The 72,089-nt window shown below is 33.1% G+C and overlaps 3 protein-coding genes and 2 long non-coding RNA genes across 9 annotated transcripts; 3 read left to right on the top strand and 2 right to left on the bottom strand.

Moving 5' to 3' along the window:
• Nucleotides 1-16,843: 16,843 nt before the first annotated feature.
• Nucleotides 16,844-30,653, top strand: LOC127736102 (heat shock 70 kDa protein 13-like). Its single transcript, XM_052246651.1, has 6 exons — nucleotides 16,844-16,912; nucleotides 21,633-21,722; nucleotides 22,720-22,825; nucleotides 23,983-24,127; nucleotides 28,350-28,569; nucleotides 29,917-30,653. Exons 1-6 carry the CDS (start codon nucleotides 16,888-16,890, stop codon nucleotides 30,627-30,629), a joined length of 1,299 nt encoding a protein of 432 aa, XP_052102611.1. The 5' UTR covers nucleotides 16,844-16,887; the 3' UTR covers nucleotides 30,630-30,653.
• A 7-nt stretch (nucleotides 30,654-30,660) lies between these two features.
• Nucleotides 30,661-35,185, top strand: LOC127736114 (uncharacterized). The gene is made up of 2 exons (XR_007998813.1): nucleotides 30,661-32,351; nucleotides 32,410-35,185. It is a non-coding gene; the product is annotated as an uncharacterized LOC127736114 (long non-coding RNA).
• A 3,634-nt stretch (nucleotides 35,186-38,819) lies between these two features.
• Nucleotides 38,820-43,074, bottom strand: LOC127736105 (39S ribosomal protein L35, mitochondrial-like). Its single transcript, XM_052246654.1, has 3 exons — nucleotides 43,015-43,074; nucleotides 41,458-41,596; nucleotides 38,820-39,273 (listed from the first exon to the last, which is right to left on the bottom strand). Exons 1-3 carry the CDS (start codon nucleotides 43,040-43,042, stop codon nucleotides 38,877-38,879), a joined length of 564 nt encoding a protein of 187 aa, XP_052102614.1. The 5' UTR covers nucleotides 43,043-43,074; the 3' UTR covers nucleotides 38,820-38,876.
• LOC127736113 (uncharacterized) lies at nucleotides 39,286-41,440 on the bottom strand. 4 transcript variants are annotated; one of them, XR_007998810.1, is made up of 4 exons: nucleotides 40,709-41,440; nucleotides 40,539-40,572; nucleotides 40,267-40,368; nucleotides 39,286-40,232 (listed from the first exon to the last, which is right to left on the bottom strand). It is a non-coding gene; the product is annotated as an uncharacterized LOC127736113 (long non-coding RNA). The 4 variants fall into 4 exon arrangements; XR_007998811.1 differs by lacking the exon at nucleotides 40,709-41,440 and adding an exon at nucleotides 40,607-40,682; XR_007998809.1 differs by lacking the exon at nucleotides 40,709-41,440 and having other exon boundaries at nucleotides 40,539-40,682.
• A 4,459-nt stretch (nucleotides 43,075-47,533) lies between the features above and the next one.
• LOC127736093 (MICOS complex subunit Mic60-like) lies at nucleotides 47,534-62,455 on the top strand. Of its 2 annotated transcripts, none has more exons than XM_052246612.1 (11): nucleotides 47,534-47,638; nucleotides 49,875-49,981; nucleotides 50,834-51,007; nucleotides 52,066-52,156; nucleotides 52,448-52,607; nucleotides 55,829-55,968; nucleotides 57,181-57,278; nucleotides 57,576-57,838; nucleotides 59,852-60,075; nucleotides 60,831-61,059; nucleotides 61,738-62,455. In XM_052246612.1, exons 1-11 carry the CDS (start codon nucleotides 47,600-47,602, stop codon nucleotides 62,355-62,357), a joined length of 2,145 nt encoding a protein of 714 aa, XP_052102572.1. In that variant the 5' UTR covers nucleotides 47,534-47,599; the 3' UTR covers nucleotides 62,358-62,455. The 2 variants fall into 2 exon arrangements, with proteins under 2 accessions (XP_052102572.1, XP_052102571.1); XM_052246611.1 differs by having other exon boundaries at nucleotides 52,445-52,607.
• Nucleotides 62,456-72,089: the final 9,634 nt, after the last annotated feature.

The raw sequence follows: 72,089 nt of genomic DNA, 5'->3' as shown, positions 1-72,089 counted from the left end.
AGTTTTTTGTTCTATGTTTAAAAAAAAATATTCAGAACCACATTAATTCAAATGACAAATATACCGAAAAAGAAATCCTGGAGTTTATTCTATCGATGTCATTATTAATTTATTTTCTAATAAACAGTCTTAACAGACATGCACACAATGTGAATCCCTGTTAATCTACCTGCTTTGTTCTCGGTCCCAGGAGGCACAGGTTATACGAAACCCCTTAAATACAAGAAGATAAAAAAATAAAAGTAGCAAAATCATTGAATTTCTTTACATGTATTTTCCTTTAATTTTTTTCTTCGGATATATAAAATTAATGATGTCCTTTCAATCTACAATATAGATAAGAAATCAGTGGAAAAATGCATCGATATGGAACAATTTGTCGTCGCGAATAATAACAGTATATAACACATAGCTGAGGGTGATAGAGCAGATTGTTACCCCGAAAAAACATTGTCAACTGAGGCGAAGCCACATTCTGTATGTCCTATTCCAAGAACCTGTAAATAGTATTTGTCGTTTTTTATTGCCTTAGTTCAGACGAACGTATTTCTATACCACAGTCAATCCTAGTGGTCAGTGTCATATTTGGCAGAATCTGTATTGCGCAATCTTTGTTTTTGAAGCCACGCTCTACGCGCGTTAAACAACCATCGCAACAACCCTGTGAGGGTGTTTCAATTCAAAATCTATGTCTCTTTTCAATAAATCCTCTTCATCCGATGGCAGTTTTAAGTTCCCTCCTGTCATTCTGATCAACCCACTTTGTTGAATCTTTATATAAGATTTCTCGTCATCAATTTGCATTAAATATATATTAATTCACAGGCAAACAATCAACCAACCAGAAAAATGCAAATAATGCTAACCTCCTTTCCTGGTTTACGGCATCACAGAATGAGATTTGTCTCTACCACTTGTTGAGCTCATCCTTAATGAAAAGTCACTTCATCCAAGTTTTTGACAATGTTTTTATCGCATTATCTTATTTTTTGAAATGTGCGTCTTTGTTTTCACGGTTCAATAGTAATACAGTTCACTAAGCACGATTCATTATTAAATTTACTGGAACAATTTCACAAGACATATTAACGTTATTTGGTCTCTGATTGATAGTGGTCTCATTGGCAATCATTCCACATCTCTTCATACGGTTATAAATATTACTGACACAATTTCGCCAAACATATTCCACGTTTTACTATCTTACAATTCGTATTACAATTATTTGGTCGATTGCACTGCTGGTGTACTAAGACACCGAGGTAACCCTTATAGTCGATGATTTGTACTTTTATGTTATTTGAAATTGATACTTTTCGTATGATATTCAGTTTATTTGGTAAATTATCAGGTAGGCCTGATCATCATGTATGGCTGAACTGTTTGTGACTATCATTTTATGTTCTGTTTGGTTTTTTGCTATGAAGCAAGTGGTTTCTAGCACTACTGGCTAAAAACTTTCGAGATGAGCGTATGGTATTCATTTTGGAATTTTATAATTTTGTAGTATTTACCATCATCATTATTGTTATTTCACTAGGTCTATTAATATGTTTTATTGTAAACAAAACCTATAAAATATTATATACTAAAGTATGAAAACAAAAAGAAAACTGACAAAAATTAGCGAATTATTCGACTAAACAATGTCTGCAATGGTCACTTAAATCATCAATGGGCAAACTAACTACAGGAGTTGCAGAATATTCACTAGGAACATTAACAGGATTCAACACAAACTTTACTGTTTAAGATAAGGAGATGTGGTGTTATTGCCAATGAGACAACTATTCACCAGAGACCAAAGGATGTAGATGTTAGCAACTATACTACTGCCCTCAACAATGAGCAAAAGCCATACCGCTTAACAGACGTTAACAATTCAAACGAGAACATCAACGTCCTGTTTAATGTACAAAACAACAAATGAAAAACAAATATGTTACAAGGCAACAAAAAAAAAACAAAGAAAAAAAAACGACAACTCCATAATTCTGTTGATATACCTACACCATTTCATGAACAAATCCACCTGATATATTATAAACATGGTTTACTAAAATCATTACTTACACACTGCATTTCTTATATCATGCATCTTGCGGGTTCGGAATTTGAAGTTAGAAAAAACTTTATTCTCATTCTTTACCCCGATGGTCGACTTGATTATTGGTTACCTGAACATCTTCCATCCAGAATTTAAACCTATGCTAAACAGAGGCGTCCGTATGGTTGTGCGGGAATTTTAAATACGCAGCTACGTCCGGTCGATATTCGGACATTTAATCCGATGCCTCGTGCCAATCACTCTAGAAGTAAAACGAACGTTTGCAGAGTTCCTTAGCAAAGCAAAATTGTTGGCCTATTGCAAAGGCAAATTTTCAAGCCTTAATTGCGGCCATATACCATTTTATAGAGCAAACCTTTTATATGTGTAGTTGAGTTGATTATTTCTCGTCTTAAGGATGTTCGCTCCTCTATTTCAAAATAACAATTTTTTTAAAAGACTGTTAATAAATTGATAATATATAAATACCGGAACTTAAAAAGTAGAAAAAAATGACAGGTCCGTGTCCTTGCTTTTGAGATGTAATCAATTGAAAATTTGGCGGGAAATGATTCTCTCTAGATTTTTCATACACTTATCTTTAACATAAGCACCTTTTTTTCTTTCAAAATCTATAAAAAATAACAAGGATTTTATAAGATTTTCAAAAATGGCTCTTTAAACTATATGTGATAAAATTATGAAAAGAAAAGTAGGGGTTAGCGGGAAAAGTTTTTATTGGTACTACATGGATTAGAATAGAGGATTCCGAATATCTGACAAATTATCAAAAACAATAGTAGCGAACATCCTTAAATAAGCCTGTCGTATGAACTATTTGCCAATGGACGTTACGCCAATTACCCTTTAACGTGGGTCAAACTACATAAAACGCATATATGATATTAACCCAACCGAGACACAATCATCTAGCTCGTCTCATGTTGTTTCGCAATAATCAGAGATCAAAGATCAAGTTCGCGTGATAATTACTGATTTTAAAAAATCCTACAGAAAATGACTAGTCAGAAAATGTTCTCTATGATTTTCAAGTTTTGATAAAAAAAAAAAAAAAAAAAAAGGTTGCACGAAAAATGCATTTGCTCTATTATGTCAAAAACATTTAGAGGAATCACGTCTGATGAAGTTAAGAAACAAGAACAATTCCCTAATGATTCAACATTACAACAATAACATCTGCAGTTTTATTTTCTCTAACTTGGAAATTAAGGAACAAACAACTAAATTAAACGGATATGAACGTCCGGAATAGACTGCGTTTGTTTATTCGGAATGTACTCTAATCAATATTTAAAATACTGACAAATGAAAAGAAATGGAAATGAAGCAAATTAAAAAATCTCTTCTCATATATAATGTTTATAACTACAGTCGGAATCATAGGGGAATAATCTTCAAAATAAGACATTGCCTTCTAAATTACAAAACAAAATGCTTAACTAGTATTCTTTAGTTGAAAGAAGCTGTGCAGATTTCTTGCTGTGAAGTTTTAATCATTTCCCCTAATGATCTATTCAGAATTCCCAAGTCGAATATAGCTTTAAATCTTTTTATAAATATACTCATAAGACTGCCAGTGAAAGTTGCCATTGTCATTAAGAAGGAAATAGACGCGAGAGTAAATTACAAGTGTAATCCTTCTATCAATTCTCTCCACTTTAAGTAAAGTTTTAAATCAATCATCACAGATAGGTTCAGTTTAACGTGCTGAATGAAGAGCAATATTGTATAAGTTAAATAAAGTTAAATCTTCATCAAGCCGATTAAAATCCATACATAATAGATTCTGTTTGCACATGTTAGCAATACTATATGTACTTAATAAAATTGAAAATTGAAAGAGACAACAAACCGACCAAAGAGCAGAAAACATCCCAATGCCACCAATGGGTCTTCAACACAGCGAAAAAATCCCGCACCCGGAGGCGGGCTTCAGCTGGCCCCTAAACAATAATGTATACTAGTTCAGCGAAAATGTACGTCACACTAAACTCCGAAACATATAAATGAACCAAAATTTAAAAAAAACATACAAGACTGGACAGGCGTAAAAATGCGGCGGGGTTAAACATGTTTTGTGAGATCTCAACCCTCCCGCTATATCTTTAGTCAATGTGGAATAAACAAACACACAGCAATACGTACACTAAAATTCAGATTAAAAAAAGAAGTCCGAGTCCGATGTTAAGACATCATTTAAGAAGGTAAATAAAAAAATCATAAGTCTAATAAGGACAGACACAACTACATCAAAAGAAAATAACGGTAAAAATTCAAAAAAAAAAATACACAGAAAACAATATCGAGCCATACAAACCATACAAAATCCAGAGGTAAACTCAGGTGGGCTCTTAATAGCCTACGGTGTTTATATATCCCAACTTGTTCGTTATGCCCGTGTGTGTAATGATGTCATAGATTTTTACGAACGTAATCAATGCATCACTGGTAAATTATTAAGCCAGGGATTTCGTTACCATAAATTACGTAAAACTTTTACTAAATTCTTTCATAGATACAAAGATTTGAATAGTAAATTTGGCTGTACCTGTAGAAAACTGATTAAAAACGGCATTTCACATCCTAAATTTTACGGTAATACTGTACTTAAAGCGCGGAAATCACTATGTGATCCGTGTAAACTCATCGAACCTTTAAACAAACTTATTAGTAAAGGTTATCTTACCAATGTTGTAATTAGATCTTTGAATATAGTTTGCATTGACACTAATATCAATTTTGTCATCAGCAAATTAAAACATAACTAAATGTGTATTCTTTTCAAAGGGGATGTATAAAGACACACCCACGTTCATTTTGGTCTATAAAGAGGTTATACATTTATTTTTGGCATTGCACAAGCCATGTCTTCTTTGACTGTCCATGACGTTAAAATACTAAATCCCTTGGATGTGTTTTAGTTGATGCATGATTTTTTATTATTAATTACATGTTTTTGGCTTTTAACTAGCTGTCAGTAACTGCGAGTACTCTCAAATCGTACTTTCTTGTTTATTTGACCTGTTGATACTAATTGTAATATTTTTTTTGTTATTTAATGTTTACTTATTCAGGGTTATATCTGGTCTATATACCAGCTTTGATAAGTTTTTTGTATTACTATAAATTTTCACTTCACTTAAAATTATTTGTTTTGTAAAAATATTTCCTTTCTCCATTTGAACTGTACACGTTTACCTAACAACAAAATTATTTTCATTTACCTGTGTTTAAAGTAATTGCAAATGGCTGATATTTTTGTTCAAGCATATTGTTTTTCTTAAATTGTTTAACATTTCACAGCGGTATAACATGTTACTTTAATCATTCTTCACTTAGTTTATTTATTTTGTATTTACATTGTAACATAGATCAAATTTATTTGTTCAGTGTATATTCACTGGTGTTAATATGTCTTTTGATTGAGTTAAGCCATTTCAATTGATATTTTATAGTGTGTCTTTCTATGTTGTGATGTTACACTATTGTTTCAGATAAGGATGAATGTTTGGTACCATTAAAACGTTTAAACCCGCTGCAATTGTTTGCACCTGTCCTAAGTCAGGAATCTGATGTTCAGTAGTTGTCGTTTGTTGATGTGGTTCATAAGTGTTTCTCGTTTTTTATATAGATTAGACCGTTGGTTTTCCCGATTGAATGGTTTTACACTAGTAATCTTTATATCTTGCTGTTCGGTGTGAGCCAAGGCTCCGTGTACTTTGACCTATAATGGTTTACTTTTATAAATTGTGACTTGGATGGAGAGTTGTCTCATTGGCACTCATACCACATCTTCTTATATCTAAGTAAGCAGTTCCTTCTTCGCCATTGACATTCATAGTATAACTTATCATTGATGGCAAAGGAACATCATGTAATGGATTGCATTTATTGACACTCATCGTATTGCTTATCATAACTCATGGCAAAGGAACAACATGTAAAAGATTGCATTCATTGACACTCATCGTATTGCTTATCATTACTCATGGCAAAGGAACATCATGTAATAGATTGCATTCATTGACACTCATCGTATTGCTTATCATTACTCATGGCAAAGGCACATCATGTAATAGATTGCATTCATTGACACTCATCGTATTGCTTATCATTACTCATGGCAAAGGAACATCATGTAATAGATTGCATCCATTGATTAGTCTTATAAAAGGAAAGGCGTTTTTAATATACATGTAAAACGTAAATTGGGGATAATCTATATAAATGTCAAGTCTCCTCTCCTCCATAAAAAAAATATGTTGCTTTTAAATTAAAGACAATCGCCATTGTCTTGTCTTGTCTTGTCTTTTAGTAGATCCGTCCTATATAGGACCACTTCAAGTAAACGGAGTAGAGTATTAGTCACAATTGTTCTATTTAAAAAAAAAATTGTTTAGGAACAGTACTTTACAGAGGGGTGGCTGCCCTGCCGTGACTATTGTACAGGTTTTGCAGTATTAAGCAATTGTGTAGTTGCTGTAGAGAGGATGGGTTCCTTTAAATCACTAGACTTCTGTTTGGGTCTAACGCCTGAATCTCTAGTATCTATTTGTTCGTTAAGGATATCTACTGCCAGATCACGTTCATTTGTAGTTGGTATTACTAATGCTTTTGAACAATTAGCTTTGACTTCTAGCGTATCTGATGTGTATTTGTCTGTCAATATGCATATTTCAGTCCTATTAGATATCTCTGGTGTTTGAGAGCTGTTACTTGAGCTTGGCAGCGTTGCAGTTTGCTGTTGACATAATTTACATGTATATGGGGAATCATCCGGTTTACTTTCTAGCAGGGTTATCTCCTCTTTTTAAGTTTGTCACAGGAGAAGTGGATCCAGTGGTTACCTGTATTGCAAAGTATGCATTTGGATAGGCAGGTTTTCTTACATTTTGGGCATTGATTATCAACACCATTGCTGTATACTGATGTTGATGGATCTTTCACAAAAATGCTGTTTGTCCGAGTTATTGAGATGGCAGGATTTTTCTGTAGCAGGTATTCTTGGCATTTACTCTTTATGATCTCATTTAAGTTCTGCAGATTTTGGTTTGGTTGTTCTATGGTTTTCAGTTCTTGGATGAATTGTTCTACATGACGCCCATTTATTTCCAGTCTGCATGTGGTATGGTACATGTTAATTCGATAGAGTTGTTCTGATGGTCTCGAGGCCAAAGCTACAGATATTGATCGTTCTACTACCATCTCGCCAGTATCATCCACTTTGTTCGTATGGACTAGTTTGAGGTTCGGACTTGAGCCTAGATGGTTGTCAAGACTGTCTATGAAAACAAGAAAGGCCCCTGGTGTGAGTTCCATAATAATATTGCCATGTTTGAACTCTATTTTGTAGTCTTGGAATCTGTCGGTGGCTGCTATTAACTTCTTTGCAGCTTTGGACTGGTTTAATTTATATCCCTGTGGTTTCTGTTTGATTATTTGATGGTGTAAATATTTGAGTCGGAATCCTGTTCCTAGATCTAGTTACTAATGCCATTTTAAGTGGATGTTATGGTAAAACTTATATTTGCCAACGTGGGGAATGTATCTTATGTATTATGGCCGAGCGTGGTGTTTCCCACACTGACCCCAAATTTTGATATATGCACTATTGTCAGCTAGTGAGTGCTCAAAGGATTATGCTTAGTAACACTTATTTTGAGGAGAGGTCTAGCATAGAGATTCCCACACTGACCCTGGATAACAAGTGTTATGGAGAGACTAACATCTAGTTGAGTAGGAAGTAAATAGTATGTGTTATAGTCAAGCGTGCATGATGTTTCCCACACTGACCCTGAATTAGATATAAACTCTGACGATCGCTAACAAGTGTTTATAAGTTGGGGCTTAGTAATGCTAATTTTATGAGAAGAGGTCAAGCATGGAGGTTCCCACACTGACCCTGTGGAAGTAGTCAGGTATGAAGGATCACCAGTTCTGGCTAACTATGATGGACTTGGACTTCTGTAATACAGCAGTAATTTCAGTTCAACTTTACCAAGAAGGGAAGAAAGACAAAATCTTGGTTCATGGATCAGAGTTCTATGTCTGTAGTGTGTTGACGTATTGTCAGGCGTAGTGTTATGCACACTGACATGCGATGTAAATAAAATCTTAAAGTAATGTAGTGTTAAAATATAATATTAAAACCTAGTACTATGTTTATATGATGGGATCGGTATGAGCGCATTTATTTTTTGTGGTCAAGCGTAGAGAGTCCCAAACTGACCTATAATGGAATGTTTGAAAAACTTCTAAGAACGATGCTAATAAGTAAAACTATATTTAAATGCGAGGTTATATATTCTTTATTCAGTCAAGCATAGTGATTCCTACACTTACCTATACTGGAATGTTTTTTACAACTTCACAACTTGATGTTAAAAAATAAAACTATTTAGATGCAAGGTTAAATTATCTTTGTTCGGTCAAGCGTAGTGATTTCTACACTGACCTATCCTGGAATGTTTTGTAAAAATTCTAAACTTGATGTTAAAAATAAAACTATTTAAATGCAAGGTTAAATGATCTTTGTTCAGTCAAGCGTAGTGATTCCTACACTGACATATACTGGAATGTTTTGTAAAACTTCTAAACTTAATGTTAAAAATAAAACTATTTAAATGTAGGGTTAATTATTATTTGTTCAGTCAAGCGTAGTGATTCCTACACTGACCTATACTGGAATGTTTGTAAAAACTTCAAAACTTGATGTTAAAATCTAAAACTATTTAAATGTAGGGTTAAATAATATTTGTTCAGTCAAGCGTAGTGATTCCTACACTGACCTATACTGGAATGCTATATATATATGCCGACTAGAGAGTTTTAAGAGATAAAACTTCAGTATGCCATATATGATATGTAAATGTGATGTATAGGAGGCCGAGACTGGAACTATTTCTCTGTGAGGAGACGTGAATAATATGGACGGTAAGATGTGGAGGCTATATATACAGTCTAAAAGCAAGGATAAAAGGTAAAAGAAGATATTTATATGTTTGAGACAATGTCAACCTTGACTCTTGTGGTTAAGCGTAGAGTATCCTACATTGACCTTTTTATACAGCTTTCTTTTATCTTATTGAGACCAGCAGTCTAAGAATATCTGTTTTTCCCGTTTTTGTAGCCAGACCCTAGAAAGTAGTAGATTTGGATGTAGGCCGTCAGTGTATAGCGAGAAGGCGGTCTTTATTTTTGGCGTTGGTGGTTCTGTTCTTTCTTGAGAGCGCACCTTACAAGATTTAAATAGGTCTTTATTGAGGTCTGGAGTTACAGCTTTTTCTTCCAGTTGCAGTTGTTTGATTCTAGAATTTACATTGAGGATTCTTGACCTTTGCTCTTTATCTTGGTCTGTAAAGTCTGGTAGGTTCTGAGGTGACTTGTTTTTACGGCTCAATATTATACGCTATTATACTTGGAGATGGAAGATAATGGAGTCGGCAGAATGGTAACTGAGGAAGGTGGGTATTGTTTTAATAGATGGCTTATTTGGTGATAATTGTTAATAGTGTAATCTGATGTGTCTTGCTGGTGTAAGGCTATTATTCCGTCTTTGGTTTTTGATGTAAAGTCACATGTGCCGACCCAAATATAGAGATGTATGTTACCTAATAGCCTGATGTTGTTCTTGAGGTTTTCTTGCAGCCACTTTAATGACTGTTCCGTAGTTCGACCTTTGACACACCACCACAAGATATTATTTTCTACATGGGTTGTCACACAGTTTTTCAATCAGAGACCCTTGCTGTCTGATATGATGACTGGAACACTGAATTTTCTAGAATTTACAGGGACTTCTACCGCGGGATGGTCATTGAGGTATTTTGTCAGCTTACTTAAACTCATGTAGAGAACTAGATTTAACTTTAGTTATACTAGAAGTAAGTTAATATATCAGTTAATAAATCAAAGATGGCGCCAACTATTCTCGTGAAAAAATGGCGTCGATGTTGAGAAAGAGACCGTTTGGTATTTCGGAATTAAATTGTTATATTAGATCACACAATTGGTATAGCTGATTATGAAATGTAAGTTCTGATACGAGAGATATAAGCAGTTATATACAGGGGGAAAAGGGGCAGCCAGCCCTCCGATGGTTTAACGAGAGACCATCAAACACAAGTGCAAGATAATTTAAAATTTGAGGCAGAAAGTTATTATGTACAGTTCAATAGTTACACAAACACTAAAACGTGTTATTTATCAATGTTTGAGGTGAACATATTTGTGTTGGATTGTGAAAACTTAGAAAAAACTCTAAATTCTGTGCTCTGGTGAAAACGTGTCCACTTCGTTCTGTGTCTCGTTCTCGTTTTCCAAACATTACGAAATCAATCAAATGAATGTTATATTACGCGTCATTGTTATCAAATGATATCAAATACAAGAACAGGTCTTGTGGACTGCAGAACAAATTTACAAAACCAATTTTCAAATAACTCGACATCCATATATATCAATTACCGGATGTCCCATAAATACAAGTATTATAGGAACTCCGTCTTTAAAGTTCCTGTGCGGAAAGCAGTCATCAAAAATAAGGAAGGATATGTCGATCAGCTGACATGCACATATTGACAGTTATGCCTTCACTCCAGATTTTATAAAGAAGGTACCACACTCTGAATTAAAAGTATATAATAAAACCATAGATCTGTTAATGGCATGTAGAAAGTATAAAACACTATTTTTGTCATCTATTACCAACTTTTTAAATGGAATTTGTCCTTATAGATCCTTATAGATGAAAAAGAGTGATGCCTATCTACACAAATTTTAAATGAATGCACTTTAAAAAAGTGTTATACATTTATTTCCCTTGCCTGGGGGAGATGTGAAGATTTGTTAGTATTTCCCGATGCCATGGCCCGGGGGAAATATGATTTTTCGAGGGTGAAGAAATCTTCATATCTCCCTAAGCTAAGGGAAATAAATGTTTTATTCCACTGTCTATACTTTTTGCAACTTCCTGAACAGAAAATATTATTTCACTAGAACATGCAATGTTTCTTATACGCTTGCTTTTATAAGTAAACACGACATAAACATTGGTAAATAACACCGATCAAAAGTTAATCATTTATTCTTGTATGGCAAGTTTTTCTCTGTTTTATTTTTACGCCAGAAATAATTTTTAACAAGATAAAGACTATAATATCGCTATATCTATAAAAAAAAACGTTCAAAACGTTATGTACATTAACTGCGAATGTCGCACGAGGTAGTCCAAATCTTCAGAGGGGAATATGATACTCAGAGGGTAATATGAAGTTTTGTTCAATGTCATGCGGGATAGTCTCAATATTTACATACATTAGAATATATCTTTTATAATTTGAAGCAAACATTTTACGTATCGTTTTTAAACAGTTCATTATAAGAATTGTGATGATATGTTATCTAAAAGTAGCTTATGATTGTAGAAGTAGTTGAATAAAATTCAGTACAAGCAGCACATTGATATTGAATTGCATTTCCCACACTTTTTTCAAATATATGAAGAACTCACCGCAAAGTGTCTTTAAATGGTCATATTTGCCTATAATGGCCAGTTTTTTTTTACCGTTTGTATGGCAGGATTTAAAATCAAAGGGACTTGAAGAATGGACTTTTCAAAAATAAAATTAAAAAAATAGTATTCAAACTTAGGATGGCATTTTTTTTTTTTATCGATATCGTGAAAAATCAATTGCCAAGCAGATAAACAATACATCATTTGCTTCCTTATCTTGTTCTGTCTGTATCTGCATGAGTACATTGTTGATACCAATACTGGCTTTAGTACAAGATCGAGAGAGCGCCGTCCGTGTTTTGAAGCTCTCAACGTTTTGTGCGAACACTACTGATGTCTTCTAGATGGTTCAAATCGATTGATCACTGTTTTTCTCAAAGAATAAGTTGAAATTTTGAGAGGTTTATTCCCGATTGTCCCACTTTTTAAAATTTTAGAGTTCTGATTGTCCCACATGAAAAGTTCTGATTGTCCCACATTATTTTATTATGTAAAATGTTCTTAAATAAACAAGGTATTTGTTGTTTGTTTTACTAAATAAACAAGAATTAAAATATGATCTTTTAAATTATCACATTAAAGCACTTTTGATGAAATAATATAAAATTTCTGAGTTATAAAATATAATGTTACTCTTATTTGTAAAACAAATATCAGTATTGTATTTTTAATTACATTTTTTTATTAAAATTTTTAAATAAATTTAAAAATGATACATGCAATGATTCTAAATGCTCCTTCGGTTCTCCTGTTGAAGATGCCATCCATTACTTTCTAGAATGCCAAAGAACGCTATTGTTTGGAAAAGATGCATATAATTACGAAACTAACTCTAAAATTTTTGATAAAGTTCGTTATTTCATTAAACAGTCAAAAAGATTTTAACGTTTTAAGTCAGCAGCTTTCTTTTTTCTCTCTGTCCTATTTGCTTTTTTTTGTTGCCAAGCCAATATGTGACTCCTTCCTTTATAACTGTCGCCATACTATGTATGTGTTTGCTGTCATCATATATGTGTATTGTGTATGTAAGGAGAGGACTTAATATAAGTTGTAATAACTTGTGTCCAATCCTATTGCTTGATTAATACAATAAAATATTATTAAATTAAAATTAAATTAAAACGTCAGATTAACCTGAACCCAACAACTTTCTTCATTGATTACGAAGCTGCTGTTCAGAATTCTGCCAGAGTATCCTTTCCAGGAAAACTATTGAAGGACATTTTGTTTCACTATACTCAGTGTATTTGGCGAAAAGTGCAGTAAGCAAGACTCGTCTCTTAACTATAAAGGAGAACCAGACATTCATCAACTTATACGGTTGGCAGCAGTTCTTCCTCTGGTACCACATACAGAAAAAGACGACGTCTGGTTCCATACACTTGAAGACCTGGAAAATTTGGACTCAACAGCAAATATCACTTCGTTTACGGATAACGTCACAACATACTTGATTGAAAGCAACAGGCAGCTATGGAACCATTACCAAACCGAAGGACCAAGGACGACAAACCACCTCGATGGATGTCACAGTAGCTTGAAGAAGATGATCTAAGTACCACTCCCAAACATAGTATAAAAGCTACTGAAATATCTTAAAGAAGAGCAGGCAGGAAACGAAATGACTATCATTCAGTACCAAGATTGGGGAGTAGGACCAACATATAGAACAAAATACAAACAAGTCAACCAATGCCTACAGGAACTCAGACCATCTTCAGAATAGCGAAGTTATTGTGTTTCAGTATGCTGACATTGCTTCTGACTTATTTGTTACATTTTGACTAAGTTTGTTGCAATTATATGATGTGTTGTGATGTTTAAGTTATGAATCATGTGTGCTTTATTGTTGTACCTTATGCATTGTGCGTGCTTAATAGTATCTGCTCTTTGTGTCATGTGTCATGTGTGTGCTTTAATGAATTAATTTGTTTATTGTGTGTACTTTATTGTATTTAGCTGTTTATTATGTGTGCTTAAGTGAAACTCTTTTTATTATATATCAATGTAGAATTGAAAAGTGCTTGATATGTGCTATTTTATGACTAAATATATATTATAGTCTGTGTTTGATGATACTTTGTTGCTAATATATGCAAAAAAGAAATATGTTAATATTATTATTTGTTCATATTTCTTATTTTATAAGTTACTTTGGTTAGTTACCTTTAATTACCTGCTACACACTATAAAAACAATTTAATTACTATCAAAACAATTCCCAATTGTCCCACATTTAAACTTCCCAATTGTCCCACAAACATCTTCCCGATTGTCCCACAAAATTTCATTACTTTTTTACCTGTAATTTCAAAAAGTGGGACAATCGGTGTCTTGACTAAAGTTGTCGTCAATTTATTTCCTATGGAAACCTTATAAGAAATATTTTCCTGAGAAACTATAAGATTTCGGGTGCAAAATATCGGAAATACCTAACGCGTAAATAGTACCATCTTACACATGTACTTTCTATTTCCCTGGGAAACTTTTCATGAATACCAGGGGAATATGTTTAGTTCCTCAGGGAAATATTTGTGTTATCTGTTTCCTATGGAAATTATTCATTTTCGTTAAAAAAATATTTTTTTTGTCTATTCCTTTTCATAAAAAATAACCCTATATGAGATATTCCTTTTTGTTCGTGTAATCTTAAAATTAAACTTTTAAAGTTAAGTTTATTCATTGATAAAAAAATGAAAATGTATAGTTTTTCAAGGAAATATTTTCTGGTTGTTAGTTTCCCGGGGATACTATTCATTGATAATAGATGAACATGTATTGTTTCCCAGTGAAATGTTTGTTTGGTAGTTTGTTTCCTGTGAAAACTGGTCAGGGGTAATAGGTTATATATAAATAACACATAGCTGAGAGGGTGATAGAACAGATTGTTACCCCGAGAAAACATTGTCAACTGAGGCGAAGCCAAGGTTGACAATGTCTTTTCGAAGGGTAACAATCTGCTCTATCACCCTCTCAGATATGTGTTATTTAATTTATTATACTGAAAGTTCTGTTATTACTGTCTATTAAATTTCAAATTCAAAGTAATAAACTATGTCGTCTTGTACATAACAATCATCCGTATTTATTAAAGCGCACACTTGTGCAAGCGTCTCTGTGAAGGGTAATAGAGTATTTGCCATGGGATAGAGTAAATTGTCTCCCTCGTATTAACCAATCAAAATGTGGCATTTTGACGTGAAGTATAATAATAAAAGATAAACGTTCGTATCAACAACGTATCATTTTTAAAGAAAAATCTATGGATTATTAATTGGAGATTTGATGGTTTTCAGACAAATTTAAGAGAGTTTGGCCAATTTTATGTGCTTTTTATACAAATATTTAACTTTTTGAAAAATTTATTCAGTAATATTTAAGAAAAATAAATAGAAAAACGCATTATTTTTTTTCGATTTTCAGTTAAAGTTCAACGAGGCCGAGCTAAATCTGTATGCACAATTTTACCAAAATCTGTGACATTGCCCATGTACTGTACCTTAGTCTTAATGGCTTCATGGAGAATGTTATTGTATTTTGATGTTTATGGTTTTATAGAGTAGGCAATCATCGGCCAAAAGTCGCAATGAAGATTTTACTGCATCTGGGAGGTCGTTTATATAATATGGAAAGTCCTTAGACTGTACAGTTATCTTGTGGAACCCACGAGTCGAACTGTTACTTCTGATTTTTCTTTCTCTACCACCACTTTCATTTTCCTGTATGCCATGAATTATGAACATAATTATTTTGCCAGTATGAAACTTTGTTAGAAGCTTTTTTATAATCAATAGATAAATAGAATTAATGTCTGAAGACGGCAGCCATTACAATAGGATTATATAAGCCCTTTTAATAAAAATGTCAATTTGCAAATACCAATGTCGAATGAACAATTTGTTCGCATATAGGTGAATTGTACATGTTATTAGGCTTCTGTCCGTGTACAAATGGACATTGTCTACTCTGAAATCTTTCGGCCTTTTTAGTTTAAAAATCGGAAGCGTAACCATTGTGTAATTGCTATATAAGATCAAATAAAATGACGTAAAATCGTAAAATAGCAAGATTCAAAACAGAAATACACATCATGCAAGAAGATATTGTTCATGATTTGTTCGCATGTAGGGGAACACCTTGTAGGTTGAATTTTAAAGTTAAATAACTTTTAACTTACCTGCTTTCTTAAGTTTTTGGCCAAATTCTTTTAAAAACATGATGATTTCAACCTTCCCATTTCGTAAAAAGTCAAATTTTAAGCATTTTCCCATAGAATTACACAGCATTTTTGTAAATATCCGCCAAAGGAAGTTTTTAAAGAAACATTATAGATACATGACGGAAAAGGACTGGATTATCCGCAAATCTATAATAAATTATATTTTCAATCTTAAGCTAAGGGAAGTAATTTGATCAAAAGGGACAAAGTCACGTGGTGCAAATGATTTAAATAAAGTACCTTTGATTTTGCCATATGCTCTGCGCATTTCGAGTCATCTTCCGTTGATGCATTTAGAATGAGCCGATCAGTAAATCCTTTGTTTCAATTAGTGTATCTTAACCGATTTGATTTTGCACTTTTTGACGAAGGGAGCATACATAGTGGAAGGAATGATTTGTGTCCTTAATTACCACTATGGTACTTTCACCGACAACTTGGCGGGCACCCGGATTAAACTCTAGATTTTTAGTTAAAACATCTTTATCATAGGTGCATAATACATTTATTTGCAAATGTACTGAGGAGCATACGATTTTCCGCAAATCATTGCTCAGGCATCAGGTAGCACCTCACCCGGCCGCATGAAAAACCTAAACACATTTAAAATAGAAAAAAAAATCATTTAAATAGAACAATGCATATAGACCTATATACATTTGATAAATCTAGAACTATTCTTTTTATTTTCTTTACATCACAACTATGAAATAACAAAACAGATTACAGACTTTTATATATATGGGACTCAGTATAATCCGTAAATGGTTGAAAAAGGGATCAGAGTCTGAGAAGATCAGTCTGGTAACATATTCTATCACATTTTTTATCAAATGTAGGTATTTTTTCAGAGGAAAGGGGTCAACCGTGGTTTAGGAAACTCAAAACTAGATTTGTATTGCTTTTTGACAATCGAAATAAACCATAGGTACATTGTTGTTGATAATTTGGTTACTGTATTATTGGTACTGAGATAGACCTGGATTCAAGCATCTAAAGAACTTTCTCAACCACTTACGTGACCAAGATGTTTAGACACGTTCACTTCCGGGAAAACAAAAAAACGTGAATCTTGAATCTTTGAGGATGGGTGCTACTTTTATCATTTTAGGTAAACACAGAGTCTGGTCACGATTATCTGTTTTCCATTTTACTATTTCATCTAAATACCATGTAGTGTTAAAGGCTTTAATTCCATAAAAAAAACCGAAACATTTGAAACAGGAGTTTGGAGATAGTACTATGGTCAAGTAACATATGGTGGTGTCTGTTAAAAAAAAATAATATATATATAGTCATAATTATATTGTATTGTCTGTATCTGTAACTTGATTAAAATGCTTGTAATGAGCCCTATGATTAGGAAAATGTAATATATTCTTTTTCTGTAATGATTTTCCGATTTTGACGTCTGGGTTGGAATTACCCGTTTTTTACTAGTATATAAGGAGGATATTGAAATATGATAATCTTGCTCAAGCCAGGATGAAAATGAATAATCTGTAACACAAAATGCAGGAGAGAATAGGTAATTTCACAGTTATTCCAGCCATATTGAATAAGAGGCAAATTTTTTGGATGGAGCCATATGAGGGGGAATTAGAAAGAAAGTATGGAAAACCTACATTTATGGCATGTTTCCAAGCAATTGGACGGTTTCAATGATGTTTATGTGCTATATATATGTACTAGCACAGTGATCTCCATGACCTGTTTTATGATGGAGGACCACCATCATTAAATTATATTCCACATCGTTATATGATCCCAGCCATTGTTAAATCATCTTCCGCCATCGTCAAATGATCCTCGTCATTGTCATGTAATTGTGCTATGATTGAAAAGTGAAGTCAAAATTTGTTTTTTGTTTTGCTAGCCGCCATTTTTGTTAGCAATGAAAATGAATTGCATAACCCTTATTGTATTATACAGGTTGGGAACAAACCCTCTATATGGTGTTTATACCTTTAAAGAGGGATAATCCTTCTATAGAGGGATAAAATTATCCCTCTATAAAGGGGTATTTTTGTTTAGACTGGATTTAAAGCAAAATAGGGCATATTGGCATTTTCTAGTTATACTGGCTATAATCTATAGCATTATATGCATCAATAATTGCACTTTATTAAAAATTGGGATGCCCACTTTTCTGCTAAAGTGACAGAACTTGAAATCTATTGTATATCAATCTGAACTCCTGATCAACAACAAAAGGGACAGTTGACCTTTAAATTTTATGTTAAATCTAACAATAGAAATTCTGTTCAGTGAGGCATAACTGAGTAGAATTGACCTGATCATCACAGCTTTCAATCATGGTCAACAATGGATTGTATAAATAATATTCAGTCAGTTTAGCAGTAAACTGGGCATGTGCATATTAAACTGAGTACATCGATTGGTGCATCAAATGTTGCAGGTTACTGCCATAATAAGTAGAGAACGCCAATATGCCCTATTTTGCTTTAAGTCCAGTTTAAACAAAAATACCGCTCTATAGAGGGATAATTTTATCCCTCTATAGAAGGATTATCCCTCTATAAAGGTATAAACACCATATAGAGGGTTTGTTCCCAACCTGTTATAATCCAAATGGTCCTCCTGATTCAGTTTACAAGTCCTGAGGGATATTAGGCTTACGATCCCTATTCACTTGTAGAGGTAGATCGGCACACCTGACAGGAGAACACTTGATCAAGATAGACAATTAATTGCATTATTTAATTAAGTTTCAGCTAATGCTAATGAAAATTTAAATTAAAAAATACATTTTAAATCCAGTTACCAAGAAAAAAGTTAATAATTAGTTTAACAAGTCAAACGTGCTTTTATTGACTTACGCAATCAGCATCCCCCTTTTTAAATAAGTGTCAAATAAGACGTAAAACAGAACATAATTTCATGCCAAATAACACAAGTACAACAATTATCGATAACATTGAATCACTTTATAAGTTTAAAAGTAAATACATGAATATTAACTGCAACTTGAAAATTTTAAGAAATTTCGTAATGTAATTCTGAATTTTGCTGGTTACTACTAGGGAATCTGTCTGACTTAAACACTTGCTTGTTCAAAACGGTAGGCACTAAAAAGTAGGGTAGGTAGGGTTAGCGGAAACACACATATTATTTTTTTTGGCCTAGATTTTTGTCCTGAACAATTCCCAAAATAGCAAGAAAATAACTTGGGAACATTAATTTAAGGACAGCAAGTGGTCATTCTTGACTAAGGGGAGCCAAGTAGGCTTGACATTGAAATTGTTACAAATGACAATAAATGAAAATATTGGTTATTTTATAATGAAATAAATATAATGAGCAATATATATATGGTCTGTTCACTATTCCTTACAATTTAATGGAGGGATGAAATACTTTCGATCATGACACACAGGGTTTTGTCCTGGTGAAAGTTCCTCCATCATTAAATATATATATATTCATCCATGGAGATCCCTGAGCACTGGTAGATTTTTATGTTATTCAGAGCTGATAGGGTACAGTGGAAATCTTTGTTTACTTCCTATCATGATTAATAAAGGTGTGTCCGTAACGTATTCATAACAATATTTACAAGGACAATCCTCGTCCCAACACAAATTTAAAGGAAGTGCTAGGACACTGGGAAGTCTGTAATTATAGTGGAGGAACCAGAAGTCCAAGAGCACCGCTGGGCTACTCAGCAGGAACAGAAAAACCTAAGAGATATCAGCAGATAGATCCTCAGGTCTAAGTCGTCGGGAAATTTTGACCAACCAAGGCTCCTAAAGTACCCATTCTAGTTTAAACTCTGGTCTTGATACCAGAGATGTGGTTGGGAGGATGAAAATCACCCTTCTGATGTATTGAAATTTCCAGCACCCTGATTCAGAATTGTGTTTTGGTCTGTTTTCAAGTACTATAAGCCAGTAAGCAATAGGTCTACTATATTTGGTGTACAAAATGTACATGTATGTAAAGATTTTAAGGTGTACATGTCTGTCTGGCAGGTATCATCTGACCTTGGCATCATTTACATGGTTCATTGGTCAATGTTAAGTTTTTTGTGTTTTTGTCTGTTTTTCAAGTACTACATGTATAAACAATATCAACTATATTTAATGTATGAAATGATTGTAAGGGGTACATGTCTGTCTGGAAGGTATCATCTGACCTTGGCCTCATTTTTATGGTTCAATGGTTAATCGTAAGTTTTTATGTTTTGGTCTCTTTTTCAAATACTAATAGCAATAGGTCAGCTATATTTGGTGTATGGAATAATTGTAAGGTGCACATGTCTCTCTGGTAGGTGTCCTTTGACCTTGACCTCATATCTGTATGGTTCATTTCAATTTTAAGTTTTTGTGTTTTGGTCTGTTTTTCAATTAGCATGATTAGCATATGCAATATATATAGGTCAACTATATTTGGTGTATAAAAAATTGAAAGGTGTATATGTCTGTCTGACACAATTTATCTGACCTTGACCTCATTGTCATAGATTTTTAAAAATGTTAAGTTTCTGTAATGGTTTTTAGTAAAACCTTTCTCTTTAAGACTTTCAACATAAAATCAATGGTCAGTAAAACAGGCGACACATTTCAGCATGTGCACTCTTGTTATTTTTTGCTAAAAAGTGTTTACACACTTTAAGCATACATGTACTTACATGTACACATAGAAAAATGGATGTGTGGTACAAATGTGTGATTGTCAATATACATATATATCATGTATATCAAAGGATTTTGATTTTAATTTGTTGGTTTACATGTTTACGAATGCCCCAATTTTTCCGACTTTCAGAGGATTTTTTTTTGAAATTTCATGCTTTTTTTTTTATTTCAGCCTTCTCTACTAATTCATCATCCCTGAAATAGAAATAAAAAGATCTTTGTACAAAATGTAGTAATATATACCCTCATATTATTTGCATTATTTTATCATGTTTAACATGTTTAAACATAATAAAAATAAGGAGATACAGTGTATGGTATGCTTACCAATGAGACAACTATCTATCAAAGGCTAAATGAAGTGGATGTAAGCAATTATAGGCAACCGTATGGCCTTCAACAATGAGAAAAACCCATAGACTGTATAGTCTGCTATAAAAGGCCCTGACATGAAAAATATGAAACATTTCAGTTGATAAAACTAGAAACGACATAAGCAGGTTTGATACGTGTATGTAACACATTTCCCTTTGTGTTTCTAGTCTTAAAAATAACTTTAAACAATCTAATGTGTTTCTGGTCTTAAAAATAACTTTAAACAATCTAATGTGTTTCTGGTTTTAAAAATAACTTTAAACAATCTAATGTGTTTCTGGTCTTAAAAATAACTTGATACAATCTGATGTGTTTATGGTCTTAAAAATAACTTTAAACAATCTGATGTGTTTCTGGTATTAAAAATAACTTTAAACAATCTAATGTGTTTCTGGTCTTAAAAATAACTTTAAACAATCTAATGTGTTTCTGGTCTTAAAAATAACTTTAAACAATCTGATGTGTTTCTGGTCTTAAAAATAACTTTAAACAATCTAATGTGTTTCTGGTCTTAAAAATAACTTTAAACAATCTAATGTGTTTCTGGTCTTAAAAATAACTTGATACAATCTGATGTGTTTCTGGTCTTAAAAATAAAAATCTAAAAATACACATTTAATTCTTTGGGTCAACTATATGCACATGATACATAGATTGCATTCTACTGTCCCTTTCACCAAGCTTAAACATGTAATTACTGACAAGAATATACTACAGCTGAATGAAACCGTGTCCATGCCATATACATGATATAAGAGGTTTAAAAGGATCTTAAAACCCATATATTTTATTTTGTAGGTACATCAATACTTGCTATTTTTTTGGCTGGATACTTTGCTCAGCATTATTTGCCCCCACCGAAACCAAAGATAGTTGGTATAGATCTTGGTAAGTATTTTTAATGGAATAATATTTACATCTATCTTCAACCTTGTCTACCCTTTACTGTGTGACTAAAAACCAGAAATAGTTGGTATTTAGAACTTGGTAGAAATATAAGTAATCCTGATTGAATTAGATCAGCAGAATTTATACCCTAACCTAAACCATTTGAAAACCAAAGATTTTGATGAATTATTTTGAATGGATACATTTTTGTACATTATCATTGTTAATAGACTTTTTTATGTAGCTACATGTAAGTATTATTTATCTCGTACATATGTATCACATGTCGTTGATCTATTGCAATTGGAAAATGGCACTTTTAAGTCGTTTCCTTGCAATTACTTATGAATCACTTGGTTTTGTTAAGCAGAATACAATGTATTACTTATCATGCTTATAGCAATATCTTAAAAGAAAAAGTTTTGAAAATAATTATGCAATGTCCTTTGTAACAGAAATATCTGAATAGACAGGTTTGTAATAGAAATATCTGAAAAGACAGGTTTGTAATAGAAATATCTGAAAAGACAGGTTTGTAATAGAAATATCTGAAAAGACAGGTTTGTAACAGAAATATCTGAATAGACAGGTTTGTAATAGAAATATCTGAAAAGACAGGTTTGTAACAGAAATATCTGAAAAGACAGGTTTGTAATAGAAATATCTGAAAAGACAGGTTTGTAATAGAAATATCTGAAAAGACAGGTTTGTAACAGAAATATCTGAATAGACAGGTTTGTAACAGCAAGCTGTGAATGGATTGGTTTTCTGAAACAAGTGAGGATCACACTAGTGCAGGGTTAAAGAATTTAAATAAAAAGTAATACTTGTATACATCAATAAGACAGCAACATAACAAAACTAGAATACAAATGACATCCATATCTTTTATATGAAGCTTGCTAGACTGTTTTATCAGGATTTGAAGATTTCATAAAGAGCTGTTAGTCTGTCCTCCTTAAGATGTAAAGAAATATCACCTGTGATTATATTTCAGGTACTACATATTCATGTGTTGGTGTATATCATGCAGTCAGTGGTAAGGTGGATATCCTAGAAGCACAAGATGGACATAAATGCATCCCTAGTGTTGTAGCATATAGGTATTAATACATAATCAGGAATAAATATAAGAATTGAGAATGGAAACAGGGAATGTGTCAAAGAGACAACAACCCGGCCAAAGAGCAGAAAACATCCCAAGGCTACCATTGCAAATTATGTCTTCAACGCAGCGAGAAAATCCTGCACTTGGATAAATTGATATTAATAGCTTTGATGTTTTTGCTTAGACTCAAATTATTAAAAAAACAGAATGTAATGTATATTCTCTTATGATTGTGGCCTATTATCCATTTCCCACTTGAAGAAATATTTTCTTATCACACTGTACTGTATACAAAACACTAAGAACAGATTTTAACTCATTGGGGGATGCATATAGGCATGATGGGAGTGACTCAAATTAATAAACTATGGGTGGTTGATTTTTTTTTTTAGAAATTTGTAAGAATTATAATTCAAATGTAAATTTAATATTATGGCTGGTTTGGGGTCTACAAAAGTGCCCCCTCCCCCTCATGCGTTTGAATCTGGAACAGTCCTGACATGTTTCACTCGAAAATGTTTTTGTTAAATTTGATTCTATTCTGTGGCCATGGTGTACATTGTAGAAAAGCTTGAAAATGTCTGATGATAATGTTTGACACTTGAAATAGACTTATGAGGTAATTCTGTTTCTGTGAAAAGATAAGCACAAAATTTCATGGAATTTTCTTTTTTTACACTGGTCAAGATAATGTTTGGGAGTAATAGGTTTAACAACTTGTGAGAATTGGATATTGCCTAGGTCTTGTTTATTATTTCTAAATTGAATAACTCCAGTATGTACCAAGCGATATCCAATTTTCAATCGTTATGGAAACTAAAAATATTCCACTTGTAAAATGATATTCGATTGGACACTGGTAGTAGATGTAGTAAATATGAATTTATTTTTTAATGAAAATGGGACACTGATAGGGTAATCTTAATTTATTTTGTTTTTATAGTGATGTTGGTGCACTGGTCATGCTGGTAATATAATGGACATTTTTTGTATATTTCATTAATGATAGGACACTAGTGGAGTACCGGTACTCTGATTTTTCTTTGTGGATGATGAGGCTTTTGATAGGAATTTCTTTGTTGTTTTTAGTAATAGTGGACCCAGGGCTTATGATGGGTAATTCTATATTTGTCCATTCTTTGTTGTTTTTAGCAATGATGGAATACTTGTGGGATATAAAGCAGTAGCTCAGTCAGAACATAATCCTAGAAATACCATCTACGATGCCAAGCGTTTTATTGGTAAAGTATTCAGTAAGGAAGAGTTACAGGAATTACAGAAAACCTATCCTTTTGAGGTATGATGTACTTTTATGATAAAGCAATACCACCATTTCTATATTTGTATTAAGAGTTTTACATTGGAATCAATATCTTTTAAAAAGAACCAATTATCCTACGATCTTTATATATCAACCTTCTCAGTCGCTCTGTAATTCTGGTATCAAGTCTTTGAGACGTTAGCAGAACCTATCAGTGACTTCACAATAAGAAGTTATTGGTTTATTATAGATATTGTGTGTCAGGGACTTTACTCAATGTGAAGCTTTTTTGCTAGCTCATTCATGACCACTTGTCCATATTTTTCAATTATTAATGTGAAGAAAACACAATATTCTTTACTTATAGCTGTTTTCACAAATTTTCTTTTGAACTTTATGAAGATAAATCATTATCTCAAGCAAATCTAATAATGTGGGTTTTTCTCAGTCTAAGAATAAAGAGAATGCATGACATCATAAGCCTAGATCATTGACTTTGCCTAAAAACAGCATTTAACTGATAATCAATGGTCTTTCAAACTTGAAAATGTTTCTGATCAGCTATATCTCATCTCAGGGCTGTTGAACTACAATGATATTGTAGCTGAGGAACTCTCATTTATAGAACCATAGATAATCTATTATAGATATCAGAATAAGGTAATGTTTTTTATGCCACCGCCGTAGTGGTGGGGGCATTAAGTTTACCCTTGTCAGTCTGAACGTACGTCCGTACGTCCCAAATTTGTTTCCGTTCTCTAACTTGAGTTTGCCTCAACTAAATATTATGAAACTTATACACAATGCTTATTACCACATAACACAGATCAAGTTTGAATTTTGGTGGCTTCACTCTAACTGTTCTAGAGTTATGCTCCTTTATAAATGGAAAAAATGCAAAATTTTTAGTTTCTGTTCTCTAACTTAAGTTTGCCTCAACCAAATGTTATGAAACTTATACACAATGCTTATTACCACAAAACACAGATCAGGTTTGAATTTTGGTGGTGTCACTTAAACTATTCTAGAGTTATGCCCCTTTATAAATGAAAAAAATTGCAAAATTTTTATTTTCTTCTAAATATCAAGTAATTTTTAAAATTGGAGTTATCACCCTTTGTCCATGATTGGATGTTGAATCAACTACAATCAATGCTTTATACAATGCAATGTTTAATTTTGACTTCCACTGATAAAACACAGATCAAGTTGAATTTAGGTAGTGTCACTTTAACCATTATTGAGTTATACCCCTTTATAAATTGAAAGATTGCAAAATTTTTAGTTTCCATTCTGTAACTTAAGTTTGCCCCAACCAAACATTATGAAACCTATACACAATATTCATTACCACAAAACTAAGATCAAGTACAAATTTTTGTTTCCGTTTTCTAACTTGAGTTTGCCTCAACCATGCATGTTATGAAACTTATACACAATGCTTATTACTACATAATACAGATTAAGTACGAAATTTGGTGGCTACACTTTTACCATTCTTGAATTATGTCCCTTATAAACATAAAGATTGCTGAATTTTTCGTTTCCGTTCTCTAACTTTAGTTTGTCTCAACAAAATGTTATAAAACTGTTCTAGAGTTATGCATGTTTACAAATAGAAACATTGCTGAAGATTTAGTTTCTGTTCTCTACTTAAGTTAGCCTCAACCAAATGTTATGAGACTTACACACAATTCTTATTACCACAAAACTCCGATCAAATTCAAATTTGGGAAGCGTCACTTTTACCGTTCTTCAGTTATGTCCCTTTATAACTATATGATATGCAAGTGGGGGCATCATCTGTGTCCACATGGACACTATCCACATTTATTTTGTTTTTTTTTCAAAATAAGCATCTTTGAACAAAAATGTTTTCCTTTGAATATTTATTATACATTCTTGATATGGTTGGTTGTTGTTAAACAACCTTTCAGCATGCTTGACAATATTGGTCGGCCAGTTTTATTGCTGAAGGTCCCCATTGAGAACCATCAACCTTCAGCAGGAAAACTGGCATTCCTAGTCAATTAAGACAAATGTACCTGTCGTGAGGGGGTTCAGACTCACAACCTCGGTGTTGACAGGTTAGTAATCTCTGTAGAAAACTGGCATTCCTAGTCAATTAAGATAGGAGTCAAATGTACCTGTCGTGAGGGGGTTCTGACTCACAACCTCAGTGTTGACAGGTTAATGATCTCTGTAGAAAATTGGCATTTCTAGCTATATATGTAGGACTCTAAAGTGCGATGGTCATGCTAAAGTGCGATTCTATACGCTAAAGTGCGATGCCTCCATACGCTAAAGTCTGATGGTCCGAGAAAGTATAGACGTAAGAAACGTAGTTTGATTATGAAGTTAACAATCGTTTATACAAACTAAAAATGAACACGCCGGAAGATAAATTACTAATACATTTTGTATTTGATTAACAACTGTTAAACCAAATGTCAATGACTTATTAATAATTAATTTAAACCTAACCGTGCTTTGACGTCCTAAGCAAATGTGTTTTTTTTTTCGGTAGCTGGAAGAAGAACTTGTATCCTGCAGTCGACCATTTTACTATTTAGATACAAAATAGTATTCGCATAAATATCCTGTATCGTGCTTTTATTGGAAGCAAACAGATACATTTAAATCATTGTTTATGTTGCAGTTTACTTTGCGGTCCCTGTTAAAATATTGTTGCGTTAAAAGTAACATCTGTAAAATAAAGGTACATGTTTGCATGCGTAAATTATAAATTGTCGGCTAAAAAATTAGTTTGTACATTATAGGAAAATATAACATGTATGTGTAGTCGCTACGAAAAAGAAGACAACTCGGCGAACATCGCCCTTTTCTCTCATTTAAATTAAAGCTTAAACAAATAAATGTTACATATTACGACAATAATCGAATTTTGTATTTGTAATTTACAATGACGACTGTAAGGGAAGGTGTTCCCATTATTGATAGACTGTGTGAATGGCAAGCTACGCCAATTATCACAATATTTAATACACCCGAATTGTTTAAATTCATTTACAAGAAATATAGTATTTTGTGAAACCTAAATTACCTTTTTAGCAATTATTACGTGGTCGGTCTTCTAAATTTAGAAACAATCACTTCAGCCTACCAGTAGATTATAATGCCTATCACATATGGTATACCTTAGAATACTAGATTTTACAAAAGGACTATTTTTACAACTTTATATTCTTTAACGTTTTTAAAGACCTCGCACCTTACCCTATTGGTCCATCGCACTTTAGCTTGATATACCACCGTACTTTAGCAAACAAACAACCATCGCACTTTAGCGTGAGACACCATCACACTTTAGCGTAGACCATCGCACTTTAGCGTGACAATCGCACTTTAGAGTACCATCACACTTTAGAGTCTTACATATATATATTCAATTAAGATAGGAGTCAAATGTACCTGTCATGAGGGGGATAAGACTCACAACCTCAGTGTTGACAGGTTAATGATCTCTGTAGAAAACTGGCATTCCTAGTCAATTAAGATAGGAGTCAAATGTACCTGTCATGATGGGGTTCAGGCTCACAACCTCGGTGTTGACAGGTTAGCAATCTCTGTAGAAAACTGGCATTCCTAGTCAATTAAGATAGGAGTCAAATGTACCTGTCGTGAGGGGCTTCAGACTCCATGGACTCACAACCTCAGTGTTGACAGGTTAATGATTGCTTTAGAAAACTGGAATTCCTAGTCAATTAAGATAGGAGTAAAATGTACCTGTCATGATGGGGTTCAGACTCACAACCTCGGTGTTGACAGGTTAGCAATCTCTGTAGAAAACTGGAATTCCTAGTCAATTAAGATAGGAGTCAAATGTACCTGTCATGATGGGGTTCAGACTCACAACCTCAGTGTTGACAGGTTAGCAATCTCTGTAGAAAACTGGCATTCCTAGTCAATTAAGACAATTGTACCTGTCGTGAGGGGTTTCAGACTCACAACCTCGGTGTTGACAGGTTAGCAATCTCTGTAGAAAACTGGCAATTCCTAGTCAATTAAGATCGGAGTCAAATGTACCTGTCGTGAGGGGGTTCTGACTCACAACCTCAGTGTTGGCAGGTTAATGATCTCTGTAGATGAACTACTTAGACCACTCTGTCACATAGACCACCATTGTTGGTATGAAAAAGGTTTTCAAATGTTTTGAATCATAAAATAAATAGGATTATCTATGTCTTAGCCCACTAGTACAGAACTGGTTTATATTTTTCTATGATTTATTTTGCAGTTGGAAGCAGATGAACATGGAATGATACGATATGTTTTATCAGTCAATAACACAGAAAAAAGGGTTAGACCAGAGGATATAGGATCCACGATAATAGAATTTCTAAAAAATGCTGCAGTCCAGAATCTGACATCTCCAGTTACTAAAGTAGTTATGTCAGTACCAGCTGAGTTTGATCAGCTTCAGAGAAATTATACCAGGAAGGCGGCTAATAATGCTGGTATGTTTTATTATTAGAGTATTTGGTGGCAAGAGATTCTGTACTATGATATATATAAAAGAGTAGATATGGTATGATTGCCAAAGAGACAACTATCCACCAGAGTTTAAATGATGTGGATAAAAGCAATTATAGGTCACCATATTGTCTTCAACAATGACGAAAAATCAAACAGTATAGTCAGCTATAAAAGGCCCAACATGAAAATTTTTTAAACAGTTCAAATGAGAAAACAAACAGCCTAATTTTAGCTTGCTTTCGGACAGTATTTTCAAGCATTCTTTCATACCGTATAATTTATCATTGTTTTCCTTGTAATAGTTTTTTTGATGTCATAAATATATTTGTAAATTTGAAATGATTTTTAACCGGATTTACGAAGTAAACTTTGTGTATTGATTTGGGGATGTACGGCGGGCGGGTGGGCAACTGCCAAACAGTGTCCGTGCATTTACTCATGAACCGTTCAACCAAAGCTATTTAAATTTTAATATGTTGTTACTGATGACAAAAGGGAGGACAAGTTCAAGTTTTGACGATTTTCACTTTCACCGTTCAGGAGTTATGGTTTTTGAAAGATTGAAAAATGTTGTGTCCAGTATTGTCCGTGCTGTAACTCATGAACTGTTTAACTAAAGCTTTTCAAATTTTAATATGTTGTTACTGTTGACAAAATGGAGGTCAAGTTTGATATTGGCGATTTTCAATTTCACCGTTCAGGAGTTATGGTTCTTGAAAGATTGAAAAATGTGTGGTGTCAGTGCTTTAACTCATGAACCGTTCAACCAAAGCTTTTCAAATTTTAATACATTGTTACTGATGACAAAATGGAGGTCAAGTTCAATATTGATGATTGTCACTTTTACCATTCAGGAGTTATGTTCCTTGTGACATTGAAAAATGCCAGGATACAAATAAATGTTAAAAAAATCCAGTTTGCTGTCACTCTGACAGCCTCTTGTTATTAATAGTTTGTTTATGTATTTTTTGTTTAATCCACTGACCAAGATAAAAAAAAGGGGGAGAATTGAGTATGAATCTTGTTTAATTGTTATGTGCATTTCCTGAGTCAGGAATCTCATTCAATGTTATCTTTTAGTTTGTTAGAGCTTTACAAAATCACACACTTCAAAATGGAAGACCATATGTTGAACTCTAGATGTAGTTGGATTATTATTTAATAAAATGATGAAGTCTACTTTTAATGACTTTTTTAGATCTCCCATAAGATTTCCCACAAAAATGTCACCCTGATCATGCTAATCTGATTTCAGAAAAGTTTGCTGATATGTAAATTAAACATGCAAAATCTACTTGTTAAAGACCAAAAACCTTGTTATATTTTAGGTTTAGAGGTATTTAGAATAATAAATGAGCCAACAGCAGCAGCATTAGCTTATGGACTGCACACTAAACCAAGTCTTAGTAATGTTTTAGTGATAGATCTTGGTGGTGGTACGTTGGATGTATCATTACTCAATGTTCAGGGAGGAATGTTTCTAACACAGGGTATGGCTGGTAACAATATACTAGGTGGAGAGGATTTCAATGAGAGACTTCATTCTTATTTAAAGACTGTGATAGAAAAACGACACAAACAGTCACTGACTGACAAGGAAGATCTACAGACATTACGTTTAGCAGTGGAAGATGCTAAAATAAATCTCACATCATCTGACCACACATTTCTTAGTATACATTTGCATTCTTTAGGTAAAAATTCATTATTTCAAGAAAGGATAACTAGATCTAAATTTGAAGAATTAAACAATGATCTTTTCAAAAAGGTGATAGATCCTATACAGACAGTTTTAAAGGCTACTAATCTACCTCCTGAAGAAATAGATGAAATAGTGTTAGTAGGTGGGTCAACTAGAATTCCAAAGGTTAGGCAGTTGATACATAAATTTTTCAACAAGAAACCGAACACAAATATAGACCCTGAACTGGCAGTGGCAATGGGTGTGTCTGTACAGGCTGGTATTATTGGAGGAATGTGGCCATTGACTGTCAGTGCAGTAGAACTACCTACCAGAGTCAAGAAAATACAAATTAACTGATCATTATTATTTAGTTTTTAAATGGGGGGGGGGGGGGGGGGGGGGGGATGGAAATCAAAATGTGTGAGGGATGATAGGATGACATGGTGTCAGAGTGAGAATTATAAATGAGAGAGGGCTATGACAAGGAAAAGAGAAAGAAAAATAATCTGAGTGTTTAAGGAAGATTGTTAATTTTTAAATGGTATTAATAATGTCATGAATGTATTGTACAATGATCTGAAAAATATTTCTGCAGTAAGCTTTATTTTGCATTCAAATAACTATTTAATGTATTTGATCACTCTTTATTTTTTGTTACAGGTACATTGTATTTGTTTTGTTAACCATCACATTATTATTGTTTACTTTTCATAATTTATGACGAATCAAGTACATTGTATATGAATATTTCCTATATATTACTGTTATTCATTTTTTCCCCTGACTTTTTCAGGAATATTAAATTATATTTCTAATTAACAAACAAAGAAGCTAATACATTAGTCCTGATTTATAGTAATGTAATTTCAAATTCTAATTCATATCTGAAGATATTTTTTTAAATCATATCACAGCCCTTCCTTTTATTTATTTCTTTGTTATTATTTAAAAAATGATCATATTTAAACGTCTAAAAGGTCTTTTCTAAATAGTAATTTTTTGCACTAAAAGTGTTTGTTTTTATGGTAAAAAAAGTTGGGTTTTTTTCTAGAATTTTTTATCTGTTTGATTTATTTCCATGACAAAGATTTACCTTTGCCTTTTCAATAGATATCAATAATGCATTTAGTTCGAATATTTAGTTGTTATTCAAATTTTAAAAAATTGGCACAAGTCATTATATTTCTTCTGCTTCACAAAGCATGCAACGAGGGAATATACAAAAATTTTAATTGTATTATATACAGAAATATTTAAAATTTTAAGAGTATTGATATATTTTCAACCTTATCATTCTTAGGTAAAATGAAATGGAAAATTCTGCAATTTAAAGGTAAAATTGTAATTAAACTACAATGACAAAATCAGTGTAAAAATACTGGAAAAATTAGAAATTAAACTTTTGTCTACTCAATTCCATTTTTTTATTCTAATTGATATAAGTAGAAATTGTATTGGTTTGGACTAAATAATCACCTTTATCAAATTTGAGAGAGTTTTCTTGTTTCATAAAGACATCACCAGTTACTTTAAATACTGTATTGATAACCCATGCACATGGTGCATCTTATAATTTTTATCTTTGGACATAAAAGAAAGTTCAGTCTCAATCTGAATTTTCCATTATAATGTAAGTTTTTTAGTTTGTTTTTTTACAGACATTCCATGATGAAGAACAGCATTTGATTCCATGAACTGAACTGTTATTATGTGGTTTGACCATATTCATTGCTTAATTGGTGTTGCTTTTGTAAAATTTGTCTTTGTACACATGAATTAGCTTCAAGATTGATAGATGGTCAGCAAACTAATGTAAAGCAAAAATAAACTTGCATTAGTCTGTTTCTACCTATTATTAAAAGCCAAGTACACATTTCCTATTTTATGTCTGACAACTTTCAGCGAACTCACATGTATACAACAATCAAGACCACACTACTGTTTAGTGGAAATAGTTGAAAACCCACCTTTAAATGTTAATATTTTTTGTAACCTTTTATATATTACAAATGCCAAAAAACATGGCTTTAAATACTAAATAAGTGCTAAAATAGTCTTATGATCCTTAGAGACTGAGATGTTTCTATAAAAACTGGAGAAACTCAGATAATAACCAATTACATTAAATCCTTTTTAGGTTGAAAAGTGATATATATCAATTTGTAGATTTTTATCTAGTAGTTATATTCCAATTGTGTTGATGAAACACTACAGTACAATCTGCATCTCTATATAGTTTCCCTTGAAGGAATGTTGTAAAGTGTTAGATTTTCCTACAAAATTGGTTTTAGTGAACAAAAATTAACATTTCATGTATGTTTCATAAGAATACGTAGTTTGATTGGCTGATAACAATTGTGAGGCATTCCATAAACAAATTGTATTTTTCAAATGAAATGCAACGTTCATGACTGCATGTGATTCCCATGACAACATCGCTATAATGCATAGGAAAGCAAACCAAAAGCTTGATATAACTTGTAATTTCTGAGTTGTAGCATATAAATGCAATTATAAAAATTGAATGCTTCTTTTTGTAATTTTATAGGGTTGTAGTAGCATTGATTGTGGCTACATTTATAGTATGAAGTGCTTCCACACTTCATACAAAATGTGCTTCAGTCAATGCTTTTATACCCCAATAAAGTAACAAAAAGAAGCATTCAATTATTTAGATAAGTTTTAATTCCCAGTTTTATAGACTGTTGGTTATTTTGTCTCATTATACAGGACTGTAGAGTAAGTTAAGAGGCCTGTTAAGACTGTGATATATTTATCTTGCCTTTTTATTGTATATACGATCCAGTATGTAGATCATAGTAGATAATATCTGTAGATATGATGTGATCAAAGTTATTTTTTCAATTGAAAGTTGATAAGTATGTCACAGTAATTAATTTGTGTAAATTGGTCAACTGATAAAAAGCACCATTCTGACAAAAATATTAGCAACACATATGTCACTGGTTAGGTTCAGAATACGCATTGACATTTAATGTTAGTAGATTTCTTAAAATTATTGTTTAATATATTGTAGAGAACATTCCATTTGATTTAATTATATATTGAACGACCAATATATATATGCTTGATCATGTACCTACGAGATATTTTCATTCAATGTAAACCAGGAAAATCATACTTAATTTGGCTCATGAATGCATTTAGCATTAGAGCATTTTGTTATTTCAATCGACATGTTATCAAACAGATGAAAGGATGAAAAAGATTTTTTAAATTTGCAAGCAGAACTTTTTTTGGAAAAGATATACATTTATAAGCTAGTATCCCACCATCTTTGTTGTTCTTGTCATTATCATCACATTAACATAATACCCACAATTCATTTCACTAAACAAATCATGGGGATCGTCATTTCTTATTATGGGAGATAGGCATTAAAAGTTCAGATATTAGAAAAAAGGATAAAAATTACACATCTTCCAAATAAGACTGACATTTAAATTATTGTATATAACTTCGAATTCTGATTGATAAATGTTTTCAAAAAATCAAAATACAATGATGTAGATCTTTTCCATTTTGTGTCATCAATTTTTTGTATTTTAAAATGAACTTTTTTTTAAATGCATTGCTAGTTATTAGACATGATAGAGCAAAAATTGTATCTGGCAAGTTTAAAGCTGATTTATATTACTTTTTGTCTTGTCTCAGTAAAGTTTAAAAAGCAATACTTAGCGTGCTGTTTCCGGCAGTGCCTGCTGCTGCATCAACAATGTAATAGTATGAGATCAGGTCAGTTTAGGGGGACCACTAATTGAGATCAGTGATATTTGGTATGCAGATGTATTAACATTGGCACATCTCATTTCCATGGAGATTATATGACCCTGCCCCTCACCATAGTTAATTGAAGTTGAAACTTTTGCATAGTTTACAGGGAACCACTTATGATAAGTCAATGGTTTTTGGTATGCAATTATCAGTATTAACATTTCTCATATCCACAGAGGTTGTTTAGCCTTGCATAGTTTATATGTTCACGTATTGCTGTTTAAATTTTAACAATTGCATTATACTTTCAAAATTACATAATGGTGAGATATATCTCTGTGTCAACAGTTTATTCTAATTCTTAGCCCGATTCATACTTTTCTCTACCAGTTCAATATTGCTTTTATTGTTTGGATCACTTTATCTGAGGGCTGTTACTGAATTAAACTAATGGGAACATTGGGAAGAACTTTTTTTAAATCCCATAAACCCATAATATAAAATTTTCATTTTACTAAAATCTTTCAAAATTCTATAAATGAAAATGCAACTATCCACAATAATTAATGTAAGTGCCTCCAATCCTCCCACCATCGCTATCAATTTTGGAATAGCCCTCAGCTTTTTATTGGTCAGAATTTAATCATTTAAATATAATAATGAAGCCATATTTTCGTCAGATTTAAAGAACACAATTTTTTGGATATCATTTAAAGGGAAATAGAAAGTTTGCCTTCACATTGTCAAGATATCATTTGAGAAACAGATTCAACCACTGTATCATGTGCAATAATTGATTTCTCCATTAATGACAATTAAGTTTTAATATTTTAAATCCTAGGTAAGCCTCATGTTTTAGAAATTCAACTGTCTCAAGATGAGAAATATTGTATAACACATGAAGCAGTGGTAGAACTAAGTATATGTAATTTATCAAACATTGACTGATTTACTACCATATTTCTTAGTGAATGATTTTCGTGTTTGTTAAGGATAAAAAATATCATTGAAGAGATATGAAAGATGTTAGCGCTTGTGTTTTGAGATAGTGATATTTTTATTGTATGTATGTGATATTAACTGTTATTTGTTTTATAGAGACGTTATTATGATACTGTCTGTTATTTAAGCATTTGTTAAATCTTGTCATGATGTGCAATAAATGACTTTGAAATGGTTGTTCTGTTATTTCAACCTTTTAACCTCTGTTCAAATAATATGCTAAGTAAGGAGCCTGAATAGCTCACCTGGCATCAATGCAGACAATTGAGAAACAATTTCATTTCAAAAGCAACAAACTAGTAAGATCATTCCTTTATTCTGTAGGTTTTTTTTCCATTTCAATTCAACTGTGAAAAACAAATCATTAAAAATCGTGTTTATAGGTCAATAACTCTTCAAGGAGCAATCCGAGGATTTCTGCCTAATGAAGGCTTTGGTAAATGCTGCTGCACTGATCATTTTTGCAATTCTAGCTTTTGTAGTTTTTCAGATATAAGCCAAAACAACATAGAAATGTATTACAGGGAAAACAAATCTTTATTATCAAGAAGTGGTAAAATTTCAACATATGGCAAGTTTTGTAGATAATCATTTCCATGGAGATTTCTTTACCCACTGACCTCAGTGATGGTCCTTTGACTTTGAAACTTTCCATAGTTTACATGTTAAAGTTTGTGTTTATGTGACTTTCAGGGAAAACACTAATGAAAAGATACATTGTAGCAAAAGGATGATTTAAGCCAAACTAAGCAATGGACCTTCAGTTGAGATGAGCCACAATATATGGGGACAAATTTCATACTTAGTTCATTCAAGCAGAAGTACGTCAATGTATACTCACTATGTAACTTACCATTTAACTATACATACAATAGCTTGAAGACAAGGTCATATTTATATGACATGTCAGCCAGATATATATTACTCTTCATTGCAACAAATTTACCTGCTGTAACTTAAGGAATTATTGCTTTGTTTTTATCATTACAAAAATTTGAACCAGATATGTTTCACAAAAATATATTTGCCTTTTAAATTTAGATAGCATTATTTGTATGTAGCATTTCCTGAAATCGCAATAACTAATCACTTATTTGTGTCAGTCTCAATAACTAATCACTTATTTGTGTCAGTCTCAATAACTAATCACTTATAATATTTGTGTCAGTCGCAAAAACTAATCACTTATTTGTGTCAGTTGCAATAACTAATCACTTATTTGTGGCAATAGCAATAACTAATCACTTATTTGTGGCAATCGCAATAACTAATCACTTATTGGTGTCCATTGTTCAACAATGGCAATAACTAATCACTTATTTGTGGCCATTGGTCAACAATAGCAATAACTAATCACTTGTGTCCATTGGTCAACCATCACAATAATAAATGCACTGCCTGTTTTAATAACCATGATTGATTTTATGTCGAAAGTCCTAAAGATAAACTTTTACTACAAGTATCACATAGATTTAACACAATCAATTATCTGTGAAAATGAGGTCAAGGTCAGATAAACCAAGCCAAACAGACATATACACTTTACAATCATTCCATACACCAAATATAGTTGACTTTATTGCTTGTAGTGTCTGAGAAACACATTTAACCAGGAAAGCTTAACATTGTCCATTGAACCATGAAAATGAGGTCAAGGACAGATGATACCTGAAAGACAGACATGAACATCTAACAATCATTCCATACACCAAATATAGTTGACCTATTACTTGAATATTATAATAAAATGCTCCGCTGGGCGCAGCTTGATACGACCCAGAGGTCGAACCCTGAACAGTTGGGGCAAGTATGGACACAACATTCAAGCTTGATACAGCACTGAATTTGGATTGTGATTAAATATTTGACACAGCACAGGTTTCTGACACAGAATGAATGTGGTCTAAGAACTTTGAAAATTTTAATTTACCTATTCAAACCATATCATTATTATTTGCTTTTATATATAAATAAGAAATAACCTATCTATTCCATTATCACTGAACTAGTATACATATTTGTTTAGGGGCCAGCTGAAGGACGCCTTTGGGTGCGGGAGTTTCTCGCTGCATTGAAGACCCATTGGTGGCCTTTGACTGTTGTCTGCTCTATGGTCGGGTTGTTGTCTCTTTGACACATTCCCCATTTCCATTCTCAATTTTATCTAAAATGGAAAATTTTAAAGAAAAATAAAGGAAAAAAAAATCCCCCCCCCCAATTTTTTTAACCCCCTTATGATTCATCACCCCCAAACTCAATCCCAGCCTTCCCTTTGTGGTATGGTACCTTGCAGTACAATTTCAGACAGATCCATTCACTTGAACACAAGTTATTGTCTGGAAACTAGAAAAATGCTTGTTTTTTGGCCCCAAATTCCTGAACGTTTAGGGCAATTACCCCCAAACTCAAACCCAGCTTTCCCTTTGTGATATGGAACCTTGTAGTACAATTTCATAAAGATCCATACACCGACACACAAGTTATTGTCCTGAAACTAGAAAAATGCTTGTTTTTTGGCCCCTAATTCCTTAAATTTTGAGGCAATTAGTATTATTACCCCCAAAATCAATCCCAGCCTTCCCTTTGTGGTATGGTACCTTGCAGTACAATTTCAGAGAGATCCATACACTTGAACACAGGTTATTGTCTGGAAACTAGAAAAATGCTTATTTTTGGCCCCTTATTCCTAAACGTTTTGGGCAATTACCCCCAAACTCAATTCCAGCTTTCCTTTGTGATATGGAACCTTATAGTACAATTTCAGAAAGATCCATACACTTACACACAAGTTATTGTCATGAAACTAGAAAAATGCTTGTTTTTTGCCCCCTTATTCCTAAAATTTTGAGGCAATTACCCCCAAAATCAATCCCAGCATTCCCTTTGTGATATGGAACCTTGTGGTACAATGTCAGAGAGATCCATTCACTAACACACAAGTTATGTATGCAAGTTACAAAAATGCTTATTTTTGGCCCCTTGTTGGCCCCTAATTCCTTAACTGTTAGTACCATAACCCCCAAAATCAATCCCAACCTTCCTTTTGTGGTATTGAACCTTATGGTAAAATTTCAAAGAGATCCATTCACTTAAACTAAAAGTTAAAGTATGAAAAACAATGTGTCTTCGGATGACGACGACGCCAATGTCATACCAATATACGACTGCAAAATTTGTTTGCGGTCGTTTAAAAACAGATCAAAACACAAAAATTTACATTGACCAATGAACCATGAAATGAGAGCAAGGTCAGATAATAACTAACAGACAGACATGTACACCTTACATCATTCCATACAACAAATATAGTTGACCTATTGCTTATAGTCTTCGAAAAAACAGACCAAAACACAAAAACTTTACATTGACCGATTAACCATGAAAATGAGGTTGTGGTCAGATTAGACCTGCCAGATTGACATGTACCCTCTACAATCATTTCATACACCACATATAGTTGACCTACTGCGTAAAGTATATGAGAAACGTTTGATTTTTCAATTTCTATTTTCACACCGCAAAATTGACAGTGCTTGTACAAGGATTACAATACATGTAGATTTACAAGGGGGTAAACTGTAACAGCCATACATATGTACATCTGCTATAAATCACTAAATATAGATATATTTAGAATTTTATCACTTGGGGTTTACAAAGTGAAAGCAGCATGTCATATCTGAAGAGATAATTGAACATTAATTGATAACAGAGAAAACACCATTGTCAACATGATTCATGCCAGGAAAGAAACACCCATATCTTGCTTAACAATAATAATTGTTGGCAAGATAAAGAACTATAATAAAATTCAACTAACATATTTATTCACACAAATCAATTATTCAATTTTATTTTGACATATATTCAAGGAACAAATTTTGGTTTTTGTATGTCCAAACCAAACTTTTCCATTTTTGTTCTTTTTTCATAAGGTTCATAAGGATCATCAACGAAGTAGGTTTTCTTCTTCCAATATTTTGTGACCATTTTGTCAAGAAGTGTAGATTGTGAAGCATTACATACAACGTGAAGTCTGTGTCTCCACTTTTTTTGAGGACCCATTCTCCATAGTTTTTTACTTCTTCCAGCCCTGGTTCGGATCCATAATCCACAATTTAGTCTTTTAAATCTTTTGAGAACATTTTTATTTGATTGAGGTTTTCCATCTTTTTTATCACAAACTATTGTAGGCTCTGCCCAATCCATTCTGGTTCTCACAGAAGTTTGAACAAGTGGCGTGTAATTCTGTAAAATGCTTCTCCTAAATAAAATAAATCACAGAACATCTTAAATTTGTTTAAAAAATCAATTATTTCCACACTTCTGTTAACATGTTAAGGACAAAGATTTTGGATTAAAAGTTTGACTATCACCACTGATCACTTTGCACAGAACTAATAATTGATTTTGAAAACATATTTTTTAATCGGTATACATGTTTTCAATAATACAAAATTTTATGTTCGACAATAAATGCAAATTTTGACAAAGTCTGGATCTGCAAAATTAAATAGACAACCGTTTGACATAATTTACACTATTTAAACTAAAAACACTACATGTCATTATCTTATGATATAAATATTTCCTTTAGATACTAAACTTGTTCCCTGTTGACTGGAACAGTAGGCAGGTCATATTATAAATAAATGAAATTCTTTCATATTTTTAAATGTATCATGCCAGAGTTCTCGAAAAGTGTAGTAGCTAAATTCTACGTCATTTGGTCTTACAGAGACCTATAGTAGCTAACTTCTACGTCATTTGGTCTCTGGTTGAAAGTTGTCTCATTGGCAATCATACCTCTTCTCATTTTTATTCTGTAAAGCCACAGCAGGGCAGATTTTAAAAAAAAATCATCCCAAATCAGCACTTAAGTCTTTATCCTTTTTTTTTTTTTTAACATTATTCCAATTTTATGTGCAGGATAAGATAACCCATCTTAGAATCACCCAGTGGAATCTCTACATCCCTATTTAATTAGCCTTAGAATCACCCAGTGGAATCCTTACATTCCTAACTAGAATCACCCAGTGGAATCTCTACATCCCTAACTAGAATCACCCAGTGGAATCTCTACATCCCTAACTAGAACCACCCAGTGGAATATCTACATACCTAACTAGAATCACCCAGTGGAATATCTACATACCTAACTAGAATCACCCAGTGGAATATCTACATACCTAACTAGAATCACCCAGTGGAATCTCTACATCCCTAACTAGAACCACCCAGTGGAATATCTAGATACCTAACTAGAATCACCCAGTGGAATCTCTACATCCCTAACTAGAATCACCCAGTGGAATCTCTACATACCTAACTAGAATCACCCAGTGGAATCTCTACATACCTAACTATAATAACCCAGTGGAATCTCTACATCCCTAACTAGAACCATCCAGTGGAATATCTACATCCTTAACTAGAATCACCCAGTGGAATATCTACATCCCTAACTAGAATCACCCAATGGAATCTCTACATCCCTAACTAGAATCACCCAGTGGAATATCTACATACCTAACTAGAATCACCCAGTGGAATCTCTACATCCCTAACTAGAACCACCCAGTGGAATATCTACATACCTAACTAGAATCACCCAGTGGAATCTCTACATACCTAACTAGAATCACCCAGTGGAATCTCTACATACCTAACTAGAATCACCAAGTGGAATCTCTACATACCTAACTAGAATCACCCAGTGGAATCTCTACATCCCTAACTAGAACCACCCAGTGGAATATCTACATACCTAACTAGAATCACCCAGTGGAATATCTATATCCCTAACTAGAATCACCCAGTGGAATCTCTATATCCCTAAATAGCCTTTGAATCACCAAGTGGAATCTCTACATCCCTAACTAGCCTTAATGTTTGATTGTGTGTTTTTTAATTTTAGTTCATTTATATGTTTCTGAGTTTAGTGTGGCATCCATTTCCCTGAACTAGGATACATTATTGTTCAGGGGCCAGCTGAACCCTGCCAACTGAAGCCAGTCACCCGGTGCTGGATTTTCTCGCTGTGTTGAAGACCCATTGGTGGCCTTGGGCTGTTTTCTTTTCTTTGGTCAAATTGTTGTCTCTTTGACACATTCCCTGTTTAATTTTCCATTCTCAATTCTATTATTTGTACTAAGATGTTCTTTGGTTAGTTTACATGTGTTTATATAAGCTGTTCATATCTACTAAAAATATGTGAAATATATAAATTAGTCAGCTTGCCCATCCCATTTTATAGAAAACTGAATAAGAATAAAAATATTTTTGCAACACCTGAACAGTGTAAGGTTCTAAAGACATAAACAAATTTTCTGTTTTTAAAAAAGTTGTATACTATATATTTGTTGCATTAAAATCATCTGACTTTCAAATCATTTTTTTAATTGGTGGCATCTGTGACTTCCATTCAACAATGTTCAATATACATCACCTTATGGGAGATGATCCATTGGGAAGAATACTGTAGTTTCGAGCAGACTGTATTGGTGTATACAACCTATTTGATATGGTTAATGCTGGCTTCACACGACAACATGCTGAGAATGCTTTGCACAGGGGAGGAATAAATCCTGAAATAAAAATGAAAAGAATTATAGTTATCTCGTACCATTGCAAACTAGTACCAATGTCAACTCATTCCACTAAAAGCAAACTCGTACCACGTTAAATTTGTACCATTGCAAACTCGTACCAACTTATTCAAATGCATTCAAATGGTGTTAAATGATGAATAAAGATTTAAATTTCACTAAATAACTCATAAGTCTGTAAAGGTATATAATTTGAAATCACAATGACCAATTTGTAGCTGATTTGGCTTTGATGTCTCCCATGAACAAGACCATTTTTTAACTTTTACTGATAAGAATATGATTTAATGTTTAATCATTTCAAATTAGTTAAATTGAATAGATTTTGGTATTTGTGATTTGTCTTATTTATTTAGAGATATTATTTAACTTGTTTTGAAAAGTTTAAAATTGTTTATGACCAAAATTTAGAAAGTTTGAAATTTCTATATATAAAAGATATTTCGCTATCAACTGAGCTTATCTTTATTTTATTTATTAATAGACATTCCAAGCTGATAAATTATATAACACCAATCATAATTTAATAATTGGATTAAACATGTTGATAAATTAACTAAAGACATAATCACACAATGAAAGGAAAATAATTTCTTAATTAGAATGGTAATTAAGAAATTCAATTTTTTGTTAAAAAGATTTGACAACACAATTCATAAAACATTCGTATATTGTATTTTTTTCAAAAAACAATGCATATAATTATAAATTAATATATTTCTAATGGTACGAGTTTGCAGTGGTACGAGTTCGCAATGGTAGGACTTCGCAGTGGTACATAATCATTGTACGAGTTAACATTGGTAAGCAGCCTTCACGATCAACTTTTGAGTCCACAAGCCCACAGCTCAATTTTTTGAAAATCTTAGTTGGATTCTGTTGGCTTGTAGAGAAGAATTTTACAAGTCCAAAAGCAATTTTACAAGCCAATGCCGTAGGACTTGTGGTTAAGCGTGAAGACTGGGTAAGAGTTGACTTTTAGTGGTACGAGTTGATGTGGTATGAGTTTGCAATGGTACAAGTTGACTTGCTTCCAAATGAAACATTATGACAAATGTAAGAATATAATGTATGGCTGTTGCAAAAAAATCATTTTTTAAATAGTTTAAAGAGACTTGGTCCTCTTTCACAGGTAACACCTGCCTCATATTATCAATAAAAGGTAATCATGGGTTGTCATACACATTAACATATTGCTTTTATCAATTTGCTTGAAAATTAGTGCAGAAAATTATAATTTATATAGAGTAAACCAGTAAGTGAGTGTGATACGAACAACACACTTAAAATAATGCTGTCTTTTGTTCAGGATAAATAACTAACATATGCCTTATGGAAATTTCACTGGATTTTACAAAATTGTGCCTACATATTGATAAATTTTCGGTCTCTGTTACCTGTAATTTTTTTCATGGGCGCAGCCATTTCTGCAGTTGATCTAATACACTACAAAGATTAGGTCTCTTCTGGTTGTTCATAGCTGGGATCATGAAAAATTTGACGGTTACCTTATTAAAGTTTTTTTCACAACGCACCACATCGGATTAATTTCAAATTAAGGGATACTTAATACAGAGACATATAATACTTTTATATGTCTCTGCTTAATATCACATATCAACAAAATGTCCAATAGGAATAAACTTACTTTGGTGATTTCATTATTACTATACAAATTTTAACCTTTTATCCTATTTAGACAGAAAGATTTGCTATACCGAAGAATTGTTAAACTAACAGGAATGAAAAAAAGTAGACTGACAAAAATACCGTAAACTCCAAGATAAATTCAGAAAGGGGAAGTCCATATAATATAATAATAATAATAATAATAATAATAATAATAATAAAGCTTTATTTAGAGTCGGTATGTGCTAATACAAGTATAAAACATAAGCTGTGAAGAGCTTTTAAAACCGACAGAGCAACAAATAAAACAAAACATACATACATATCAAGTCATGCACACATAAATTAAACATATAAAGCAAGAGTTCATATCAGTATATAAACATGCAGCACAAAAGTTCTTAAAAGCATCTTACAAGTTAAACACACACTGAAACATGCACTTTTGAGATAAAAGCACAAAAGCAAAAATAAAATGGTTTGCACATTAAAAGCACATATAGATTAGTTAGTTACTAAAACTAGCACAAAGCAGCAGAAGCACTATAGTAAAGATAATAAAATAAAATTGCCATGCTGAAAATAAAGCATTAAACCAAAAATAATGAACAGAAATTAACTGGTTTTGCAGGCAAAACATTGGCATGAGCTGCCAGACCAAGAATTTATCAAGTTCTTGAATTGATTTAAAGATGATAACGAGTAGAAAACAACTGCCATATTCCTTACTTGGTACAGGCATTGCACGTTGCCTTCAGAGAAAAAAAGAATTGCATGCATCTCTATCTCGGGTGATGTATTAAGTGACGGTAGAACAACAGTCTATCTTTTAAAATCCAACCGTTTTGTTTTGTCTAAAATGCTGTATTATTTTCATATGCTGAGATATAAAAACTCATAAAAAAAATCCAGGATTATAATTTGGTACGCCAGACGCACGTTTTGTCTACATATGGCAAAACAGTTGGAATGCCAAATCGATTACGAAGTAAAGGCAATCTATGCCTGATGTAGATATACAGGCTTAGTATTTCGAATAATTCAACATTTTATAAACGGCAATTTTACAAAAAATGAACCGAATATCAATAATATTTCATGTCAATACAAAAGAGCTAGCTATTGGGTTTGTGGCAACCTCGGGGACGTAACGTACGTTTGGAAGACATATGGGATAATAAGAGAATCAAGAATCAATGAACCACTGTTTAAACACAGTGCTAGTCATATTGCTAGACTATTTTTCTTAATATTTCTCATTTTTCGTAATTAGCACTTTTAGTTTTGCAGCAACACAGTAGTTTTATATTGCACAAATAAACACATGATACAAGTCCCCAACCGTGTCTCAGGTAATTTTTTAATATCTATTTTGTATTATTATGGAGTATTTTTTTGTTCCGCTGACCTTATATATCACAAATATTAACAATTGATTTACACTTCTGACACCGACTATTCATTCATATGTGTTTAGTGTGTGTGTGGGGGGGGGGGGGGGGGGGGGGGTTATTTATATGTTTTTGGATTTTAGATATCTTGAAGAAGAAAAAAATCTGTTTCACGGGTGCCACATGGAAAGAAGAATCTACTAATCCTTCCAGAGTACTTGAGATCACACCGTTTTCTTTTGTGGTGTTCGTGATGCTTAATCTTTAGCTTTCTATGTTGTTTTTTGCAGACCGTTGCTTGTCCATTTGTCGTTTTTTGTTTGTTTTTGCCATGTCGTTGTCAGTTTTTCTTCTGCTTATGAGTTTGATTACCCCTGTGGTTTTTTCCATATCTCGTTTTTTTCAGAAGCGAAGTGAAAAAGTAATTTGTTTCCATTTAAAATTAGGGAAAGAATAAATACAACATTGCATGAGTTAAAAAAAAAATTTTTATTATCTAAGCCGAAAACATGTTTGTCCGAAGAAAAAAACAACCATGCACCTCACAACAGATGAATGGTCGGTGCCTAGCTGGAATTTATTTTAAAAACATGAGACACGGTTTTAAAGCTTGTGATACAACAAACATACATTTAGCCTCTGTTAAACTAACAACGCTAATTATATAATAAGAATGGTGTTATTTTCTTCAGTAATTTTTCAAATATGGTCAGTTATAAACATGCAGGAAATGATTTTCCAACTCTTTTTGAAATGCTTCTTTGTCATCTCTCCTTTCAAATGAACTTCATTTGTCTTAATATCTTTAAAAATGACAAAAGTATAGCTATTTAAATATGACAACCCCAAATTTTCCGGAATTAGACTGTAGGCTGGAATGCTGATTTACTTCTCGTCAGCTTCCATTGAACGAAAGACTCTAACCACGAAGTAAGAACATAAGCATTGTACGGGAAAATGCATAAATGTGAAAGTCGTCAAAACATGGAAACATAAACAAACGATCATACGAATTTGTTGAAAAACCAATTTCTTAGATAAATATAATAATATGTAATTCACTCTGTTTCAGTAATCATGCAAGTAAGTAATTATACTAATGAAATTGATATAAGTCTAAAATATTCAATTGTGCTTTGTATACACTGGCAAATACCTACTACATTGGACAGTGCCATTTTGATGTAACGAAGATACATTCCTTCTTTTCAAAAAACTCACACAATAATTAATTTTCATAATCATTTTACTTTATCCTAACCTGTCTAAGTATGATATTAAATATAATTATAATATATATATTTAATATTAAAGAATGTCACTTATTCAGTTTTCTTCGTCTGTAGGGTCAATATTAATAGTCTGTTCAATTACGGGAACAGTCACTATTTGCCTTCACAAAAACTACTTCGATCCAAAAGACCTTAATTTGTCCTATTAGAATAGAAATAATCCATGTGAGCTTTAGTTTAGTTTAGTTTAGTTTAGTTTAGTTTAGTTTAGTTTAGTTTAGTTTAGTTTAGTTTAGTTTAGTTTAGTTTAGTTTAGTTTAGTTTAGTGTTTAGTTTAGTTTAGTTTTTCCACACTATTACTGACGTTCTATTGCATGACTTATGTACATTGGGAAAACACAGCACCCTAAGATTATTTGCAGATGACAGTATAATTTATAAAACAATACGAAACAAAGAAGACACACAAAAACTGCAAGAAGACCTTACATCAGCAGCAAAATGGGAGAAGGACTGGCTCATGTCATTCCATCCAGATAAGTGCTCAGTCCTCCAGATAACAACCAAGAAAAACCCATTAAAATTTGACTATACTCTCCACCTACATGTACTGCAAAAAGAAACATCCACAAAATATCTGGGCATTACTATACAAACTGACCTAAAATAGAACAAGCATGTAAACAACATCACAGCTGCAGCCACACAAAAGCTGAACTTCATTAAAAGAAATTTAAAGGTAAATTCAAAAACAGTTAAAGAAAAAGCATACATACCACTTGTAAGACCAAAGCTAGAATACAGCAGCTGCATCTGGGACCCACACACCAAATCACAAACACACCAACTTGAGATGGTCCAGCGCAGAGCAGCAAGGTACACATGCAACAGATACCATAACACCAGCTCAGTCACTGAAATGCTGCAAACACTAAATTGGGCAACTCTTGAGAAAAGGCGAATAAGAACACGCATCATATTCTTCTACAAAATCATACATTATCTTGTAGCCATACACCCGACAAATCTACTCACACAATCCGATACAAGAACACGACAACATTCACATATTTATTCTTTCAGACCCATACAAACCACCAAAGACTCCTACAAGTACTCATTCTACCCAAGAACAATCTTACAATGGAACCTTCTCCCAGTAACTGCAGTTCAATGTACTACTCTTGAAAGTTTCCGAGAACATATTCCAATATCTGTTCTCAATAAACATCTAAACATTTAAATAAATTCTACAATGTATATAGTTTTAACCAAAATGTATAGTACAAAAACAGAAGAAAAAGAAATTAAATTTTTATTTTTATTTTTGTATATTATTCACTGTAAATAAAATTAGATCCCACGCACGCGCGGCATAGTAAAATCAGTGCCCGGCACGTTATCATCAGTATGTTGATGGAGTGTTGAATTATAAAGAAGAAGGAAACAGATCTTAAGTAATATTACGTTCCATTGGTGCACAGAAAATAAGATATACAATATGATTCATTAGTTTAGTTAAGCTTCTTGTTGTTTTGTTTTAATTTGTTGATACCAAACTGTACATTGTGGTGCTTTAAGATTAAAATTTATTTTGTGGTATTTAAGTTTTATCCGTTACATTTCAGATTGTGGACAATCTTGCAAAGTTATTCATCTGCTGAGTACAAAAGTCGTTGATGAAGGTTACCGGAAGTCAAATTGAAGAGCCGGTGTCCTACTGATTAGCAATGTGGAGGACAACATCTAGAGTGCCCCCCAAAATCAAGGTTAGCAACTGGACCGCAGATGCAAATTGTCTTTTTTACTAAGGGTTCCCTTTTGAATTGATAAAAATCAGTACTGGACAACATGTCATGCATTACTGTTATAAAAAGGCTTACTGGTCTACAGGGGGCCCTTATTTAATAACGATCTGTGCTATGGACTGCTTAATGAATGAACATACTGTGAAAAAAACATGTTTCTCAGTTTGTCCATTGATTTTTTCCCAGTGTGTTCATTGGTTTTATTCCCAGTATCTCCGTTGGTTAGGTAGTGCATATCATTTGGAAATTAAGATTTATATCCACCCATTAGAATTCTTGCAATCCATGACAACTTGCCCTATTGCCAAATCTCCCTAGATCAACTAGCCCCAACCTCCTACCAACTTGCCCCACTTTCTACCAACTCGCCCAGTCACTCATGTTAACCTACTCACCCTAATCACGAAAAGGGTTTAAATCATGCTGAAATTAGGCCTGCAAACTCGCCCCACTTATGGTCCCGCTAATTTGGCCATACTAAATCGCTCTACATATGAACTATATTGTAATCCGGATGATCATAGGCCTACAAAGTCACCCCACTATTGAAAAGTAGTTTAATACCATGAATACTGATGAATAAAGGTCTGCCAAATCACCCACTTATGGAAAAAGAATTGAATTCCACTGAATTTAGGCCTATTAACTAGCCCCACTCATGAGAAGGAGTTAAATCCCACTGAATTTAGGCCTACAAACTCGCCCTACTATTGAAAAGTAGTCTGGTCAATATATTAAATGGGTGTTTTATCTTTATTAAACTACTTTTCATAAGTGGGGCGAGTTTATTAGGCCTAAATTTAGCAGGATATGACATCTTTTCTTTAGTAGGGCTAGTTTGCAGGCCTTAATTCAGTGGGAATTAACTCCTTTTAATTGTGGGGCCATTTGGCAGTGGGGTGAGTTGTCTTGCTTCCTAACCATTATCAGCCGTATATTTCATATTATTCTTATAAAGTTCACATTTACCCAAATTTTCAGATTATCTATTTATAAAGACACAAAAGAAGAATACATGTTACTGCCAAAACTAAATTTTTTTCTCTCAAAACTGTGGACACCTTGTGCTATTTCATTCATTCTGGTTTTTCAATGGTGCAAGGTAGTCTAAAACTGACTAGCCTAAAATAACCATGTGATGGCAGGTCAATAGAATGGTATTTTTTATGCCCCACCTATGATAGAGGGGCATTATGTTTTTTGGTCTGTGCGTCCGTTCGTCTGTCCTGCTTCAGGTTAAAGTTTTTGGTCAAGGTAGTTTTTGATAAAGTTGAAGTCCAATCAACTTGAAACTTAGTACACATGTTCCCTATGATATGATCTTTCTAAATTTAATCTGAACATAGAAAATGATAGTGCTAGTGGGGCATCCATGTACTATAGACACATTCTTGTTTAATAATGTTTTAAATTAGAACTTGTGTATTTACTTAAATTGTTATATAAGGGGCCTCGGTGGATGAGTGGTCTAAGTATTCGAACTACTGTATCAATAGCCTGTCAACACTGAGGTTGTGATTTCAAATCCCACACGTAGCAGGTGCACTCGACTCCAATCTTAACATGCTTAATTGACTAGGATTGTCATTTTTCCTACTGCAGGTCTGTGGTTCTCTCCGGGCACTCTGGCTTCCTCCACCAATAAAGACAACTATGAAATAGCACTATTGTGTTGAAAGTGGCCTTAAACAACAATCAATCAATCAATCTATTTACTGGTATATGAAATTAAAAAATATACTAAATATGATATAGTATGTGTATGTTTCTTACCACAACTGCAACGAATAAAAGTAAGATGCAAAATCAAACTGGCAAAGTTTACGTCTTTCTGTTCAATATTCAACCCATCTTTAATTCTAAAGTGGTGAAAGAGAGCTAGGCTGGTAGGTTAAAAATCATCTCTTTGGGTGACAGATAACAAAAAACATTTTCTGGTCTGTTGTATATATAAAGTGCTATATATATACATGTATTCACAACAGACAGAAAAGAATATCCAATACACTTATAATCATTGAAATCAGAGTCATTAATGCAACTTGTGACAGTCCAGTCCACTAAAAATCCAAATTATCCATTCATTTTTTTAAGTTTATAGGTCCAAATGTCATAAAGTATGCTTGAAACATTTGAATCTCGATAAGATTTTGAGAAACATGAGAAAGATTTACTATTAATTTTTGTTTTGTTTTAGATCCATGGAAGAAGATCTAGATGTACAAAGCCACCAGTGGTTCCTCAACCTCCTCTATCAACACCATTTGAAGCTCACCCACCACAACAACCACCACCACCACCAAAGTATAGTTTATCTATCAGCAGGATAATACCTGTAAAGCAAACTCATCTACAAAAATATTTTGTCAAAAATTCCCAAACTAAGTGGTGCTGTCCACATGGATAGATTATTGATGGAATTGGTTACTTATTTAAAAAATTTGAATGTACTAGACACATTTTGATAGGTATTAAATAACATCAATACTCAACCAAGTGTAATTTGCGTATATACATACCATGCATATAGAATATATACAATAGAAGGAAAAATAAGTGCTTAGGAAATTAAGATATATATATATATATATATAAGTACGTCTGAACCAGTGACGACTCTACAACAGATTTTATCCATCGGATCACCAGCAGTGATGGTGATACAAGGCTGAAAATACATTCTGTATATATATATATATATACTAGGACTAGGACATCATAATCATACTGATGAAGGATATCTGTTATCCGAAATATTTATAGATAATTACATTTAATGTTTCCTTTTTTTGTTATTGGTGTTGTTTTGCACACTTTTTATGCGTTTATATAATATATTTGTTGTGTACATGTATCGTTACTCGTAACGATCCAGTGCCCTCGTGGGAAAGATCGTTGACTTATATTCAGACGTTTTATATATATATACTAGTATATATAAAAATTGATACAAAAGATACAAATTTGATGCATATCAGACATAAACTTCTGATACACCAACACCACAAATAAAACAATTCGGGTAGTTGGCTACATTTAAAAGTAATTAGGGCAAGGGAACTGAAATTGAATAAACAGAACAGCTGACATCATTTTACACACTCCCCAAATAATTGAGTAATGGTATTTTTACATGTACAATAATATTTTTTCCAGGAAAGGTGGAGGTTTCTTCAAATTTCTTGGTGTGACAACATTAGCAGCTGGTGGTGTGGTTGGGTATGCATGGTATGATTCTAACTTCAGGAAACAGATTGAGGACAATGTACCATACAGTAAAGATGCTTTTGATGCACTGTTTCAGTTAATACCAACATCAGAAACTCCTAAGTAAGATAAAAACGGATATGTAAATCACATAAGTAAATTATTATTAAATATTAAAAGCACAAAATATTTTAGTAGAATATGTACATTCCAATGTGTATGAAAAAAACAACAAAAAAACACCGTTATATTGTCTTACTGAATGAATGTTATCCCTGTCCTACATGTTAAAATGGAGATTATCAAATTTACTTACTTCCATAGTGACCAACAGTGTGATACTTGCCTTAAACTGTTTATACACAATATTTCCATCACATGGTGGGTACACATGTTCAATGTTTTAACATTATATTAAACATAGAGTTTTTTCCCTTAGCCATTATTTTTTTTTTACTTATATAATATAGTATAGCTAGAGATTGTCAACTATGTACTTCAATATTGAAATATGTGGTAATAACTTGTAAGCACAGCTCCTCCTTATTGGCTAGACTAATTTTGATGAAACTTTACACAGTGGTATAACACTATCTGAGGATATGCATAAAAGAATATTATCCATGAACTAGATGTTAAAGGGGACTCTGCCTCCTAAAAACTGTAAAACTGTTTGTGCTCTGCTTTCTTTTTTATAAATTTAGTACTTTATATTTTAAAGAAACTAAAAGTATTGTGGGTTGAGGGTCTTCCTTTTATTAGTTCACACCCAGTTCTAGTTTTGTTCTATTTTCAAGGACTGCTTCATTTAAATGATTGTAGTTTAATTTCCTGACCACGTGAAGTGCCTTTGTTCAGAATACTGTAATCTAACTAATGCAAGAGTGATTTATTTTCTGGAATTTTTCGAATAAGAAAATTACGTGAATATAAATCATGTAAATGTCGCAAATATGTAAAACTTGGATCCTCTCTCCTATAAATCCTTAAAAAAAATATTAGAAAATAGCAAAAATGAATTGCCACAAAGTTGGCTAGAAAGGGCTAAACATGAAATAAAGTATCCTCCGAAACAAGTTGGTAAAGTAAATACAAACAGAATTTTAGATACAACTGTAGTAAAAATTGAAGTTTGATTTATTGACACAATAGAGAAACTACAAAAACTGATTTTTTTCCAGGAGCACAGATAAACCAGGTCCCCTTATTCCAAATATTTCTCCTAAACCTGAAGAAGAGAGTAAAATGAGAAGGAAAGTTCCACAAAATCAGGTATGTATGGTTTTTGTGTGATATTTGGATTCATAAATTCCATATGGAATGACAGTAATAGTTTTTATGTGTCAAAGGTCAAGTCGAACTTGAAATTCTTTTCTGCCATCTAGTGTTAACTGTGTTTTGTAGTATATTTTACATTGAACTTGATCTTGATTGAATTTCTGTCTGCCATAACATAGCTCATGTGTACTGATATGCTTTTGAATTTCATTATTCATAAATTGATAAACTATTAAATCCATATTTCATTTAATATTCAAATTAAAGTGTTACATTTCTTAGCAGTCTGATATACCACCTATGCCAGCTCCACCCATGACTTCCCCACCCCCTGCAGCTACCACTCCTGTTGCCACTCCAGTAAAGACAGAAAAAGAGAGAAAGAAGGAGGAAGCAGAACGAAGGCTGAAACAGAAAGAAGCAGAAGAAGCTGCTGAAAATGCAGGTATGGATTGACTGTAACCAAACAATAAAGTATTGTTTTACAGGCCAGTTATTTTAAGCAAGGTTGTATGAGGTGGTAAAAGTACTTTAAAGTAACATGAATGATTGGTGCAGATGGATGGGCCTCAGGGAAAAGAGGGATACTAGTTTTGTGTAATCAAGTCCTCTCACTGGTTAAAACCTAGAGCCTTCAAACTTTCTCAAATGTTTGTGCATTGATAGAATATGTTAGTAGTTAAAACAATTGATTCGTTCACAAAAAGTTTATGGTGAAGAAATCATCCGTAGCGGAGGGGGCATTAAGTTTTACCCTTGTCCGTCTGTAAGTACGTACATACTTACGTCCCAAAATTGGTTTCCGTTCTCTAACTTTAGTTTGCCTCAACCAAATGTTATGAAACTTATACACAATGCTTATTACCACAAAAAACAGATCAAGTTTGAATTTTGGTGACGTCACTTTTACTGTTCTAGAGTTATGCCCCTTTACAAATGGAAAATTGCTGAATTTATCGTTTCCGTTCTCTAACTTTAGTTTGCCTCAACCAAATGTTATGAAACTTATACACAATGCTTATTACCACAAAACACAGATCAAGTTTGAATTTTGGTGGCGTCACTTGTACTGTTCTAGAGTAATGCCCCTTTACAAATGGAAAAAATGCTGAATTTTTCATTTCCAATCTCTTACTTAAGTTTGCCTCAACCAAATGTTATGAAACTTATACACAATGCTTATTACCACAAAACACAGATCAAGTTTGAATTTTGGTGGCGTCACTTTAACCATTCTAGAGTTATGCCCCTTTAGAAATGGAAAAATTGCAAAATTTTTATTTTCTTCTAAATATCAAGTAACTTTATTAAAATTGGAGTTATCTTCCTTTGTCCATTATTATAGTTGAATCAACTACAATCAATGCTTTATACAATGCAATGTTTAATTTTGACTTCCACTGATAAAACACAGATCAAGTTGAATTTGGGTAGTGTCACTTTAATCATTATTGAGTTATGCCTCTTTATAAATCGAAAGATTGCAAAATTTTTAGTTTCCATTCTGTAACTTAAGTTTGCCCCAACCAAACATTATGAAACCTATACACAATATTCATTACCACAAAACTAAGATCAAGTACAAATTTTTTGTTTCCGTTTTCTAACTTTAGTTTGCCTCAACCAAATGTTATGAAACTTATACACAATGCTTATTACTACATAATACAGATTAAGTACGAAATTTGTTGGCAACACTTTTACCATTCTTGAGTTATGTCCCTTTATAAACATAAAAATTGCTGAATTTTATGTTCCATTCTCTAACTTTAGTTTGTCTCAACCAAATGTTATAAAACTTATACACAACCGTTCTAGAGTTATGTGTGTTTACAAATAGAAAAATTGCTGAAATTTTAGTTTCTGTTCTCTACTTTAGTTAGCCTCAACCAAATGTTATGAGACTTACACACAATGCTTACGAGTTGCGGAGGGTATAATGTTTTTGACCCGTTCGTCCGTCTGTCTGTCTGTCAGTCCGTCCGTCAGTCCTATTTCTTGTCATCGCAACTCCTCTCAAACCACACAACAGAATTTCACGAAACCTTTTTAGATAATAAGGACATACTATGTAGTTGTGCATATCGACAGGAAATTACGATTCAATTTTTTTTCTAGGAGTTACGCCCCTTTGAACTTATTTACTTTAATGTACTACTGCAACCTTTTGTCATCGCAACTCCTCTCAAACCACACAACAGAATTTCATGAAACCTTTTCAGATAATAAGGACATACTACGTAGATGTGCATATCGACAGGAAATTACGATTCAATTTTTTTTCCAGGAGTTACGTCCCTTTGAACTTATTTGCCAAATATACTACTGCAACTTTTTGTCATCGCAACTCCTCTCAAACCACACAACAGAATTTCATGAAACCTTTTCAGATAATAAGGACATACAACGTAGATGTGCATATCGACAGGAAATTATGATTCAATTTTTTTTCCAGGAGTTACGCCCCTTTGAACTTATTTGCCAAATATACTACTGCAACTTTTTGTCATCGCAACTCCTCTCAAACCACACAACAGAATTTCATGAAACCTTTTCAGATAATAAGGACATACTACGTAGATGTGCATATCGACAGGAAATTACGATTCAATTTTTTTTCCAGGAGTTACGCCCCTTTGAACTTATTTGCCCAATATACTACTGCAACCTTTTGTCATCGCAACTCCTCTCAAACCACACAACAGAATTTCATGAAACTGTGTAGATAATAAGGACATACTATGTAGATGTGCATATTGACAGGAAATTATGATTCAATTTTTTTTCCGATACAATTTTTTTTTCTTACACTTATTTTATTTCTCCAATGACAATGTGGGGACGTGGGGTATGTGAGCGCGCTCACTAAGGTTCTTTAATTACCACAAAACTCAGATCAAGTTCAAATTTGGGTAGCGTCACTTTTACTGTTCTTCAGTTATGTCCCTTTATAACTATATGATATGCAAGCGGGGGCATCATCTGTGTCCACATGTGGACACTATCCACATTTATTGTTTAATGCTTCTAAGTTCCAACTGCATAGTTCCAAGATGGATACTCTGCACAAAACTTTTACTCCCTTTAAGGGGCATTAGCTATCGAATTGAGCTATTCGAGGTGAACTACGAAGACTGCCGACGGTCATATAACCTGATATAAACATAAATATAGATATGAATAGATAGCGAACACGTGCAATTGGATTTTTGTAAGTCTGTTTGATTTTGTATTACAGGTTTGAAAAATATGTTAATCATCGTTTTTACCTGTATAAGAATGAGTTTTTGTGGAACAATCAGTCAACCAAATAGTTTACCATTGTTTCACTTTCAATGTTGACATTCTTTTCCTTTTAAAAGCTCATCTCGCCTAGTTCATGTGTTGCCCATCTCTAGCTAAGGGGTTAAATTGAAGGTCACAAAAATACGGATTGAATGAGGTCGAATTATTCACTTGCAAGTGAATAATTCATCAGCGATGTTTCTTAGCTTATTTTGACAAAATTGAACCAAACTGGCTGCCAAAAGCGAATTATTATTTAACTATGTCACTTTCATTAATGATTTAAGAAAAAAAATCATATTTTATTTCTCGTAGCTAATGCCCCTTTAAGACATTGTCTCTTTAATAAATTAATGATAACTGTTAATTTTGCCTTTGCAGCTTTAGAAGTTTACATAGAAAATATGACAGACAGGTGTAACAAGATCATTCAACAGGCTTTAGAAAAACAAACTGAAGTTATCACAACCACTAAACAACATAATGAGGCCCTGAAGAAAGCCATGGATGACACATCTGAGGTTTGTTTTACTGATTGCATAGCCCGGTCCACACATACTGGTCAACATGGTCAATGTCTCTTATCTTACTTTGTCATTCTATTTTTTATCAGCAACTCCTCCTAAATCACTTGACATAAACCATCAAATTTACAGACTCTTGTTTAGGACACATCAAACACTTTGAAAAAATAATCCATTATTGTAAATCATAGATCATGTAGATCAGTCATGCAAATCTAGTGGATATTATATCCATTGCGCCAAAGTTGAGGGTATAATGTTTTTGAACTGTCCCTCTGTCATCACTTTGCCACCTTTTATGTTTTAATGAAATAGCCCACAGCTAAGACATGTGACAGAGTTTAACTAGTTGGACATTTTGAAGAAAAAAATTGCTAAAGTTTGGGTCTCATTATGATATTTTTATCAAAATTTTTATGGATGTTTTTGGTGTTCATTTTTTATCATGATCATGACCAATGTACATGATTATTTTGAAAATTACAATGATTCCATAGTTTTACACTCTTGCATAACCTTTTGTACTTTTATAGTTTTCACTGTCTTCAAACTATATATCAGATTACATATACCTATTCATTTTGAGATCACTGTGTCAAAGGTCAATATTACTAAAATAGACTGAAAAAGATTTTTAGATAAAGGTCAATATTACTAAAATAGACTGAAAAAGATTTTTAGTTAAAGGTCAATATTACTAAAATAAGACTGAATGAGGTACAGAAAAAGATTTTCGAGATAATAACTCAAGATCCTTAAATGGAATTGCAAATAAACAAGCATAAAAAATTATATGGTTACATATTAGTGATCAGAATCTAGGGTTGGTCATAGCTACTAAAATAGATTGAAATTAGTGCAGAAAAGGGGTTTCCAAGTAATAACCTCAGAACCTTAAATTGGATTGGACCCAAACTTGCAAATATGGTTTCATATGAAAGGAAGGCCGCTATTGGTTCAGAGGTCAAGATATCAAGGTCATAATTACTGGGTTTTTTTTAAATAATGCAGAAAAGGGAGTTTCCCCAATGATCAACTCAAGGACCTCTTACTTGGGTTCCTAAATTCCTCTTGTTAATAAATTTTTAACATAAGTCTTGATGGATAAGTGTTTGAATTTCGTAATTAAAACTCCCAACTATAGTGAAATGAGTGGAGACCATTTTGCTACTGAAAATTATTTGTATAGTTCTATGTCCTATATTACAGATTCTGAATAAAGATAGTCAGTGGCAAGAGGTATCCTCTGCATATGGAGCCAGGCTTGATGCTGTTACTTCTTCTGACAGACTTGTTACTCAAGCCAGGTAATAAGTAATCCTGTTATGACAACTGTATGACTTCAAAATGAAAACAAACAACTTACAGATTTATAGATACTGTCAGACTAAATAACAAAAATGTCTTAAATGTTTTGAAATGGAATTTAATGAATTATTCAAACTGAAAAGTCCTATTTTACAAAAAACAAAGTTAACTTATTAATTTGGCTTTTTGAAATTTTCTTTGAATGTAGACGTAAAATCACACATTTTTTTTTTCCATTGTACTGTTTTTATTTGTATGTGTCTTTAATAAACACTTCATTTATTAATCTTTTACAGAGAACAATTACAAAAATTAAAGAATGCCATCACTGAAGGGAAATCACAAGCAATGACAAAGAAGAATAAAATTCTGATCTCAGCACAAGAAACGTTCAACAAATTAAATAGTGAACTGAATAAGCAGGACTCACAGGTGAAGAAGGTGGAATCCCAGTCTAAAATGATGTTAAAATATAAAGACCTTGTTGAACAAGGAAAGAAACAGTTCCAGAAAGAGTTAGAGAGTATCATGCCTGATGTTAAACTAGGTCAAGCTAGAGGTAAATACTGTTTAGAGAGTATCATGCCTGATGTTAAACTAGGTCAAGCTAGAGGTAAATACTGTTTAGAGAGTATCATGCCTGATGTTAAACTAGGTCAAGCTAGAGGTAAATACTGTTTAGAGAGTATCATGCCTAATGTTAAACTAGGTCAAGCGAGAGGTAAATAGCATTTAGAGAGTATCATGCCTGATGTTAAACTAGGTCAAGCTAGAGGTAAATAGCATTTAGAGAGTATCATGCCTGATGTTAAACTAGGTCAAGCTAGAGGTAAATACTGTTTAGAGAGTATCATGCCTGATGTTAAACTAGGTCAAGCTAGAGGTAAATACTGTTTAGAGAGTATCATGCCTGATGTTAAACTAGGTCAAGCTAGAGGTAAATAGAGTTTAGAGAGTATCATGCCTGATGTTAAACTAGGTCAAGCTAGAGGTAAATACTGTTTAGAGAGTATCATGTCTGATGTTAAACTAGGTCAAGCTAGAGGTAAATACTGTTTAGAGAGTATCATGCCTGATGTTAAACTAGGTCAAGCTAGAGGTAAATACGGTTTTTGGTAGGAAATACAGGGTTAAGAGGCCACATTTATTGGAGGATCATAATGCTGTCAAAATAAAGGTATTTCTTAAACATTTTAGACAAGGAAGCACATTTAGTCACACTCAGTCAGTGCATAAGGATAAAATAGATCAGTGTACAGATCAATTCTGTAACTATTAAAGCAAGGGTTTAATGTTCTATCAAGACTGAAAATGATATCAAATTCTATTTAAATAAAACAAGGATATTCAAAGAGCAGAGGTAGGACCTTTTTAGGAATTTGGGATTGAGCAGTTTAATTCATGTGAATTTGGGAATTATTTCATGATGTGGAACGAACACATTTTTTTTTAACTGAAATTCAGGATTTGGCATTTATTTTCTCAGCAATTCAAAATGGGACCCCTCCTGCCTCCCCTCTTTGAAGTAAAAGTTAATATTTTCTGACAAAAAGTAGCTGCATAAAACATTTTATAAAAATTTTGTGAATTTTTTTTCTGTTTTGCAACAGTCATCTGATAGTGTATAGGAAAAATTGAGGGATACTTTTTGCATTTTGTATACAATATGAAAAGAATATACTGTAAATTCTGAATTTTTTGCACTGTTTTTATTATTACAAAAATTGTGATTGGTTAGGTGTTGCAAAAATAAAAAATAAAAATTCTGGTTGCATTATTTGCATGCAGCATTTCCTGAAATTGCAACAATCTATCTTGCATGTTAGCATTGTTCAACATCCGCAATAATAAATATATGCAAATATTTCTGAATTTAAAGTACACCAAATTAATTTAGCATCACTTATAAATGAATAACCCTCAAATTAGTACTGTATAAATCAATTTGAAGGGCCTATGTAGAAAAGCCCAACTATCTTAGGTCATCTTTCATGTACTAGTTTTACAGTCCATGAAAATACTGGCTAAACTGTTTGTAAAAAAGTCAAATAAATTTATGAATGGGTGCATCTTGTAAAATTAGCAGGAAAATAATGTACTATTATATAAAACCTGGGTAGAAAAAAATCACTTCAGTACAGGTATAAATAAACAAAAATGTGTACATTAAGGTGGTAGATTTTTTCTAGCTTTCTCAGTTGTTGTCCATTCGTTTGATGTGTTTGAGCTTTTGATTTTGCCGTTTGATTAGGGACTTTCGTTCTGAATTTTCCTCGGAGTTCAGTATTTTTGTGAATTTACTTTTTTCCTAAGGATCAATCCATTGAGAGGATCTATTCACATTGAGATTTGTTTACAGTTTTGCCTTATTTTCATAATTATTATCTTACTATAAACTCATATTTATTCCCAATTACAAAAAACTTCAAAATAACAAAATATGGCTTGTGAAACACATTGACAAACTTGCAGGAATTAAAAAAGCCATTAATCCTTTATAGTGTATGTATGTTATAATGCTGATTTTGTTACTAAATTATATTTTTGAAATGAATAAAAACGTCTTTTTTAGGTAAAAAATTAACAGAGGAAGAATTAAATTCATTGATTGCTCATGCTCATAGAAGGATTGAACAGCTTCAGAAACAGCTTGCTGAACAGATAGCTTTAGAGCAACAAAGAATACAGCAGGCTTTAGAGCAACAAATACAAGAGGATGACAGGCTATCTGACCAGAGAGTGGCCAATGAACAGCAAAAACTTAAAAATGAGTTTTTAATACAGAAAGAAAAATGGGTAAGTTTTCCAAATTAAATAGTATGGTTATACTGTAAATTTAGAAATTAATGCATTCATTTATTATTGTGAATCCTTGACCACTGGTAAAAAAGCTACATCTTATAAATGAGATTGCAAATCTTTTATGAATGCAAGTTTTTATTATTGCGCACCTGATACTCTTGCATTTTTACCATCAATAAAAACATCGCAATAATTTCTGAATTTACAGTATCACTCAGTTTAAGTATTGTTCAATAAGCTTAACAAATATTCCTATCAATCTTTAATAGTAATTGGCTTACCATAAACAATCAAATACCAATTACATATATTCTATTGTAGTTCTATAGTCACAGAAGGAGGAAGAATTGTCAGTGTCGAAGTCATATAAATAAATCATAGAACTGAAAGAAACTTAACACTATATGACCTTTTTATTTTAATACTTTGGATTCATGATTATTAGTGGCTAACTTATTTTTGTGGATTTGATGTTAAAGGTGAAAAGTTCATACTTTTGCAAAACCAAATATCTACACAAATACAATTTTTCCTCAATCTATGAAAATTAGTACCCAAGAAAATGAAGTAATCCACAGTATCTTTTGGCCATATTCACATTGTAAAGGAACGTTTCAATTTTGTTACAAGATTTTTTTGTTATCAGTGATAATAAACTCAGCTGCAATTTTCCCTGTTTTTTTTTACCATTGCAAAAAGACGTATAGTGTAAATACCCAAAAAATATTTTAGAAAATGTTTGATTTCAGGAAAATGATTCTAGGGTTATGTTTGAACAAGAATTACGTCAGCATTTAGCCAGACAAGCAGCTGCACATAGTGATCATTTGAGGGATGTACTTAAAATACAAGAAAAGGAATTAGAGCAGGTTTTCGAAAGAGAGTTAAATACCAAACTGATTGAGGAGCGACAGAGCTTTCATACTGAAGTAGCTAACTGGATTGCTAGATTGAGGGGGATAGAAAGTGCTGTAGAAGGTAATCTTTATAATTATTGTAGTACATTGTATTTATTTAAACATTTTGTTCTAGATATTTTTGGGTTCAAATCTTGTTCACTAATGGATGCAACATATTTTAGATCATCTGAGGTCACTGCATAGGATTGTCAAGGTCATGAAACATGTTGAAAAGGCTCATCTTGCATGGAAACATGTTAATAACAAAATTGGCCAACACACTGCACCTAAATTATCATTTTCACTCCAAACAATGTGAATATTTATATTAAGTTTTAGATATATCTATATCTTGTGAATTGGTAATGTTTTTGGTTGAAACTAATAGTAGTATCATTTTTATAGCCCCTACCGCGGCCGAAGGGGCATTAAATTTTACCCTTGTATGTCCATTCTGTCTGTTGGTCCTAAAGTTAGTTATGTTCTTAACTTTAGTTTGCCTCAACCAAATGTTATGAAACTTATACACAATGCTTATTACCACCAAATATAGATCAAGTTCAAATTTGGGTTGCCTCACTTTTACTGTTCTCAAGTTATGTCCCTTTGTAAATTGAAAAATTTCTGTATTTGCAGTTTATTTACAAGGGGGGGGGGGGGGGGGGGCATCTGTGTCCCATGGACACATTCTTCATTGTTGTAAGAGATACTTTATGTACGCTTTTAAAAGAAATATTTTTTGGAAACTGTATTTCAGGAAGGGCTGAATCAGAGAGAGTATCACGGAAAGCACAGCAGCTCTGGTTGGCCTGTGTAGCACTTAATAAAGCTCTGATGCATGGAATAGAGGATATAGAAGTTTGGGAACTTAAAATTAAACCACTAGCCAATGAAATTGCAGCTGTATCTGATGCAGCTGGAAATCATCCTTATGTAAAAGCAATTGTGAAAAGTATCCCAGAGGTATCATACAAGAGGGGAGTGTGGACTGATGACAGTTTGATCCAAAGATTCAACAAAGTCCACCGTGTGTGTCGGAGAGTTGCCATGATAGATGAGACAGGTGGTGGTCTCGGGAAATATTTCTTATCCTACATTCAGTCTTTCTTTATTTTTGAATCTGTATATGCAAGAGTAACGAGTGATGAAATAGAACTAGACAAACTATCTACATACCAAATTTTAGCAAATGCAAAATATTGGATGGACCGAGATGATCTGGAGATGGCTGTTAGATATATGAATCAGTTACAAGGAGAAGCTCGGAGAGTGGCAGAGGAATGGTTAAAGGAATCAAAATTACATTTAGAAACAAGGCAAGCTACACAAGCACTCATGGCATTTGCATCAGCCAGTGGTTTGGGAACAATATTTTAAACATTGTAACTTACACTATTTAAATATTTTATAAATTAAAATTATGTTTGAAATAATGAAAGAAAAATATAAAAAAAGAAATAAAGAATTTTAAATTCTTTTGTTTGTGAAAAAAATTGTTAAAAATATCAAACTTTTCAGTGTTTCATCCCTGTAAAGTCTGGTATTAGTAAAACTAAAATAAAAAAATCACATTGTATTAATGAAGTGTATAACAAAAACCTAACCACTCTGACATTCCATACTTCAAAGTATGTATACTCACAGTTCCAGTATCAATGTACACCTATGTACACTCACAGTTCCAGTATCAATGTACACCTTTATCATTTCAAGTGGTATGTCCAACTTCTGTGCTCTTGATCTCTTGATCTATGTTTTGATTGGCTTGAATTTGTTTAGTTTCAAATATAAAAATAGATTTAAAGTTGGATAAAAAAATATCTGGCTAGCTCATTTTTGTCAAGCCTGTGACTTTTGTCGCAGAAAGCTCGACAAAGGGATAGTGATCCGGCGACGGAGGCGTTAACTAACTTCCTAAAAGCTTAATATTTCAGAAGGTAGAAGACCTGGATGCTTCATACTTTGTATATAGATGCCTTATGATATGAAGTTTCCGTCTGTCATATGTCCATTGTCCTTGACCTCATTTTCATGCTTCAGTGACTACTTGAAAAAAAAGTTAAGATTTTTGTAATGTTAATAAACTTAATTTCTCTCTTATTATGAGTAATAAGATAACAACATTTGGTATGTGCATACGTTGCAAGGTCCTCATGCTTGTCAGACAGTTTTCACTTGACTTCGACCTTATTTCATGGATCAGTGAACAAGGTTAAGTTTTCGTGGTCAAGTCCATATCTCAGATTCTATAAGCAATTAGTCTACTATATTTGGTGTATATAATGATTGTAAGGCGTACATGTCCAACTGGCAGGTGTCATCTGACCTTTACCTCATTTTCATGGTTCAGTGGTAATAGTTCAGTTTTTGTGTATTGGTCTGTTTTTCTAATACTGTATGCAATAGGTTAACTATTTCGGTGTGTGGAGATATTTTACGATGTACATGTCAGTCTGGAAGGTTTTATTTGACCTTGAACTCATTTTCAAGGTTCATTGCTGAATGTTAAGTTTTTGTGTTTTGGTCTGTTTTTCTAATAATGTATGCAGTATGTCAACTATGTTTGGTGTATGGAAACATTTTACGATGTACATGTCAGTCTGTCAGGTTTTATTTGACCTTGACCTCATTTTCATGTTTCATTGCTTATGTTAAGTTTTTGTGTTTTTTCTGTTTTTTTTAAACTTTAATCAATAGGTCAATTATATTTGGTGTATGGAATGATTGTAAGGTGTATATGTCTGTCTGGCAGGTATCATCTGACCTTGACCTCATTTTCATGGTTCATTGGTCAATGTTCAGTTTTCCTGGTTAACTTTGTTTCTTAGAAACTATAAGCAATAGGTCAACTATATTTGATGCATGGAATGATTTTAAGGTCAACATGTCTGTCTGGTGGGGTTTATCTGACCTTGACTTCATTTTCATGGTTCATTGGTCAATATAGAATTTCCATGGTTTGGTCTGTTTCTTTTATACTAGAAGCAATAGGACATCTAAATTATGTGTATGAATGATTATATTAAAGGTGTACATGTATTTCCGGCTTGGTTTATCTGACATTGACCTCATTTTCTTGGATCATAAATGTTGATCTGATACTTGTAGTAAAACTTTATAAGTAAGACTATCAAAATAAAATCAATGGTCAGTATAGTAGGTGAGACATTTCAGCATGTGCACTCTTGTTTTATGAAATCCCTGGGTTAATAGAGTTGAATCATCTTCATAATGATTTAGTTTGTGATACTGTAATTTATGTAAGGCTTATTATAAATGTATAAATTCTGTTAATTTACCAATGTAAGCACATAAAAAATGACAATTATAAATTGTAAAGTGAAACATCAGCACCTATGAAGGGAGAAAACAAAATGAATGACATTGGTATTCATCACACAATAAGCAATGTGCTGTTTTGATTTTTATAAGCCTGTCTTATAAGATGGGATGTTTTACGGTATACCAATGTCCATCCATCAGTCAACACTTAATACCATAACTCAAATTCACTTTAACCAATTCTCATGTAATATATACAGTCCGCCAAAAGTTAAGCACCACCTATTTTTATTGCATCGATTTTTTTTTCATTTAAAAAAATCAGGTAATCCTCGAAAAAGAGAAAATATTCATGTAGCAATTTTGCTAACATATGCAAATAAACAAACCGTAGACTTAAGTTTGTGCACGTATGCAGGTTCTATGCATTTGAAATTTGCGTTCATAGAAATAGCGATAATTACACAAATCAGAAACGGATTTTAAGTTTCACTGTGATTTTATTTTTTTACAACAACTAATCACCCAATATCATAAAAAGTCTCTACAAATAATCTTTGGTATGTTCGGCAAATTTCATGTCAATATTTAAGTCAATAGGATGTGTAACACCCTCTCTTCCGGTACAGTTCCATAACACGGAGTCTCATACTCTGTACAAGCCTTCTGAACTTTAGTTGAGCAAATTTATTCCATTCAGCAATAATTGCGCTTCTTAAATCGCTAAGATTTTGCAAAGGTGGATCTCTGCGATTGAGATTTCTTCCAATGTCATCCCAGACATGTTCGATAGGGTTCATGTCTGGAGACATGGAAGTGTCTGGAGACATGGAAGGCCAACAGATAGTGTCAATGGCTTCTTGCTCTTTGTACTCTTTGTGCTCGGTTACAATCCTTGCCCTGTGTGGTCTAGCATTGTCGTACATGCACAAGGGTTTTGAAGCAAGTGGAGGATTATCAAACTGAGGGACTACAATGTTTCTAAGCACCAAATCCCTGTATGTCTGTTCGTTCATGTTACCCTGCAGAATATGCATACCCACCTTACAACAGTATGAGAAGAAACCCCATACTGTAACATCACCAGCAACATATGCAGTTGTTGGGCAAATGTTGTTTTGGTCATTAGCAGTTTTATTTCCACGACAAACTGGTATTCTGCCGTCTATTGGTCGTAACAGAAACTGACTCTCATTTGACCAATGAACATTTTGCCAGCTTCTCATGTTCCAGTGTCGATGGTCATTAGCCCTTTGAAACCTGATCATACGGTGCCTGGCTGTTAGAGTAGGTCTCTTGACAACATAGGTAGCCGCTATGAAGTCGACGGACCAATGTTCGAACACCAACATGACCACCTTGACGCCAGTGGTGTCTAAGTTGTGGGATAGGAGTAAATGGGTTGGCTTTAGCACAACCAATAAGGAGTCTGTCATCACGATCGGTAGTTAAACGGGGTCTTCCGGACCTTGGTCTATCATTTACAGTTCCTGTGTCAACATGACGTTGAAAGAATCTGACAATAACGGTATTATTAACATTATGCAACTAGTGCTCCTACCGGCATTTGACATGTCAATTGCTTGTCAAGGTTCAGTCACATATAACTTACCCCTTGCCATATTTCACAGTGACTTGGTGAAGATCAAATTTCACCTGTACGCGGGACAGTAGGAAGATGATTTAAAGGCATCGAAACAGTATTCGAAAAAGTGCAGATGACCTTTAATAAAAAATTGCTTGGAATGTTGATCGGAGTTTATTTTTTCTGGTTGTAATGAATTTTCTTAGTGTATGTTATAAGCAATTCATAACATCAAACATGAATATTTTTTTCGCAATAGTTAAAAAAAATATTGCCAGTTATATTTAGGTGGTGCTTAACTTTTGGCGGACTGTATATATACAACATTAGGATTGACAGAAGAAAGTTACTTTTCAGCTATGCCATTCCATAGCTACAGGTTTGGTTTGTCCACAATAATTATACTGTAAGGGTATTCTAACTCATGGTTTTCTAAAGAGCAATTTTTCTCTCATTTGCCACGAAACGGAAGGCGAGACATAGGTATTGCTTTTCTGGAGACGACTTTTGTTGTCGTCATCGGTGTCAACAAATGTTATGCTTTCTGCTTATGTTAATTATAAGAACTATTTCTGATAGATCAATGATATTTTGTATGAAGATGCATTACTGTCAGTACATAGTTTGACAACTATTTTGAGGCCCTACCCCCTAGGTCATGGTACAGTGATTTGGATTAATTAGCAATATTCAATGTTTCTGCTTAAGTTAGTTCGCCAGGAACTACTTACAATAGACAACAATATTTTCTATAAAGTTACATTACTGTCTGTACATCTCAGTTTGTTCACCATTTCGAGGCCCTGCCCTCTAGTTCATGGTCCAGCCACTTTGAATTCATTAGCAATATTGCAGGCGAGACATATCTCTGTGTCAACAGAGAATATTTGCTTCTAATTAAATGCCTTCAAAATGTCCAATTTTATTTTTGCAACAATCTCAATATGCACAATAAAAGTGTATCATGCATGAGCTCTTGGTGCAGCTGTTTATTATACAAACGAGAAGGTGCACAATATCCCTACAACGTCATACATTGTTAATCTTATGTATGTATGTATATGCAGGATATTCAAGTAAATTGTTTGGAGGGTATGTCCCATTAAATTTGTTTTAAACTGGTTTTAAACTGTACCTATTTTTCTTTAATAATAGTTACAAAAGGTGTCTTGGGTTATAATATATGTTAGACTCAGATCAACGTCCAGTCTCTAATCAACGTCCTTTTCCTCAAATGTACATCCATGTGACGGCATGTTCTCTAATAAGTGTTTAATATTTTTACCCTCTAATTGACGTCCAATGTGACATCATATATTACTAAAACGACGTCCGGTTGATCAAAGTCTCCTCTAATCGATGTCCAATATCATAATAATTCACTAAATATAAACAAGACAACCACCGAAATATTACATATACAATTTGGAATCATGACTGTTTCTCTTACAACAAGAAAAACTGTGGTCCGTAGCGCTTCATATATTGTATTAGCCTTTCTGTGGTCTTTCTTTTGGTTTTTTTTATCATATGCACTAAATCATCTTGCTCTCGCATCTTCTAAGGTAAACAATCAAATCAGCTGATATCCTGAACATTAATTCTTATCATGGTCATAGAAATATAGACCCAGGACGGTCATCACAACTCTCACGGATAATCCAAATTTTAGTTTTGTTATGACTATTGTAGGTCCCCTTTTACTGTTTTGTTGCTTTGCGTTTGTTATTTACTTGCATAACGGCATGATGGCCCGAAACTTCTCGGCGTTTTGGATCCTTCACTGCTTATTACTTTTTTTACCTTTTTTCTCTAAAAACATATCCATCATTAGGAACTGTGTCTTGTTTCATTATTGAGCCGTCAATGACGTCTTTTAGTAAAGTTGAGACGTCATTACAGCGGTTCCGTAGAAAGGACGTCGATCTGATTGGCCAAGAATTGGATATCGATTTGAGAACAAAAAACAAAAGACGTAGATTCGAGTGACATAGAATTGGCCATCGACTTGTAATCTTATTTTATTATGACGTCAGATTTTACGTCGATTTGAGGAACGAACGTCGATTAGATACCAAATTTTTTGATCCGAGTCTTACATGTATTTAAAGGAATATGGTTTTACAAAAAAATAATAGATATTGATAGAATAACAAATATGGGGTTCATGAACATGGGCTTTAGCCAGTTGTATTAAAGAACAATCACATGAAATATTGGGTGATAAGTAAAACAAAACATATGTTAGCCTACAAATATCCCCTGAAAACAACTGCAGACCATTTAGTATAGTTTTTTTATTTGCAATCATGCCCCTGATCCAACAGAGTTGAATACTGGTTTCTTTAATTCAGTTTGATAAACCACATGTCTCCTGTATATTCCAGCCGTATCCATTCAGAGCATTCCACTGGACTTTTATCCATTCAATCACTAGAGATACAATTTCTACCGCTTCACCCTGTTGACAACATATATATTCTTGACATTGATGATTGCATAAGAAAGTTTCTTCACATTTTTCTCTACTACAAATAAGAGGTTCTTGTTATTTGTAAGCTTTACTGTGTGACACATTGTCAGATAGTTAAACCTACTCTATTAAATATTATTGCTATACATGATCTATAACATTCACAGTCCTACATTTTGTCGATACCTATATTTTGGGCATTGCACAATGTCATGTTTAACTCTTTAACTTTTTATGACGTCTTTACACTAAAACCGATTGGATGATGTGTACTGATTGATGTCAGTCCTAGTCTTGGATACTGGGACTGTTTTGTTATTAGTTGTTATTAGCTTTGAACAAGCTTTCAGTAACTGTAAGTTCTCTCAGATATGTACTTTGTGTCCTTTTGTTAGTTGTTTTAGTCCTTTGTATTGATTTGATGAGTTAAGCCCTCTTCAACAGAATTTTTAAGTTCTTATATTGTGTTGTTACACCACTGTCCCGGGTTAGGGAGTTGTAAACTCTGCCACATTCTGTATGTGCCTGTCTCAAGTCAGGAGCTTGTAATAAAGTGGTGTTTTTTTTTCTGTATATCATATTTGTTTTTCGCTTATTGTTTTGTACATTAATTAAGTCATTAGTTTTCTTGTTTGAATTGTTTAACAATTGTCATTTAAAGGCAGTATGGGTTTGCTTATTTTTGAAGGCCGTATAGTGACCTATAGTTGCTTTCTTCTAAGTCATTGGACCTCCGACGACATCTTACCTTTATATGAAGCCTTCAAGGTCATCCCTTATAAACAAAAACCGTTCTTGTAAAGTCACCATTATTCTCCTTGTCCGTCTGTAATACTTATGTGTTCATGTTTGTCTGATACATGCATGTTCTAAACATTGAAGTTTATAAATCATGTAAATGAAATGTTTGTTCCTTTTTCTAATCAGCTACAAATAAAAGCGCTTCAACAGTTTAATATAAGTACACTAAACCATGTGCTTATCTGATTTTTATTGTCTGATTCAGTATGTATTTCCTACAATGCAAACGAGAGAGTTGGTGTATAAATAAGTGTTTTGAATTCAGTATTAATGTGTTAAAATTGCCTGAGGATTGGTCATGTATAACTTAAGTAGTTTACAAAACATGGAGTTGACATGAGGAAATACACGAGGGTAAATTATGCGGAGACATGCAGGCAGATGCCTCCTATAGCTGGCAGACCAAACAATTATAATGGTAATAAAAGCAAGAAGGAAAAGAACCACAAAGAAAAAAATTTATTTATAGAAGCTGAAACTCTTGCTTTAAGTGGCCTCTTTTATAGAGCATGTAAAATCGTCAATAGGAATGAATTAAGGATCAACAAACCGGCTAACATCTGAATGTCAAATGTAGTAGGGCAAATACTGTAGCTGAAACATTGGAAACCCAATTCAGGATAACAACAATTATCCAACTTGTTGATCACACCTTCAAACATTTAAACAACAGATGCCTTCTAAGTCATTTGGTCATTGGAAATCCGACCACATCTTACCTTTATATGAAGCCTTCAAGGTCATCCCTTATAAACAAAAACCGTTCTTGTAAAGTCACCATTATTCTCCTTGTCCGTCTGTAATACTTATTTGTTTGGAACTATTCAAAGGTCAACTCTCTTCTAAGGTCAGATTTCTCTCGTTTTCATAAATTGCCTTTATATACAGGTTTGAATGTGTTCATGTTTGTCTGATACATGCATGTTCTAAACATTGAAGTTTATAAATCATGTAAATGAAATGATTGTTCCTTTTTCTAATCAGCTACAAATAAAAGCGTTTTCAACAGGTAAATATAAGTACACTAAACCATGTGCTTATCTGATTTTTATTGTCTGATTTAGTATGTATTTCCTACAATGCAAACGAGAGAGTTGGTGTATAAATAAGTGTTTTGAATTCAGTATTAATGTGTTAAAATTGCCTGAGGATTGGTCATGTATAACTTAAGTAGTTTACAAAACATGGAGTTGACATGAGGAAATGCACGAGGGTAAATTATGCGGAGACATGCAGGCAGATGCCTCCTATAGCTGGCAGACCAAACAATTATAATGGTAATAAAAGCAAGAAGGAAAAGAACCACAAAGAAAAAAAATATATTTATAGAAGCTGAAACTCTTGCTTTAAGTGACCTCTTTTATAGAGCATGTAAAATCGTCAATAGGAATGAATTAAGGATCAACAAACCGGCTAACATCTGAATGTCAAATGTAGTAGGGCAAATACTGTAGCTGAAACATTGGAAACCCAATTCAGGATAACAACAATTATCCAACTTGTTGATCACACCTTCAAACATTTAAACAACAGATGTGCCATGGAACCAAATTGAATGCTTTATGGATGCCATTTATTTCCACGGTATTTCCAAAATTTGATGAATGACATTCTAGATTTTATCTTGATGAATTTCGAAATGACATCCCATAATATAAGGACTCACCCCAAGAGCTTCACAAAATAATTTAAAAGACACAATATCAAAAAGTCCCATATAACAAGCGATTGCACATCCTTCCAAAATAAAATAAAAATACATGTATTATTGTTTCTTTTAGCGCTGTCTGTATGTTCTGTAGTTCTGAGCGAATGTTTCCCGAACATTGCCGACTTAAAACTTGAAACAGATCAATAATGGTCACTATAAGACTGGGTTGCCTTGCTAAAATACACATATGCACACAAATCATTTTTTTGTCTCAACTGCGACGAAAGTCGCGGAAGGCGAGACATAGTTGTTGCTTTTCAGGCGGCGGCGTCGTCAACAATTGTTACGTTTTCTGCTTAAGTCAGTTTGATAGGAATTACTTGTGATAGATCGATGATATATTCTATAAAGTTGCATTACTATCAGTACATATTAGTTTGAAGCCTATTTCGAGGTCCTGTCCCCTAGGTCATGATATAGCGACTTTCAATGAATAAGCAATTTTCAATGTTCAGTGTTCTGCTTTTGTTAATTTGACAGGAACTACTTGTGATAGATCAATGATATGTTCTATAAGATTGTTTTACTATCAGAAAATGTCCGATTGACGACTATTTCGAGGCCCTGCCCCTAGGTCATTGTCCCGTGACTTTGAATTAATAAGCAATTTTCAATGTTAAGTTTCCTGCTAAAGTTAGTTTGATAGGAACTTCTTATGATAGACAAAGGTATTTTCTATAAAGTTGCATTACTATCTGTACATCTCAGTTTGTTCACCATTTCGAGGCCCTGCCCTCTAGTACATGGTCCAGCCACTTTGAATTCATTAGCAATATTGCAGGCGAGACATATCTCTGTGTCAACAGAGAATATTTGCTTCTGATTAAATGCCTTCTAAGTCATTTGGTCATTGGAAATCCGACCACATCTTATATTTATATGAAGCCTTCAAGGTCATCCCTTATAAACAAAAACCGTTCTTGTAAAGTCACCATTATTCTCCTTGTCCGTCTGCAATACTTATTTGTTTGGAACTATTCAAAGGTCAACTCTCTTCTAAGGTCAGATTTCTCTCGTTTTCATAAATGGCCTTTATATACAGGTTTGAATGTGTTCATGTTTGTCTGATACATGCATGTTCTAAACATTGAAGTTTATAAATCATGTAAATAAAATGATTGTTCCTTTTTCTAATCAGCTACAAAGAAAAGCGTTTTCAACAGGTTAATATAAGTACACTAAACCATGTGCTTATCTGATTTTTATTGTCTGATTTAGTATGTATTTCCTACAATGCAAACGAGAGAGTTGATGTAT

Source organism: Mytilus californianus, unplaced genomic scaffold, assembly GCF_021869535.1.
Source record: "Mytilus californianus isolate M0D057914Y unplaced genomic scaffold, xbMytCali1.0.p SCAF_3, whole genome shotgun sequence".
Classification (NCBI taxonomy): Eukaryota; Metazoa; Mollusca; class Bivalvia; order Mytilida; family Mytilidae; genus Mytilus; species Mytilus californianus.
This window is presented reverse-complemented; position numbering and strand designations above follow the sequence as displayed.

Coding starts and splice junctions, on each gene's coding strand:
- LOC127736102 (XM_052246651.1), top strand. CDS start 16,888: ATGGGTGCTACTTTTATCATTTTAG. Junction 16,913..21,632: donor TGCTACTTTTATCATTTTAG/GTAAACACAGAG, acceptor TTTATTTTGTAG/GTACATCAATACTTGCTATT. Junction 22,826..23,982: donor CCTAGTGTTGTAGCATATAG/GTATTAATACAT, acceptor TGTTGTTTTTAG/CAATGATGGAATACTTGTGG.
- LOC127736105 (XM_052246654.1), bottom strand. CDS start 43,042: ATGGCTGCGCCCATGAAAAAAATTACAG. Junction 41,597..43,014: donor GCCCATGAAAAAAATTACAG/GTAACAGAGACC, acceptor TTTTTATTTCAG/GATTTATTCCTCCCCTGTGC. Junction 39,274..41,457: donor AATGGATCATCTCCCATAAG/GTGATGTATATT, acceptor TATTTTATTTAG/GAGAAGCATTTTACAGAATT.
- LOC127736093 (XM_052246611.1), top strand. CDS start 47,600: ATGTGGAGGACAACATCTAGAGTGCCCCCCAAAATCAAG. Junction 49,982..50,833: donor CAACCACCACCACCACCAAA/GTATAGTTTATC, acceptor TATTTTTTCCAG/GAAAGGTGGAGGTTTCTTCA. Junction 57,839..59,851: donor TAAACTAGGTCAAGCTAGAG/GTAAATACTGTT, acceptor CGTCTTTTTTAG/GTAAAAAATTAACAGAGGAA.